The sequence below is a fragment of the Delphinus delphis genome, chromosome 19 (assembly GCF_949987515.2).
Source record: "Delphinus delphis chromosome 19, mDelDel1.2, whole genome shotgun sequence".
In the NCBI taxonomy this organism is placed as follows: domain Eukaryota; kingdom Metazoa; phylum Chordata; class Mammalia; order Artiodactyla; family Delphinidae; genus Delphinus; species Delphinus delphis.
The window spans coordinates 12,068,572-12,136,906 of NC_082701.1; the positions used below are offsets into that span (position 1 = coordinate 12,068,572).

Genomic DNA, 68,335 nt, shown 5'->3' on the forward strand with positions numbered 1-68,335 from the left:
GAGATACCCGCAGGGAAAGGCCGGCCGGGGCCGTGCGCCCGCTTCCCCTTTCTCTCTGAATTCCTTTGATCCGCTGGCTCTCTGCAGCACCTCGGCTCCGGGGCTGCCGGGGTCGGCCCGCGGGGGTCCTGGAAACGGTCCCCAGCTTATCTCCTTTCATCAAGCGGCCTCGGGCCGCCTTGAAACCGCGGAGCCAGTAATTGCTTTTTTCAGGAGGCCCTGTGCGGACTAGACAACAGCCAATCAGCGCCTTGTTTACACTCGGTGATTGACAGCCTACTGGCGGAGTGCCAGCCAATCCCGGAGGTCCTGCGAGAGAGGGCGGGGGGGCGGGGAAAGGAAGGTGACAACAGAAGGCCTCCGGCTTAACCCCTTCGTGTCCCTACCGGAATGAGCCGGCGGAGAATTTCTAACGCGTGTGCCTGTGTTGCTTGGCATCTAGTATAAATACCTTTTTTTCTTGGTCCCCCAGAGGGGCAGGCAGAGCTTCACGTGGAGAAAGAGAAGTAAAAATAATGTAGCCATCGCCACTAAGGCATCGCCTTGACTCCAGAGAATAAATAGCATATTGTTGGGAAACCAAATCTAACAGAAATATTTGGAGAATATCTTTAAAAGTAGTTTGCATCTGATTACGATGAAGATATTCGTTCAGTGGCTCTTTTAATTGAGGCGAGAATTTAGCAGATATGCAGGAAAGCAACATAGAATTTAGCAGATATGCAGGAAAGCAACATTGAAAAATACCATGCATGGTTTCCACACCGTGGGTATCAAGGTGAACATATTTTAAAAATCTAGTTGCAGATGAAGAAGGGGAAATCTTTGTTATGGCCATAAACCCCCGATTTTCATTTTGATCGGTCTGCGTTGCAAAATGTAGCCAAGAGAGAGAAAAACTGAGGTTCCGCAGATAGGTGGCCAGAGATACAGGACCTTCTCCCCAGGGTCTGATTCCTGGGGCAGGGGGAGGAGAAGACCAGGCAGGCGACTCTAGAGCCCGTGATACCCAGGTTGTGGGCATGGGACATTCCTGAGCTCGGTCAGAGCAGGCGGAGGCCTCGGAGTGGTGGAAGGGCCGGGCAACCCGGGGAGGCCTCCATGCTTGGGACTCGGGCCTACCTGTGCCGGGTTCAGCCACCTGCCAGACAGATCCCAGGTATTTTAAAGAGCATCTGCTTCAACGCGTGTTGCTGTTTCTTCTCCTGGCCTCTGTGCTCCAGACGCCAAACTTTATACCTGCTGGGTTAAATTTAAAAAAAAAAAAAAAAAGCAAAAGCCTTCCCCTCGGCGTGGACACGGGCTCCCACTCACCCCTGCTCCCTCTCCCGCCCTGCGCCAACACATTCCCATTCAGCAGCAACGATCTGCGCAAAGGAGCTGCGCAGTCGCCGGGCTTGAATTAGGCGCCATCGGGCTCAGTAGTAGCCCTGCTGCTCCCTGATTGGCAGCTCCCTGGCCCAGCGCCAGCCTATTGGGAGGCCTGTTTACGCTGAATGAGTGGCATGAGCTCCCGGCAGAGGAGGGCCGCGCGACCAATCAGCGCGCAGGCTGCTCGGGGCTGAGTGGCACGAGCTTATTAGTATGCAGGGCCCGTGGCTCGCCGCGCCGGGCTGCAGGTTTGAGAGCCGCTCTGGATGGGCTCGCTAGAGTCGTTGTTGTGGAAGCGGTGCATTTACAGTGCAACAGTCAGCACATTGAAAATACCAATAGGAATACAAAACAAAGTCACATTTACTGGTTTAATTGTATTGCATTCAATTGTATCCAGGAAACAGCCTCCAGTAAGTAACTGAAATTGCTTTCATTTTTTTGTTTTTGTATTTTTATTATTTTATTTTTTATTTTGGCTTTGGGGTTTACAATTTTTTTAGTAGGATAAATTCAGGGTTGCGATGTTAAGAAGTATATATCTTCCCTTTTAAAAAATCCGTTATAATGTCGAGCAGGCTTTTTTTTTTTAAAGATGGACTATATATAAGAGCGATTTTTTCTCCCTTTGAAAAATCTTATCGATCGCTTTAAAATTCCCCCCGTAATGCGTCCTTGCTTTGCTCTGAGCGCTTGTTGTCTCGATCGACACCCAGCATTAAAAATAAATGATCGCGACAGGACAGGGACCGCCAGGCTGCGTCTGGCGCAAGCCGCGCGGGCGGCTCCGGGTGGACAGTCGGCGAGGTCCCCGACGCACCCAACGCGCTCCCGGCTCTGGCGGCACCACGAACGAACCCCAGTTGTTCGGCCCCCACACACCCTGCTCCCCTCCCCCGAGCAGCCTCGGGTCAGCCCCGCCCGGTCGCTCCGCGGCGCCGGGAACCGGCTGGCTCGCGCTGGCCGAGGCGGCCCGAGCCGCCTAACAGAGGGGCTTGCCGGCCGCCGGCCGTGTGCGGGGCGAGGGACTGGGCGGAAAGGGGTAACCGCGAGGTTTTGGGGGGTTCGTTTCCCAGAGCCTAATTCATTTTAGGGCATTTCAGAAAATTTTTTCCGGGGGGGGTGAGGGTGGAGGAGGTAGGTGGCCAAGCGAGGCTAGCGCAGCGGGGCTTTCTCCCCGCGCGCATTCCGGGCGGTGTGCGGGGCTCAGGCCACCGCCCGTGAGGCGGGGTCTGCGGGCGGGTGCGCCCTGGGGTGCGGGGGTCCGGCGCGGCCCAGGGCCTCGGTCCTCTCCCGGCGTGCGGGGGGGATGGTGTCGGGCGCGACCGTTTCGCAGGGAGCGGGTTCTGTGGCGGCGCCCGAGCAGCCCGCGCCCCGCGCGCGCCGGGCCCCAGCCCAGCCTGCAGGTCCCACAACGCCAGCGCACTCGGAGACGGCGCCGGGGGATGCGGGAGGCCGAAGCAAGGGCAGGTTTTTCCGTGTATAAGTTAAAACCGAAGGAAACCCGAAGGAGCCCCACATCCTGGAGCGCTTGAGCCACGCGCAGAGGAACGGGCGGCTCCAGGGACCGCGCCGCGGGGTCCTGGGGAAGAGCCCGGCTTTCCGAGGTTCGGCTGTTTCCAAAATACCCTTGTCAGCGATTTTCCAGCCGGCATGGGGCCCCGTGCCCGCCACCGTTTTCGCTCCGTTTCCTCTCTGAGTCCGGCCCGATCCGAGGCTGGAGCTGTCCTTTTCTGCGGCCTCTCCTGGAGCTGGGGGGAGGGGGCTCGGAGCCCTAGGACTCGCGAATGGCGGCGCCTGAGCTCCGGGCTCGGGGCGCCGGGCCCAGGCCGGGGCGGCCGTGCGTCGCCGCCCCGCTCCCTGCCTGGCTCGTGTTCCGCAGGCACCCAGGAGCCGCTCTCTGGCGGGCGGTGAGGCGCAGCGCGGCCTCTCCCCGCGAGCAAAGAACACAAAGAAAAGCTCCCTCCGACCTGGTAAGAATCTCTGCGGCACAGACGAGCGACAATAACCCACCTCCTTCCGCGTAAAAAGTCTAGCGGGCTAGTGGGGAAGGATCAATCCAGCCCGCGATCCACCCGCTGAAGGTGAAGATTAAAATTGCTGCTGGTAACCAAGCCCGCGTCCCGAGAATCGAGAGCAACTCTTTCTTTCTCGACAATTTTGGAATTTCTTATCGGTAAAAAGAAATCCCACAAAACAAAAGCATAGCATACACGGCTCCCCGGAGGCCGCCGGGAAGCCCCCCACCCCCCGCGCGCGCAGCCCCGGGCCCTCCGCGCCTTTGAAGCCGCAGGTTCCCGACCTCCCTCCCCTCCTTTCCCTTTGTCCCTCCCCGTGCCCCCCGGCCCCTAGCCCGGCGCGGGCAGCCCCTCCCTCCCCTGACCCCGGCGCGGGCAGCCCCCTCGCCCGGCGCTCCCCCGGCCCTGGTGGCCGGGCGCTTGCTCTGCAGGCCGGAGCGGCGGCGAGCCGAGTTATTTGTTAGACCGGGGTAGAGAGCTGACGATCCCCAGAGGGAGGAAGCCCCAAACCCCTTTGTATAAAGTTGAGAGACAAAGAGAACTCTTTGTGTAGGTTCCGTTTATTTACAATGCAAAAGCTCTCCGAATAAATATTAAAAAGCTTATCAGCTGAGCAAATATGTATTCACTTAATACATTATGTTTTCGGTTGTAGATTAAATCAAACACAAAATAGTCTGCAAATAAGACGTGTAGAACCTGTAACATTAAACATAGCAATTTAAAATGGTATTCACAAAATGGAAAACATCTTAATCGCTTTATTGTCACGATGGGACGGCTAAAAAAAAATCAGAAGACTTTCTGCAAAGTTCACAGTGAAGAATATTAAGCCTACCCATCTCCCTGTTGTTAAGGTGATATCAAACATTAAAACAATGCAGATTTAGGAAATGAGGAGAAATGTGTCGAATGAAAGCGGTCCTCCACGCGGGCGCACAGCCGTTCAGTCTATGTGTATGCTCCGCCGTTCCGCGCTCAGCGTCTGAAATTACCCCCAATTTCGCTTCCGAGTGGACTCTCGGCGTTGGGTGGGGGTGAAAGAGAAGGGAGGTGGGGGGCATTAAGTGCCCAGCCAGGAGGTGGAGGTGGACGACGGAGGCCGGGGGTCTGCTGGGACCAGGGCAGCGGTGAAGGTTGCGCTGGGCCCAGGCACTTGTCCGCCTCCCCAGGGCCCAGCCCAGCGTCGCAAACCCCACGTCCCCCGGCCGTGCAGAGACAGGCCTCGGCTCGGCGACCCGGGGCAGGCGCTGAAGGGAGAAATAATGTGGCCGATTTGGGGCGTTGAGAGAAAACAATTTCTGACTCTCAAATCGCCCCTGTCCAAACCTCCAATCCTCAGAGGAAGATCCTGGGCGAATTTGACTGGGGGGCGGGGTGATTGTTCCAGGCTCTCCAGGAAGCTCCCGGCTCCGGGACGGCCGACCGGGCACTGCGGCGTGGCGGCCCAGGTGACGCCGCCGGCGGACGTAGACCCCTGGGGCTCCGGGGAGCTGGCCCGGGGTCCTGGCTCGGCAATGCGGAGTGGGGGCCTGGTCCCGTTAGGGATGTTGGGGGGGCGCGGCGGGTTCAAAAGAATGGGCCGAAAGACGCATGAGGGGGATGGGAGAGGGGAGAAAATGAAGGTTATTAAAAAAAAAAAAAACTCTTGAGTTACAATCAATAAAATTACTCGCTTAATTAGCATGGTCATTCGGTTAAGCAGAATGCAGTAAAAGCTGAACCTCGGAATGGGGGGAGAGGAAAAAAGCTAGCGTCGACCCCAGGCCTTCCCTCAGAGACACCTTTGGGCAGCGGGGGAGGGGAGAGGGTGTGCGTGTGAGTGTGTGTGTGTGTGTGTGTGTGTGCGTGCGTGATGGCTTCGCAGATTTGGGTTTTTATCACCCAGAGGAGCCAGCAGCCTTTCGCCGAGGCGCCCTCGTCGCAGGGATCCGCGAAGGGGAAGCGTCGAGCTGTACGGCCGGGTTCCCTCAGGCTCCTCCGGGCGGAGCGTGGCCGGGACGGTGCGTGTGCGCGCGGGGATCGGGGCGGCCCGGGTGGCCAGCGCGCGCGCGTGCAGCGGGGAGACGCGCGGAGCTCTCCGGACCCGGCCGCCGGGCCTGGCCGCGAGGCTCGGGCCGACGGGGTGGGGGGCGGGCGGGGCGGAGACCCCCGGGCGAGCCGAGCCCCAGAGTCACCAAGTCTCCTCTGCTTGCCTCCGCAGACTATGGACCCGCACGGCGGCCGCCGGCTCGGCACGCGGCCGCCCGCCGAGGAGACCAGTCCGCCGGCGTGCTGACCGGCCCCGCCGCCGCCGCCGCCAGTGACCCCGGACGCCGCCTCCTCCGCGCCTCCCGCGCGCCGTCCGCGCGCCGAGCCGCCCCCGGGCCCCGGCCGCGCTGCTCCCGGGAGGCGGCGGCGGGCCGGGGCCGGGGCCGGGGCCCGGCATGGATGGCCGCGACTTCGCACCGCCGCCGCATCTGCTGTCGGACCGCGGGAGCCTGGGCCACCGCAGCGCCGCCGCTGCCGCGCGCCTCGCCCCGGCCGGGCCCGCTGCGCAGCCCCCGGCGCACTTCCAGCCCGGAAAGTACTTCCCGTCGCCGCTGCCCATGGCTTCGCACACAGGTCAGTGCCGGCCGGGTGGGCGCGGGAGAGGAGGCCCTGCCGCGAGGTGGGCACGGTCGAGGGTCGTACGGGAGCCTGCCCCTCCTCTCCTTGGAGCATTTGCGGAGAAGCCTTCGGTTTCATTTCCCTGCACCGGCACCGGTGGCGGCCCGCGCATCCTATGGGCGCCCCGAGCCGGATCATCGCGGTTTAGAACGGCCTTCCCCAGGGTCCCCCAGTGTCTCGGAGGGGCAGCCTCGGAGCCGGCTAAAAATAAAGCCTTTCCCCTCCTGCCACCCTCCCCCACCCCTTCCTGCAAAAGAACTAAATTCCGCGGAAACCTCATTTCTGCATTCTGCATTCTGCATTCTGCATTCACATCCTTAAAACATTCCGGGGCTGGGACAACGAGGCACATTCTGCGGGAACAAAACGGCCGTTGTGAAGGTGGGGGGGGGGGGTGCCGCGGCCTCTCGGATTAGGGCGGTGTGTGCGCGGGGTGAGCGTTAATAGGGACTGCTGGTGTAAGACGAGCAAATCCTGTTTCTATATAAAGCCTTGAAGTGTCAGGGCGAGAATGGGTTTGCAGGGGATGCATTTGCTTTAACAAGTGCCTCTGGTATCCTGCTAAAGCCGGACAAAGCGTGGCCAGATCGCGGCCCAGCCCCGCGGCCTGCGCCCTGGGGGAGCGCAGCGCCGGCGCCGGCTCGGCTGGGGGCGGCGCGGGGGCCGCCGACGGATTTCGGTGCAGGCGAGTTCGCAGCAAATTTGCTCCAGGAGGAGAGAGCTGGGGCCGCCCTGCACTCGGGTCTTCTCCAGTTCTCTCCCGGAGAGAGCTGTTCCTTGGCAGAGCTGACCCAGGCCTCCAGAGCAGTCCCCGTCCCCGTCTCGGGTGGCTTTGATATTACTGTCGAGCCAGGTCAGAAGAGAAGCAGGGCCGGGCAGAGGGTGGCGAAGGGGCCGCGATCTCGCCTGAGACCCTGGAGGTTACTGGCCAGTGCCGGCTGAGTTTGCAGGAAGCTGGAGGGGCTGCGCGTGTGGGGACCCGCTGGTCACCCTGAAAGGTTGGCTTGCTTTTGTTTACAGTTTGTTCTAAACATCAGAAATGTTGTTTGCCGCTTTTTTTGTTGTTGTTAATTTGGCAGTAACAGTTATTGCTAGCTTGATGAACTGTGAATACTAATAAAATTATATCTGCTTTAATGGGATTACAATTAGTGTGTGGATTAAAACGGATGGCAGAGTCAGGCTAAAAGGGAAAATGTCAGAAGGGAGGGCAGTCAGAAAGAAAAACATAAATTACCTAAAAAGAAAAAAAATACAAGAAATTGCTTGATTACTAATGGGCGTTTAGCATTTACAACGTGAGATACGAAAAGTTCGAGCACGCTGGGAGTAGAGGGGCTGGACTCAGCACTCTCCTGGAATCAGCCCTTCGCCCGCGTTTCCTGTTCCAGTGCGAGCCTTCTGCAAGGCTGCTTTTTTTCTCTTCCTTGCTCTTCCTTCTTCCTCTCCCTTGCTTTTTTCTCTTATAGATTTATAACTCAAAAAAGCAAAAGTACTTGCCTGGGCAATTGGTGATTTTAAATATCTGTCCTTGCTGTTCCTGTGGTTGTCTCTCCTGCCCCTACATTAGAGATGCTGCCCGCCCAGCTCAGCCCACACTGGGGGGTTGAGGTTGGGGGCTTGTGGTGGCAGCAGGGACAGTGCTACAGTTTCCCTAGCCCCTTCTGGCTGCACACACACACACATACACACACACACCCCGCATATGCCATACCCTCTAGCCTGGAGGGTACAGAAACCGGTCCAGAAGGGCCCCCGACACCAAGGCTCTCCCAGTAGTACACAGACAGGCTGGGGCTGTGCCCCCCATGGGGTGGGGCAGGGCCAGACCAGATTCCCCGTCAGTTCAGGTCACTGCTGTCTCTCTCGTCCCCATTCAACAGCCCACGGCCCTCCCCAGGTCCTGGTCAGCCGCCATTTCCCCTTTCTGTTCTTATATCCAGATGCCGGCACCACCGAGTCAGGTGGGAACGTGGTCTGGGTGGCCCAAACCATTGTCTTGTTCATTCCAAGTTTGACCACGTGGTTCTTGGATCGTAGGCCATGGAGGGTTTGGAGAAATTGGATGGGTGCTGGCTTGGTCTGTGTCCTTGACCCAGACCCTACCCACCTCCCCCATATGCAGGGTGCTCTAGGAGGCGCTGGAGGTCCCCAGGGCACCCTGGGGGGGGGGAGCTGGAGGGCCACGTGTCCCCTGCTCCTGGAGGCTGTTTGCACCTCCCGGGGGACCAAAGAGACCTATTGTGCTTGGAGATGTTCAACCCATTTGTGACGGGAAGGCTGGCCTACAGGGCGTCCAGCTAGAAACATCTGCCGCTGAAAGCCTTTTGAAATTGCTGAAAGCCAGTATCTTGTATTGGTTTTAAAATATAGCTACATCAATTTTTTTTAAAAGGAATTATACCCCAGACTACTTTGCTTTGGTCTGTATCTGTATATGATCTAGTTTAAAAAGAAAAAGGTATAATTAAGTTAAAATATTTTTTGCATCTCTTGTATGGATTTCAAAATGGCCAGTTTGGCAGACTTTCTTCCCATTTTCGCGGATGGCCTCAGGTCCACAGGCCACGGCTGCAGCAGCCCATCCCGCCCCTCCCTGCACTGACTACCCTGCTGAAAGGAAAATTGCTCCGAGCTTCTTCCTATTTGTCCGGCTCTAACATGGGAGTAAGATCCAGCCACCGGAGATTGAGTCCCTGGCTTCTGAGGATTGCTCGTCCCTGGCACAGACACACGGCCTGGCCAAGGGTCTCCCTTCCTGCCCTCCGCCAGTGCTGCCCTTCCTCGTCCCCACCCAGTGCTTTCAAAATGTCAGCTTGAGGGACCCCGATGGGATATTGGGCTCCAGGGCTCCTTCCATTGTTTTTCTAAAACTGAAAGTGCCGATAGCTTTACCATCGGGCTGAAGGGTTTTATGGTAAAGTGCTGTTCCAGTAACCTTGTCACCAAAAGGTGTAATTAGAATGTTTGGAATCGTTATTTTTAGTGCAGTGTTAGATTTTGTCTCTAATACAGATGGTCCGGAGGCAAAGCTGTGAAATCTAGGGGAAAAAAAAGGAAAATCAACAACGCACCAACCCAAGATTTTTCATCAGCGCTACTGCCTGGAGCGATTGGGGATCGCGCCTCTCCTCCGAGCGCGTTTAGTAGGAGGCAGCCCGGCCTGGGAGAAGCCCAGTCCCCGCCCCCTCTTCTAGCCGGTCAGCTCCTGCCCTCCATCCTTCTCTGTACGTCCCCCTCAGGGCTGAACCTTCGAGAATCACCGGGTCTCCACCCGAGGAAGGCGGAGGAGCCGATCAAGTCTTGGTTTCAGCAATGTGACAGCGGGTGGGTTCTCCTCTCCGCCCCTTCTCCCGGCTTCTTTGGGGTGTAAATGGCCGGGCCTGGAAGCCAGGTGCCCTGGGCCTGCGGTTGTTGGGAGTAAACAGGACGGCACGTTCCTTCTGGTGGGAGAACCACAAACTTCTCTCCTGCTAACAGTGCTTCTGATTGCCAATCTCAAAAAAAAAAAAAAAAAAGGAAAAGAAAAAGAAAAGAAAAATGCAGAGGAAAAAAAGATAATTTCCGGGTGTAAAAAGACCCCATCAAAGGGTCCCCCTCCCTCCTCATGGGATATTTTTTTGTAAAGGAAAAAAAATACATTTTCGTAAATACCTCATTAACTCAGTGACACGGTGGAGTGTTTCTGCAACAGTTACCAACATTAAGTAGGTGTGAAAAGAGTTACTTTCCGAAGACTCTACCCATCCTGCTCTGTTAAGTGACAGAAGCAGACATCAAAGCCAAGGCTGCCCTGCGGAGCCAGGAATCCAGTGGCCTCGTGGATCGGCCAGGCTGTGGCCGCCTCGCCCACCCCAGTGAAGCCATTTTTGGAATGTGGGTTTTTTCTCAGTGGGGCTTGTACTGCCCCCATGTCTGATTTTTCCTACAAGGATATTCCTATAGGAATATCCAGGTCATGTGAGCACTAAGGCAAATTAGCCAGCGAGGCAGGGAGCAGCCTTGTGCCATCCCTCATCACCCCCAAACACTCCCGTGTATTCTTAGAAATCTCCCTCGTCTGCTGTGAGACTGGGTTCAACAGCCCGCACAGACAGGACAAAACGCACAGGAGGCTGTTAGAATAACATGGAGGGAGCTAAAAATACCCCTCAGAAACACACATAAAAAAGCCAAATCCAACAACAGAACGAGCTAAAAATATTCCAGGCTTTGGCAAAGAGCACAGAGTTAAATAAATTATACAAGAGCCATTCATGGGAGCAAGTTGACTTTCTCTCTTACGGGAACTTGGTTCAAGCTAATAAAAATAATAATTTACTGGCCACTGAGCTTTGCTTGAGTTTAGATTTAATTGGTGGGGCTTCTGGCGTTTGTCACTTCTTGGCGATTAGTGGGCTTGCCCTGGCCTGGGGTAGGGTGGGGATGGGGTGCTGAGTCTGGGTCCCTGGAAGCAGGGCAGTGTCTCCCCACCAACCCGAGGAGCAGGGCCTGGGTGCAAGGGCAGGATGCCCAGGAGGCCAGAGGAGGGAGGCTGCAGGGGAGTGGTCAGGGAAGGCAGAAAAGAGGACAGGCAAGGCGCCGCTATTTTAATTTGATAAATGATCGTATACCTTTAAGAGTGTGTTTTAACAATCAAGATACACTCCAGCAAGTTGATAGGATGTTCGCTGTCAACTTACATATGTCATCAGCGGGGGCTGTGAGCATAAATAATGTGCGAGAGTGTGCGGGATGCGCTACAGCCTCTCCAGGAGCCCGGCAGGTAGCACCCTTGTCTCTCCTGCTGTCTGGGGGCAGCTGCCAGAGGAGGATAGAAGTCGGGGCACTTCAGGCAGGGTTTTTTTCCCTCTGGGGAGTTCCCAGGTCTTCCCACCAAAATAAGAGCTCCAGATGGCTTGCTCAGAGAGACCACTGCGGCTATGATCTGAGGCTGGAATCCAGCGTTGGCTGGTATCTTTTCAGGGAGCAGATGTCTTAAGTTCGGCCATTTCCCAGGAATGTCAAACTTCCACCTTGGGATTACAGTCAGGGTAACCTCCTTCGCTCTGTCCTCTTGCTTGCTCTTGATGAGACGCCCCTGGAAATCCCAGCAGGCCCTCCCAACTCCCAAAGGACTACACTTCCCAGAATGCTCCTGGTCTAGCTCCAGGGTCTGAGCCTGGGACCGGCCCTGAGCTGGGAATTCCCAAGCTCAGATAGAGTTCAGCCAGTGCCACTGGGAATGAGTGCTTTCTGGGCGGAAGGGGGCCTTGGTTGCCACCTCCAGTAACCCCTTGCCCTTCCTCCTGAAAGAGGCCTCTGGGCCCTGCTTGGCTTCCTCCCTACCATAAATATCTGAATATAGGCCCCAAAAGATGGGAGCTGCCCCTCTGCCCCAGGGGCACCCTGTGCAGAGGGCAGCTGCCTTGATTGGCGTGGCCAGAGTCCCAGGGGGATTCCCACCATATGCCCTGATCCCAGCCCATTGCACGTGGCCTTCTCAGAGGGGCCCTGGTCACACTGGCAAAGGGTCAGCTTGGAAGGGACGTGGGGACTCCACCTGGGTGGCATCAGGGCATCTCTGCCTAGAGAGTCCCATGAGAAAACCCTGCACAGACTTTGGGGCAGCGCCCCACTCCCCAGCCTCCCACTGACAGGCGGCAGTAAACCCTATCAATGCCGTATTGACCAGTATCCACCTGGATGACTTCTGATGAACAGAAACCATCCCCCCAGGACGGGGGTGCTGCCCTAGCCCCTCTGGAAGGAAGGCCTAGCCCATCATCACCCATCCAGAGAAAGTTCTCACTCCTGCCGCTCCCGACAGCCTCCTGGAGAGGTGGGCACCCCTTGGGAAAGGCCCTCGTTGGAGGTCTTTGCTGGGACTTGCGCCACAGCTCTCGAGCTGAGGCCGACCTCAGGGCTTTGGGGTGCAGCATGTGCCCTGTCTGTTTGGCAGTAGGTAACTTGCACTGCAGGGCTTCCTCCTGCCTTGCCCGCCAGGGGATGGCTCCCCGGGGTTCCCCAGTCCCCATTAACCTCTGGGACCTCCTTTCTCCCACCAAAGACTCCAGATTAAAAGCAAACAACAAAATTACAACCAGCATGCACTGTCTAGAACATGTCCCCAAAGCCCCGGGCCACGCCAAGGAAGGTTCGGGTTTTGCAGCCCGCACTCCAAGACTGCTGCTCCGTCTCGGCTTTGACGCCCTGCCCGATGACGTTTTTATGGGATAATATACCATTTAGATCATGCAGGCCTATTTGTCAGTGGGCCGCCCCTGTTTGTTGTAATATATAATATTACTGCCTCCTGTGGCCCTGCCAGCAGCTGCCACTGGAGGACGGGGACCGGTCGGTGGGAACTGGGTGTGGGCTTAGAGGAGGTAGGGGGGCGCCGGGTGGGGGTTGCCCCCTCCCCGCTTATGGGATTGGTGTGGGTTTGCAGTAGGCTGCGGGCCTGGCGGAGAGGCATCCAGTGCCCAAGCTGGGAGCCAGCCGGGCTGGCATCTGAGGGCTGCTGCAGCTGTCCAGACGATTAGGTTCCAGATTGGATCAGCCAGGAAGCTTTTTTTTTCTTTCTGACCTAGGGTGGGGGAGGGGGAGGAGGGAATGAACAGGTGGGTTGGGTTCCCTGCCCCCTCTCCCCTCCCCCAGGGCCCCCAACAAAGAGTCCAGTGTTTTTAGATCCAAAGACTTTTGAGGCTGGGGAAGGGGGGGCCCACGGTGTGCCTGGAACCGGAAGGAAAGTTCAAGCAGCCCTGCTTCATCTAAGTATAGGAACTTGGTTTCCTCTAGAAATTACCAGAAATGCAGGGAAGGGGCAGAGGATAGGTGTGCTGCTGAGAGAGGCCTCTGAGCAGTAGGCTGGGGTCCCCAAGGGTGGCCTGGGGTGGTGTCTTCTTGGGGACCCTCGCCAAGTAAGACAGACCCATCAGCCACATTTTAGTGGCGGTTTACTAACTAAACCACGCTCTGCCATCTTCTTGGGAAGAGGCAGTCTTGGCTGGATCCCTTTGCTCCTCCTTCAGGGAAGCCAGAGCCTTTCTTCCCTGGGACTTCCTTCTGAAGGCAACTCTGGGGAGGGCACCATGGCCCCATCATCACAGAGCCAGACCAGGCAGGGCCCCCCACCATCAAGGCAGGCATGCTGGGAGCACAGCTGGATGGGGGTGAAAAGAAGGCAGTTTGGGAACAACCAAGGGGCGGAACCCAGGGTGGGGACGCGGTGGGGGTGTAAGGAAGGGGCTGCGCTCCCAGGCCGCTGTCCACCAGCATCTCACGAGCATCTCACAGCACCCTGTGGCAGGCTCCGTCTCAGCACAGGCATTGCTGCCTGGCTCAGCCCGTGTCCCCTTTGGGGGCAGAGGCACAGACCTACCCTGCAGACCCCAACGTCCCCACAGGCCCTCCAGGGCATTAACTGGCTGAGCTCACATGAGCCCACAGTGAATGGACACACGTCACACCTGCTCACGTGTGCTCACACCCCCAGGCATGTCCTTACACCCACACCTGCTCACACTCATGCAGACACTCGCTCACGGACACTCACAACTGGCCTTCAAGGAGTCACATCCCGGTTGGCCCCTGGGAGAGCCAGCCCGCCCCGCAGTCGGAATGTGCTTTCTGATCTGTCTCCAGTTCCCGCCACCTGCTCCATCCTTCAGCTCCTGGCCACCTGCCGGGGATGGAGCCTGCAGGTCCCCAGTGACCCTCGGTGGCAGACTGAGGGCCTGATGTGCAGAGCTTGGTGCTGGTGAGCTGCCCACCCCCGCTTCAGCCCCCTTCTTCACTGTGTCACTGGCTTCTGCTGAACTGGAGCTGGTCCTTACCCAGCACCCGCCCCAGGCTTCTGCTTCGAATGAAGCTATCCCCACGTCCAATTCCTCCAGGAGGTGCCGGTCAGCTTCCCTGCTCTGCCTCTACCTGCAGGTCAGCCCCAAGCCTGTCTGAGCCTTCAGCCCTGCTTCTCCTTCCCTTGGGGCCTCCCTTACCCAAGCCCCCTACACCGTAGGTCAGCTCCCACCTACCACCCTTGTCATATCACTGTCCCCGAAGGTTCCCAACACTCAGCACATGTGCCAAGCCACCCACAGGCTCTGGCCACCTGTACTCCCCTCTTTGCTGCCCCAGGTACCTCCTCTGCTCCCCTTCCCCTGTCCCTCCTGGAGTCTCCCCACCTGGGCAGCCCCTACAGCCACCAGTGCCCAGGCTCCACCCGCATGGTCCGTGACCTCCGGCCCTGACCGCCCTTGGCAGTCTGTCCCCCCAGGCCTTGCAGCACCCCCGCCCTTCTCCACGCGGGGCCATCTTCCCCGTGGGACCCCAGCGTCCTGAGTCTGGGTGTCTGTGCCCTCCATCCCTTGGTTCCCCCAGAGCTGGGCCTGGCCGTTGCTGGCCTCCCTCCCGTGCAGGATGGCTGGGGCCGAGACGGGGTGTGCGTGCCTGTCCACACTTGGGTAAGGCACACACGTGCCTGTGGACATGAAAAGAGCCCTGTTCGTTTTTTTTCTCCTGCAATTTTGACCCCACACTGGAAAATCGAGACGATAACCCTCTGGGAGAACCTCACGAGGAAGAGAAGGGCAGGAGACACCGGATTCTGAATTGGCCCTGGTCTCTTCACTAAAAACCAAGATGCCCGCCCGACACCCGACCACACATACATGGGGACATTCACGTGGGCAGTATCTCCAGCCTGTGTGGCCACCTCCCAGGGGCCAGGTCAGCATCTCCTTACCTTCCAGAAGCATCTTCTTTCGTCCGCAGAGGCTCCCAGACTGTGTGCACTCCATTTAAAAGAGGTGTCAGAGCTAAAAAGATTGGCAGAGAGGACAATCCCCTCCTTCTTAGTGTCACACCCAGTGACGGGGTGAGGGGGTGGCAGTGAGAGGTCCACTGGGCAGTGCAGCCCAGCGTCATCCTTGTGGCATGCGGGCTGGCCTCTGGGCGCACGTGTGAGGTGGTGCAGTGGAGAGGGGGACCAGTGGAGATAGAACAAGGCTCAGGATGGGACTGTCCCTGCGGAGACACCGCTACCCCCTCCCCCTGCAGTAAGGGAGGGACCTGGTGGTGCAGGAGCTGGGCACCCGGTGGGACCACTTTCTGCCTGTCCCCTGACTGGCCCCTGCAGGTGACTCCCTAACCGTCAACATGTGTGGTGGGGCACCTACGATAGATTGGAGGACAGAAGCCAGCGGCTTCACCTGGGCCTTAGGGCCTGGTGGGCGAGGGGGGACAGACGCTGGGGGAGAGCTGCCCGCTCCCCTCCTCTCCCTTCTGTGGTGGCTGTGTGGGTGGCTGCATAGGCAGGGGCTGGGGGGGGTGGACAACCAACAAAAGGGAAATGAGGGCACAGGAGAGATGAGGGAGCAGGGCTGTGGCCCCTCGCCGTCTGCTCCATCTCCGTCCCGGGCAGTCAGGCATGGCAGCGAGGGGCTGCAGGCACTGGAGCATTGTGTTGCCAGGTGGGGCCCGCTCGCCGCACCACTCTGCTTTCCAGCATTTACACACCAGGAGGCTTCGGAGCCGCTCCTGGTTTGGGCCCCAGTGCCCGGTCTGGGAGGGGTGCGTGGCTGCCCGGGGCTGGTGCCAGTTAGTGGCACACCCCTGCCTGCACATCTCGTGGCGGCTCTTCCCCACAAGCCCTGAGTCTCCAGATCCTGGTCGCTTCTCTCCCCCAGGCAGCGCTCACACGCCTGCACTTTGTACTCAGTGGGGCACGGGCCCTTGATGCCTCTTCCCATCACTCCCTATAGGGTCCTGGCGGCCGGCAGGTGGGGATTCAGGACCCAGTATTGGACATGGACGTGGGGAGGGCAGGACCGGGGCTCCCGCCCGCCTCCTGGCCTCAGCAGCACCGTGCAGAAGGGTGCCAGCAGGTCCCTCTGTGCCTGGCCTGTGTGCACAGCCTTTCTCACCCTACACAAGATGCCGGGGAAGGAGCCGGACCTGTGGCCCCCCAGGACTTGCCTGTTTGCCTGGTGAGGCAGCTGCCCTGTCCAGCTGGCCTCCCACAGGCCTGGCCAGCAGGTCACCTGAGGGCAGTTTGCCTGAAGCCAGTCCCCTTTTTGAGACATTTTGCATCCCTTTGGGTCTCCTAAAAATAAGCTTTCAATTTGTTTTAAATTAATATTAAAATTAAATCTAAATTAAATCGCAATGCATCTTTAGGCAAACTCTTAAAAAGCCCTTAACGAGTGTGAATACAGATAAAATCAAGAAAAGTTGGGAAGGTGCACACGAGCAGCGCCATCTTTCCACCTGTCAAACATCTGCTCCAAGACACAGGCCAGCGAGACGGCCCCAAGCAGCTGCGCAAGGTTGTGGGTCACCAAGAGGTCCGAGGGCCATTGTTGGAAGCCAGGGTGCCCGGGCAGCCCGCGACTTCCTGGGATTCCAGGGTGAGGGTGAGTGACCCTGCACGCTGCAGCCACTCAGTAACTGTTTGTGTAACGAGTGAGCTGGGTTAGAACTCCATTCTCTGGACGGGGCTCAGGGCCCAGTCTGTGGCTTGGGTGACAAGGACGTTTGTGCTGTCCGGTCTGGACAGCACTTTCTTCCGATGTTCCCACGCCAGCTGCCTGCCCTAGTGAGGTCAGCAAGTGCCCCGGGCTTACCTGGGCACTCCTCCTGGACTGCCTGGAGCCAATGGAGGTTCAGGGCAGCCCCACCAGGCCCTGGCTCCCGAGGGCCGCTGGACCAGGTGGCCGGAGGGCATGGTGCATCTTGAGGTCTCTAGACTGTGTGGGGGGCACCCTTTGGAGACCTCATTCCACCCGGGCAGCCCAGCCCAGAGCCCCCTCCCCTGGTCTGGCAGCAGAGCCTTTTCCACACACGACACTTGGTCGGAGCCCAGCATGTGAATCGGGCGAGGGGTCAGTCCTCAAGCTCAGGGCTGAGTCCCCTGCTGCCCCCTGGTCCTGAGGCAGGTGGGGTCCAGGTGGAGGCTCAGCAAGGCCACGTGCTTGCTCTGTGGTCACATCGGGAGCCACCCAGGAGCACAGGCTTCTGGGCTGGAGGTCCAAGGCTGGTTCTCTGCCTGAGCCCCCCGCCCCTGGCATGGGGTGGGGCTGGGGGAGCACAGGGCTGGGTGCCCCAGGCTGTGGGTGAGCTGCACGGGGCAGGGGTCTTCCCTCCGTTGGGAGCTCTTGCTGGGCCGCCCCGAGGCTGGTTCCCCGCTGGCTCCCCTGGGCTGGCTGGCACTCCATCCCCATTTGGGACCCCCAGACCAGTGGGGTGCACTTCACCCCAGAAACAGCTCTCCTTGCCCTGTTCACTTCAAGAGTTCCCAGAAACACCGGAGTTTTACGTCAGAGAATTGAGGTTTTCTCCCTACTTATACTCACCGTCTTTAGAAATTAAAATACTTTTTCTCCGTTCTTCGAAGGAAGTGGGGTGGTTTGTCAAAGCGGCGCTGTTAGAAGAAACTACAAGGATACAGAGCCCTGGGTGCGTCCTGCCCCCACCCCATCTCCCTTCTTATGGGGGTGTAGCGCTGCCCCCAGGAGCACACTGTGGGGGATCCCTGCTCCCCAGCGGGCTGCCCCCCAAATGCTCCTCCCACCAGGAGCCGTGGGCAGCCGCGGTGCCAGGCCTTTCCCTGCTTCTGGTCACAGACATTAGAGTCGGGTTGGGAGGGCAGGTCTGCTGAGAGCCTCAGAAGGCAGGGATGGGGTGCAGAGGGTGGCCTGTCAGAAATTCCAGAATGTGGGCTCCCTGGAAGGCTCTGCCGGGAGAAGCACAGGGTACCCCCCCATCTGCTGGGAATGAACTGGGAGTGTTGGGTGCCCTCTTCCCCTGCCTGCCCACAGCTGAGAAAGAGGCGTGTTCAGGCCAGCTCGAGGTGCTGGGTGCCTGGGTCCAGGGAATGGGATGCAGGAGAGCGGGGTGGGCCCCTCCGACCCTGTCCAGATGGGCTCTCCCTCTGAGGGGACCGGTGGGGCTAGGGCGTGAGTGTGCACCCTGCCGTCTACACTGGACTGCAACCACTAGGGCGTTTGTCTCCCTGCAGCTGGCTTAGTTCAGGATGGTGTGAAGGGAAGCCTTGCCTTGGCTGGAGACGCTCCTCCAGCTGGCGGGGTTTGGAGGGGGTGGCGCCGACCAGCCCTGGTCACCTCCCCGCGCCCCCCCGCCCCCCGCCTGTTTGCTGGCCTTCAGGGGCGTCCTGGAGGGGGAGTGCTGGTCATTCGCCAGGGAGGGTGTGAGAGGGAAGGGAGGCGGAGACCCCAGAAGGTGTGAAGAATAGGAGGGGGTGGGGGGCAGCCCTCTGAGTCACTCTCGGCCAGAGTCCGAGGCGGCCCTGGTGGGGAGTGTTGGCCACCCCGCGCTCCCCGCCTAGCCAAAAGGCTAAATTTACCCTTTTAATAAGAACCAGACTTATATCCGGTTTTCCTTTTCTTTTATTAGTTCTGGGCTGTTGGTGGTTGGGCCCGTCCCCTGTCATCGTTGCCTCTATATTTGTGGGCCTGGTGGCTCAGCAACCACAGAGTTTTCCTATTATGGCCTGTGAGACACAGCCTTTGGGCCAGCCGGGTCTTCTAGAAGGTTCTCCTGGACCAGCAGAGAGGGGCTTCCCCTGTGACGCACTCATGTTTCTGGGCGGGCACCCCTCACCGGGGCTGCCCCTGAGTCCCACGGCCGGGCTGGCGGAGGCTCGCGTTCTGCCCCCACTGCTGCCGCCCCCACGCCCCTCCCCCACCAGCACCCCCTCTCCCACGGCTGCAGCTGTCTCTCTCTGCCTCCAGCCTCCTCCTTCTCTTCTGTCCTTCCTTCCTCCCCGTGCCTGTCTCGGCCTCCTCTTCTTGTCCCCCTGTCTTCTCGGGGCTGTGGATGGCAGCTGGGGTCATTGGGTGGCATCCTCAGGGATTCTGGGACTGTGGCAGCAGGGGGTGGCTTGAAGCAGGGCAGGCTCCGTGTCCGGTGAGACCAAGTGAGTGAGGGGGGTCAGACAGGCCGACATCTGGAGGCCACCGGTTTGTGGCTGGAGGGGACTGCCGCAGATCCCGATAATTTCTGTGTCCTGGAGAGCCTGCCTGGTGAGGCTGGGCCTGCCCGGAGCGGGTCCCAGATCGGAGGGGGCTTCTGAGCTGCTTCTCCACCACAGAGGAATCAGGCTGTCTGTGGGGAGATGGCCCCAGCCACGTGACCTGCCAACTGCCCCCAGAATCCACACAACCGCTGGACCCGCTTTCAGGTCCGGGTGGCTGGGGGCTGAGCAGCTGGGCTGGGGAGGGGGCCGACTCCCAGACAGGAGGGGGTCGGGGGTCTTGGTGCTGCCGCTCGGTACAGGCTTGAGACTAGAGTTCCCCTTCCACCGTGAGTAAGCTGGATGTGCCCCCCAGGGTGGAGAAGGAGGGGGGTGTCCTGTTGTTTCTCGCCTGCCACCACAGGCATCAGGCAGAATTAAAGGCCAGGAGGCTTTTTCAGAGTCTGGGCCAGGAAGGAGACCGGTTTGGTGGCAGTGTGACCCTGGGAAGCAGCATCCCTCAGGGCCGGCCCAACCCGTGTGTGACTCCCTCACACAAGAACAAGTCACCACCTTGCGCACACTTGGAGCCAGGTGTGCACACCCACGTCGAGTGCACCCTCGGAGCCTCTGCCCCAGACCTGCATGCACATCTGTGCCTGTGTGCACGGCCATTGCCCACATGCACACTCAGCCATGCACACACACCCAGACACACCCTGAGTGCCCACACATAGTCCCATCGCTGCCTCTGTGCCCCTGTACACAGACACACACCCAGGCACACACATTATCTCATGCCTGGGCCACTGGTGGGTTCCAGCCCAGCAGGGAGTGTCCCTGGTGGCATCAGGAATTGAGCTTGCAAACTCGTGTACACCTAGAGTGGGTCTGGTGGCTGGTGGTGTGGTGCAGCCTCTGTGGCCCCTGCTGTGGCCACTTCGGGTTTCCTGTGGGGCAGTCCAAAGCGGCCCCTCCCACCAGGGCCTGGTATCCCCATCCCTGTCCCCCTCCCCCCATTCTGCTCCTGGGTGGTCAGACAGATGGACACCCACCTGCCTTCGAGCAGGCTGGACTGAAGCTTCTCCACCCCCGTCCACGCGGACACCCAGGGTGGACATCCTCCCTCCCCTTCCTTCTCCTGGAATGAGAGGAATGTGGGCCGGGTCCACACAGTGGGCTGTTATCCTTCCTGCCTCCTCTTCTCCAGTCCGCTCCCTCTGGAGCCTGGCCCAGCACTGGAGGGGCACTTTGGCCTCCTAGGCAGGCCGCCCCTGGTGTCCTGAGGGAGACCCAGGGATGGCCTCAGGGGAGCTGGGTGTCCCCACGCCCAGGCAGGCTCTGCAGGGGGCTGGAGGCCGTGGGGAGCCTGAGCAGGTGTGAGCAGGAGGGCGGGAGCTGTTTCGGGCGGAGGGTGCAGCCGCCAGACGCAGAGCTGGGGAGCCCGGTGCCAGCAGCCTGTCAGCTGGGCCTCCAGAAGCATCAGGAGAGCCTGGGAAGGGGCTTGCTTCTCCGCAGCGGCCGCCAGCCGTCGCAACGAGGCCCTTTTTGTTTTTTACAACCCGTTTCACCGTTTCCAGAAAAGGTAGCTCACTTAAGTCAAAACAAATGCTCGTTCTGCTGTAGCTCTGCGCTCCCGCTCGCTCTCCCCAGCTCTCCGAGGCCCTTCTCTGTCCCTCTGTCAGCCTGGCATGAAGGTGGAGGCTGGAGGGAGAGGGGGTGAGCAGGCGCGGTGCGCACCTGGCTGTCCAGGGCTCCGGACCTGGCCTCTGGTGTGCCAGCCCCTCGCGCTCTGGGGCTTTGCTGCCGGTCAGCCCCTCCCTGGACTGGAGGCTCCCCGGGGTAGCACGTGGGCTCCAGGAATGCCCTCAGCACCCCTCGGGCCCGCCCAGCATCTGTTGACTGTCTCGGCTGCAGCAGGTGGGCCTGGCACAGGTTGACAGAGGAAGGCCCCTCCCCTGGTTTTGCCTGGGCATGTGCGGTCACCTCTACCACGGCCAGCACATAGAGGCCCTGTGAGCAAAGGCTGGGCTTAGTGGTCAGGGCATTCCCGCCCAGCTCCGTCCAGCTGGGGCAGCTGGGAGGGAAGTAGCCACACAGCCAGGGTCCAGGTACGGCCTGTCTCCCGGTCCAGGTTGTCTGGGCCTTGGAGCGTGGGAAAGGTTGGGCCTCTGGGGGTGGGGCCTGGCCTGAGGAACTGGGCCATGGCAGTGGGTGGGGGGTGTCGACCAGCCCTCCTGGGCATTCTGGCTTCCGGAGTGGTTTTCTCAGCCAGCCCGGCACCCGGGCCAGGCCTCCATGGTGTCCTAGGCAGAGCTGAGGCAGCGCTGGAGTTGGGGCTGGAGCCCTGTGTCTGGGGCCGCAAACCCTGGATTCGGCCAGCCGGGCAGTGGGGATGGCCAGCTGGGGGCTGGTGCGTAGTACAGAACGGCCTGCCTCACACAGCCTGACACCTCACACCGCATTCGGGTCCCTGTCCCAAGACGATGCTAACCTTGGCCAGATCGCTGTGATGAGAGCCTGCAGAGGATGCAGGGCACTGACCACCGTGACCATGCTCACTGGAGGGGCCAGGGCAGCCTTGGAGTGGACAAGCCTCATCCAAACCCCAGCCCGTGCACTTGGGGCCGTGGGGCCAGCACTGATGATGCCCATTCCTTTGTCAGCCCCGTGGTGGGACCGCCACCTGGGATTGCGAAGACCTGAATTGATACAAGGTTCATAAAGCCCTTGCCGAGAGAAGGGCTAGTGCAGATGGTGCCAGGCTCGGAGCTCCCAGCCCGGGGGCTCTGAGCTGAAAGCCCCTTTGGCCCTCCCTGCTGCTTGGGGCTCCCACTGTCCCCTCCCAGGTTGCTAACCACAGCACTCCGTGGGCAAGGACCTTGCCAAGAGGAAAGAAGCCTCCAGCCCAGTTCCCAGCCAGACTTGGCCGTGCAGCTCCAGCCCTGGCCAGGGCCCAGGCCGCCTCTGCTCAGGCTCTGTCTGGGCCTGGCTACTGGTCGGCGGGCGGGGGCTGGGGAGGTGGCAGCCAGGTCTGCCCACGCCTCTGCTGGCTGGGCACGGTGCCATGGCCAAACTCCTTGGAGGTGGAAGTGACACAGGAGCCCGCACGCTCTGTCTGAGGGTCAGGGGCCAGCTGGGGGGGATGGGGGGACTCTGGGTACCAGCAGTCCCCTCCCCCACACCCACCATGGCAGTGCCCGCCCAGCAAAGCCTGTAGGACTTTGTCTGCTTCCAAACTTCTAGCCCAGGATGGCGGGGGAGAAACGGACCCCTTCCGAGCAAGGCTCATGGAGCCCCATCGTGCGGGCCCAGGCTGGGGGCCCCATCAGGGAGCTGTCTTTGCACCTGCCCAGCGTGCATCCCCCAGGGCTGGCCTGCTGGTCAGAGAGTATGAGAGCCCTTGGCAGGACCTGCTGCCATGGGCTGGGGTTTTCAGAGGAGAGGCCACCTGGGTACCTGCACAGGTCTCCCACCAGGGCGAGTGGGTGAGTGCCCAGAAGGTGGTCCCTGGGACACGTGTGTGGCTCTGCCCCAGGGCAGTGGGGTCTCCCGTGACCTCTGTTTCCTTCCTTGCTGTGTCTATCACTGGAACGTCTTACAGTGAAGATATAAAGACATAATATTCATGTGACAAGCCTCTTCCGTTTTCAACATGAAAGGAAAAAGGAAGGAAAAGACACCCCAGATAAATGGCCCAGACTGAGGCAGGACACAGGGGGCTGCAAGCTGCCCACGAGGCTGGGAGAGGTGGAGCGGCAGGGGCAGCCCAGAAGGCTCGGAGCAAAGGGGGGCCCTGGAGAGCCCAGAACCGAGGCCAGAGTGCAGGGCTGGAGCGCTGTCCCATTTGCTCACTTACCACACTCTGGGACAGAGATTCCTTCATTATGGACTCAGGAAGGGCCCCAAGAGGGTGCCCCAAGTTGGGAGACTGGCTGGCATGGGGCAAGGTAGGCACACAGCAGGAAACTCTGCCTGTTACTGGTTTGTCCCCTGCCCCGTGGAGCCGGGACTGGGGCCGGCTGAGCTGCAGCACCCCCCACAAATCTCCCATGCAGTGGGACCCCCTTCTGGGATGGTGTCAAAACAGGCACCCTTGAGAGTCCCCACCCAGGGCCAGGATCGGTCTCCCGGGGGAGGAGGGCATGAAGTCCCATGCCTCCCCCACCCCCACCCCAATTCCAGCTTAGGGGACCAGTCAGGTCAGACACCCCTCTGGGCCTCAGGCCTGCTTCCTACCTGCCCCTGCCCCAGGTGGGTGGTCCTTGGGGGTGTGGGTGGTGGGTCTGCAGAGGTGGCCTGCTGCCCGTGCAGGGCCCCCAGGTGTGGGAGACCCTGTGAGGGGGCCGCCTCTGAGCCTCGGTTTTCCTGGATCCTCAAACCGGAAGGGCCCTATGGGACGCCAGGCCGCTTCTTCCACCCAGCCTGGGGCCTGCCCACTGCCCCCACCCACCGTGGTGTGGGAGAACTCAAGGTTCTCAGGCCAAGCTCCTGGAGAAATCCTTTATCCAGACCGACTCCTGGACTCAGTTGCTTCCCACTGTCCCCGGGAAGGGCAGGGCGGAGGGACTTCCCTGGGAGGGTGCGGGGGTGGGAAGGCCTGGGGGACATGGGGTGGGCCCGGGCGAGGCAGGAAGAGGCCTCAGTCATCCCACAGGCATGGCCCTCCGCCTCCAGGATCCCTGGAGCACAGCAGGGGCCGCCCTCCATCTCCTGCAGGCTCTACCCGCCAGCCTGGGAGTCCAGCACTTCCCTTCCCAGCCCAGAGTCCCCTTCCCTGGCTGGACATGCCTGTGGTCTGGCTGGGGCCCATGGAAGTCCCAGCCTTGCGGTCTGGGAAGTCCCTGGCTCCCGGGCACCTTCGCCCCCTGCCCCTGGGTCCTCGCACGGTCTCCCTTTGGCCTGATACCCACCACAGAGGTCAGTTCACACCTTGGTGCCCGGCAGTTCTCACAGACTCTTCCTCTGAGGCCCGTGGCCAGGAGAGGCCTCTCTCGTCCACATGTCCCATTCCCGCACGGGAGTGGAGGGAAGGGGAGGGGAGCTGCCAGGGTCCCGGCGGGGCAGCCCCTCCCTCTCCCCCGCTTCAGGGCCGTGCTGCCTCTCTGCTGAGTCACCCGGTGTCTGGGAAGCTCCCAGGGCCAAGCCAGGCTGGGTGAGGCATCACAAATTCACAAATTCCCCCTGCCTCCCGGGCAGGGAAACAGCTGCCCTGACTCACCTTGGGCCGGGCCTGCAGCCTTCTGGGGCCCCCAAAACCCTTGCAAACCCCGCCAGGCCCCTACACTCAGCCTAATGGGATGGTGGGCCCCCAGGTTCCAGTTCCCTGTCCCCTGGGATGGTCCCAAGCTAGGCTCTCTGCCCATGGAGTAGAGGAGACAAGGTGCCGGGGGCCCTGCTGGGGTGGGGGCTGAGCAGTGCAGCCCAGACCACCCACCAGGCACCGGGTGCTGCTCTGCGCGGAGTACTCTGTGTACATCCTTCCTATGCGATCCACTGGTCGCCACGGTAACCTGAGGAGGCTTGATCATCCTGGCCTTGGCCACTGGGCTTGGGCAGATAGGGTATACAGTGTCGGAGGGTGCAGGTGGGCAGGCTACGGAGGCTGGCTGCCAGGGGAAACTCCAGGAGTGTCCTGGACCATAAGTGACTGCCTGCATCCCGCTGCCGCCGGTCAGGGCCTGACCCTGAGAAACCCTGGGGGCGTTAAAGCAGATGCTGACACCTCCATCCTCGGGCTCCTCTTGCATGTCTCTCTTCCTCTGTCTTGGCTCCTTTTCTTGGTCACCTGGGAGAGGGCACCCCAGTCTGATGAGGTGGTTAACTGGACCTGGGGAGAAGGTTGAAGATGCTGCCTGGGGGAAAGGCCGGCCCTCCCAGTGCCACCCAGGGGGTGGGCAGAGACTGCCGTGCACCTGCTGCTCCTGGACCTATCCAGGAGATATCTACTCTAGCAGGTCTGCCGGCAGCTAAGAGGCCTTGGCCTGCGAGAGTCAGAGTCAGAGCCTCCGAGTCGAAGGCCCGCCCACAGGGCCACCTGTTTCCTGGGGCCCACAGTACGTGGCACCTGGCTGATGGGGGTGGGGGTGAAGGTGGGTCATTCGGCAAAAGTGCCATTCTTGGGGGTTTTGCAGTAACGAGAGGGTGTCAGGGCCTCAGGGGCCTGAGCGGGCAGCTTCTCCCACCTTGGCTTCTTGGCTGTTTGAAGACAGAAGCCCAGGGAGCTTGGGACCTGATAGTCAGCCCTGGAGAAGGGCTCCTTAGCGCTGTCCCTGCCCAGACTCACTCTTGCCCCCTGTGTCCACAGCCAGCAGCCGCCTGATGGGGAACTCTCCGGCCTCCTCTTTCATGGGCAGTTTCCTCACCAGCAGTCTGGGCTCAGCGGCCTCCGCGCATCCCAGTGGCCCCAACCCCTCCCCCTCGGATCAGGCCTACCGTGGCTCCCACCCCACCACCTCCCAGATCTGGTTCTCCCACTCCCACGAAGGTAAGTCGGGGCCGGGGCTCCCAGCCGCACCGCGCGGCTGGAGCCACTGACTGTGGTGCCCAGGGCCAGTGGTGAGGCAAAGGGCTCCCCCGCTGTGGCTGGCAAGAGCCAGCTGGCAGACCATGCCAAGCACTCTGGCGAGGGGCTGCCTCCCTGTTGAGGAAGCCCCCACGGGGGAGGTGGTAATTGGTTGGAAACAGGGGGCCAGTCTCGCCAGTCAGTGATCCTGGCCAGATGTGCACCAGAGATGGTCAGAGAGGGAAGAAGGGGGTGGGGCCAGGAAGGCTCTGGGGAGCCGAGGAAATGTGGAACACAGCTGGGCTGGCCGGGCAGGGCTGCGCCCACCTCCTAGACTCGGGGAGGCATGGGCTCCAGATGTGTCAGCTGGGAGGGAGGGGTGGGGAGGAGAGAGCTGTCAGCAGACTCCGGCTGCCACCCTGGGGGCCTGGCCGAGAACAGAGCCCCTCCCGGCCCCTTCCTCCCCCTCGCTTGCAGCCTCACACACACAGTAGGTGCCTCATGTGTCTCAGGCCTCGTAGCTGGAGAAGGGCCCCTGCAGACCCTTCTAGGACCCTGGGGCTCCCCTTGGCTTGCCCACGGAGGGACAGAGCTCCGCACCGCCCAGCTCCCCACTGTCCGCTCAGCCCCTGGGCACTGTGACGTGGGCAGAGGCCCTGGGCCCCAGTGTCCCCCACCCGAGCTTCCTGGTATTGGCTTGGCCACCACAGCGTGGGAAGGGTTAAACCCGACAGCGGCTGGCACACGGAGAGGTAATTGCAGTTGGCAGCGGGCACAGAGGGCTCTCCGCTCCTGGCACCGGCACCGCCGTAACTCAATGACTGCTGAGCAGCGGGCGTTGTGTTTGCAGAGCACGTGGACCCACACACCGCGCCCGCTGCCACCCGCGTTCCAGGCGGGGAGATTAGCGCCCAGTGCTGCTGGAGAGCGAGAGAAACTTCTCTTTGTGCAACAAGAAAGGGGCTGTTTTCCAAACAGGACAGGTGACGAGTGAGGGACAGTTGTTAAAATAATCTGGGCTTTAAGCGCCGTGTGGAGCGCACATGTTGGGCAGGCGATAAGGAGCAGTTCTCCTCCCCGGTGGAGGGGAGGCCGGGCTGGCCCTGAGGACCCAGGTGGGCAGAGCAGGCTCCCTGGCCGAGACACCTCTGCTGCCTGCTTCCCACCCCTGCCTCTTAGCAGCCTCCCCGGGGGAGACCTGGTGCAACAGTGCCAGGCCCTGGTTCGGGGCTTCCTGGGCCGGCCATGGGTGGACCCCACAGGCTCGTGGCACCCCTCGCTCCCCTGCTCTTTCCAGCCCTTCCGCCTTCTGTGGCTGTCAGGCACACTCCTGGCCCTGGTGGGAGCATCTGGCTCCCAGGACGTCTGTGGGAGGGAGGAGAGGGCCGATTGCTGTGGCGAGGGCAGGGGATACCCACAGCAGCCATGTGGGACCACCTCGACCGAACTAACGGCCGCTGCCCTGCCCTGGCCCAGCCACAGGTGTGTGGGCACAGCCAGGCTGGCTGCAACGGTGGCCCCGGTCAGGGTCAGGATGGCAGAGCTCTGCGTCAGGAGACATATATCCCCCGCCGCTCCGGCCCACCCTTGGGGACCTTGCCGGCAAGGAGGGCAGTTTGTGGGCAGTGCCACCTGCCCTGGGGCCCGGGGAGAAGGTGCCCCTGTCTTGCCCCTCTGGGGACTGCTGGGGAGAGGCGGGTGGGAGGCAGCCTGCAGATAGCACCCTCAACGGCCTCCAGACACTCACTTCCCCCGGCCAACGGCTGCCTTGGCGGAGCTGCTTGTGGGACACCCCGCCGCCCACAGCCACAGCCTCAGAGCCACCTGGCAGTGACAGTTGTCACCACCCAGTGGGATGGGACCAGCGTGGGGGTAGCACCCTGGCTGTGCCGGTCCCCTACCCACCCTGCCCATCCTGCACGTTGGGGAGGCAGCTACTTCGAGGCAAGGGCAGTTTGAGCAGCCCTGAAACAGCCCCGGGTCCTCCTCAGGCTGGACGTGCCCATGGTCTCACGGGGGAGGGCACGCGTGTGGGGCACTGGGCTCAGTGGGCAAACACTGGTGGATGCAGGACAAGGGGAAGCAGATGGGGCCTCCGAGCCTCCCACCTCAACACAGCCTCTGGAACACGGGGTGGGTGGGGAGCAGGGCCCATCCGGGGCTAAAGATGAGTGTGGGAGAGCAGCAGCCCCTGGGGAGAGCACCCCAACCTGCCGGGTCCCACCTGAGGTAGCTAGTGCATCTGTCCTGGGGACCACACCACCTCCCAGGCCTGTGCCTCGGTCTCCCCCTCACACTCCCCCCTTCTCTGCCTCCGGGTAGGCTGCCCAGCCTGGGATCCCCTTCCTACGGGGTTCCCCTGCCCTCCGCCCTCTGCAGCCTCGCTCCGACAGGCCACGTGGTGTGGCTGCCTCGCTGTGAGCTCCCGGCGTAGAGGCCGGCGGGCGGGCGGGCGGGCGGGCGGGGCCGAGTGGCAGTGCTTGCTGGCGGGCTGCCCTGGCAGCTTGCCGGGCTGCTAGTTTGACTGGGTGCCAGCTGGCTCCCTGCGTGCCGGGGCCTGTTTCTCTGCCGTGTGTGTTCAGGGGAAAGGGGGGAGAGGTGGGCGGGGGGCACGCGACATGGCTGGAGAGCGGGGGCCGGCAGGCACGGTGGGCTGCCTGGGCGGGCTGCTCAGAGGTCTGACCTCACCCTCATCCTTTCACCACCCCAGGATGGGTGGGAAGACAGGTGCCTGGCAAAGCCTGCTTGCCGCCCCCTCCCCAGCCTGGGGCTGGTCAGGGCTAGGCCCTTGAAGGGGTTCTTAGCTTAAGGGCAAGGAGGCCAGGATGGGCTCGGGGATTGTCAGCGTGGGCCAGGAGGGGTATGGGCCCAGGCGCCTTTCCACTCCAGGCAGGGCCCCCCAGCTCTCCGTGGGTGGACCCAGTCCACCATCTGTGGGACAACTGCTAGAGCAGGGGCCAGAGCTTCCTGGTTCCCTGGTGGAGCAGCTGGGGTGCAGGAGAAGCACCCCGGAGCTGGAGGAGCCGCCCAGGAACATCTGGCCTGGGGCAGAGCTCGTCTGTGCAGCCCTCGGGCCTCCTGGCCCCCCAGGTTCACCCAAGTGAGGGGTCCTGCCAGAGACTAGACTTTCCCTTCTGGGGCCTGGGGTGGGGTGGGCGGCGGAACTGGCCCAAGGCAGGGGTGAACCAGTGTCCAGCCAGCCTGTCCTGGGTGGGTCCTAGCGGGGGTGGGGTGCAGCACAGCTGGTCCTATTGTCAGCAAGCCTGGCCCCCTCCCTCCCTACCCCACCCCCGGCGGCCTGGTGGGACCACCCACAGGGCCATGAAAGGGGATTCTGTTCCTGGGGGTTCAGCTGGGGAGGGATGGGGGCCGGAGCTGCTGTGCTCCCACAGCCTGGGCTACTTATGGTCTCTTGTGCCACCTGGAGGGGGAGCCTCGAGAGGCAGCAGGCACATGTGCCAGCGCTGGCCGTTAGCCTGCCTGACCTCTTTGTCAGAGCCGCACCCACCCCGGCAGCCACTTCTCCATCCAAGGCTGGGCTGACCTCCCGTGGGGGCAGGGGCTGCACCAAAGGGCCACTGGGCACCCCCTGCCGTTCCCGGCGCCCCAGCTTCCCTGAGCCCTGTCAGCTGTCCCTCTGTCCCCCTCTGTCCCCTCTGAGGCTTCAGGGCTCACCAGGGCTTCTGGGAGCATGTCTGTGTGAGGGACAAAGGTCCCAGCCAGTGTCACCATCTGTGTGTGGTGACACCGTCTAGACGAGCCCTCCACCAGCCCTTCTCTGAGGCAGGTCCCTGCCCTGGACCTGGTCCTTTTCCCCCAGACCCTGGCAGCTCCAACCCCTTCTCCTGGCCTCAGTTTTCTTGGTGGCCAAAATGGCCTCTGAATCGGCCCCCACAGGACCGCTGACGATCCCTGCCCCCCGCCCAGTGAAGATGCCCCCACGTCTCAGCGGCACCCCTCACTCTGCCCACCTGGCCCTGCCCATGCTGGAGGCGAGGAGCTGGGTCAGTGGGAGCAGCTGGCTCCTCTGAGATCTTGGACAGCATGGGGGAAGGGCCCGAGCTACCCAGATCCAGATGTGGGGATCAGGGCTGCCCTGCCAGACAGGCCCTCTCCTGCCAGCTTCATCTTAGTCAGAAGGAGGCCTGTCCCGTCTGCACCTCTGACCCCCTCCAGAGCCTTCTTGGGCCAGCCCTCCCTGTGACCTTGGCCCCTCACTTGGCCTTGCGTCAGCCCGCCTCCTCATCAGGGTCTCAGCCTCTGGGGACCCCTCTGTCCTTGCAGGTCCCCTGTAGCAACTGTCCACTGCTGGGCCGGGGGCCGTGGTGCCTCCCTGCGCTGACATTGCAGCAGGGGTGTGTGTGGGCAGCCCTGGGCCTGACAGGGCTGGGGAGAGGCCTGGTGTCACATCCGGGTGTGGGGCTGGCTTGCATTGTTCCTGTGGCCCCACGCCCCGTGTCTTAGACACCCCGGGGTGGTGGCGGGGGGAGGCGAGGCTTGGAGTGTGCAAGAAGGCAGCGTGCGGAGCCGGGTGCAGGAGGCCTGGGCAGGGGCGGTGCAAGGGTTCCCTCCAGCTGAGCTCCCTGGCAGTCAGAGCTGCCGGATGGGGTGTTCGTGAGGGTTTGGGAGGTCGTGCCAGCTTGTTCCCAGCTCCAAGCTCTGAGATTCTGTTATCTTCTCCATCTTTAGTCCTGCAGCGAGCCCTGGGACCCAACCCTCCCCAGCCCGCAGGCCTTGCTCCCTCGCAGGGACTGTTGCCGAGCCCTGCATCTCTGCTCTGTGCGGCCTGAGCCCAGCTCCTCCCTGCGCAGCACGTGCCAGGAGCCCAGGACTGTCCACAACCGCCTGGCTCCTGGGCTAGCTGCCCGCTGCTTTTGTTCCAGAGGTGCCCGCGGCAGCCTGGCACCTTCCCCCGGCTCTGAGCCACTCCTCCCGGCCTGGGAACAGACCGAGGCTGCCAGGCCCAAACCTGGGGTGACTGGGGGTCAGTGTGCGTGCGTGGTGGGCCAACTCTGATGGGATGGAGTGGAACAGGAATCATCCTGTGCCGCCCTCGGGCCCCCACCCCAGCCCCCAACTGTGAGAGGCTGAGGCCTGGCCACTCCCTGAGGGGCCCAGCTTCCAAAGCCACCTTCAGCCCCAGAAGGGGTCTCGCTAGGCTCCTCCCAGCAAAGCCCAGGGTGGTTGGTCCTGGGAGCTGCACTTTGATGCACGGCCTGGACACCCATGGGTTCTGACCACTGTAAACCTGAGAGGGCTTATGGACAGAAGCCGGAGTGTTTGGCAAGGAAGAGGGAGGACATGGGGAGGGGGCTGTTGCAAGGTTACCCACTTCAGATACTAGAGCAGGGGTGGTGGCAAGCGTCCTCCCAACTTGTTGCCAATGCCCCTCCTGTACCCAGGGCAGACATTATTAGTCAATCGCAGCACTTTCTAAACTGCATGTGGATGCAGCCTCAGAATCCTTCTTAATCCAGTATTCTGGGTGGTCACTATCGTTTAGTAGTCTTACGCACCACAGTCGAAACCCATTGGCACCCTGAGTGAAAGGGGTGTCACATGGGAGAGAGCCAGCACCCAGTTAGTGTTGGGCATTGGGTTGGGACCCCTAGCCTGGCACGTGTGGCAGAATTCAAAATGACAGGAGTGTGCAGGACCCCAGGAGCAAGGGTGGTTTGCCTAGGTGTCTGCAGGGATTGCTGTGGGTCGAGAAAGGATGGGATCTCTCAGGGCTGGCAGGACATGGGTGCAGGGATGGCGTGGTCTGGTGGGGTTCTATCCAGAGGGACTTTAGCCTCTGCTGAGCCCTGGAGGGTGGCCCCGACCCAGAGGAGATGGGTAGTTGAGATGGTCCGATCCAGGTTTCCCAGAGCCTGCCCAGAATGGCTGGCTATGTAAAAGGATGGTTCCTGGTCCCAGGGGTTGGGGGCTCAGCCAGTCATGTTGTGGGCAGCTGCCCTTGGGACCTGATGCCAGAACCCTGCTGGCAGCCCCTGGCCTTAACTCAGGGCTCAGTGGTGGGGAGAACTTTCTAGCAACTTGAGCCTCCAGAGAGGTGGCAATGCCTTTGTCAAGGTAGCATGGGGGGCAGGGGGCATCCGTTGCAGAAGGCCTTGCCCTCGTGGGTGTGCGTACAGGGAGCTGGGGCAGGACCCTGGTAGCATGGGGGTGATCAGAGCCCTGTGCGTCAGGCCCCTGGAAGAGTTTGCTAAGCCTTCAGTGTCTGCACTGAGCTCTGTGGGCCTGGGGGTGGGGATCTCGAGGGACCCTGTGGTGGGAGGACCCCTGACCCCCACCCCGCTCCGGGGATTCTGGTCCTCTGTTGGCTGGCCATGCACCCCTCCCCCAGGACCTGGCCAGGAGCACTCCCACCATAGGGGATGCTGGGGGCGGGGTGCCGGGGCGTCCCAGCAGCCCAAGGACCTGGTCTGTGCTGCCCCTGCCCCGTTCAAGACTGCTTCCACTTCACTGCACCTCATTAGGTGCTGATGGCGTCAACCTTTTGTCCTCCGTTGCCACTTATGTCACAGGATTGGGTTGCCTCCTGGCGACTCAGAGCGTGGGGCCAGGATGGGGGGCATCCTCAGTGAGGTGTTCCCTGAGGCCCAGGGCCTCTCCCCGGAGCTCACCAGGGGCCTCCAGGGCTCCGAGGGCAGCAGGGCCCAGGGATACAGCGTGGGCTCGCGTGTCAGTTGGGGTGATCACAGTAGCCCGACCTCAAGGGGTGTGAGGGCCTGGGAATGACGGGGTTCTGGACCACACCACCCCTGAAAGAGTACTGGGTAGAGGAACTCTGACACCCGTCCGCTGCTCCCTGAGCCCCCTCAAGAGCCCTGCACTACCACCACGTTCTCCTCTGCAGAAGCCCCTTCTCCCAGGCTGGACGCAGCGGCCCTGGCTTCTGGTTTCAGAACAGCTGCTCTGATTCATGAAAATCATTTTTTATTTTCTTCTTCAGTTCAGAGAGTACAGTCTTGTTGGGAAAAGAAAGGGTCCTTTCTGTGGCTGGGCTGGAAGGACTTCTCCCCTTCCTCCCTCGCTGCCCCCCACCCCAGATACCCACCCGTCCGGGCCTCTTTCCTCACACTCGCCCCGGCCACCCCACTCAGCCCTGGCCCATACCCCCTCTGCTTCTTCTTCCGTCTCCCCCAGCTGCTCCCTCCTTCCTCCCTGAACCTTAATTCCCCTTCTGGGGTCCCAGAGGGTGGGGCTTCAGGCAGGCTGGAGATGGGGGAAGGGCCCCTGGTAGATTTCTGTCCCCTCATCCCTGGCCACCATCTCAGGGTCAGAAGTGGAAGGACGTGCATGGCCATCGCCCTCCCACTGCCCCCAAAGGGTGCGGCAGGAAGGAGCCCACCACTTGGCCAGCTGAATGCCTGCTCCCCGGAGGGCGGGTGGGCGGGAGGCCCAGACCTCCCGAGGGGTCATGGGGGTCTGTGCCTGGGAAACGGCGTCTGGGAAGGAGGAATTTACAGACTTCTGTTTACCAAAACGAGGCCCCGTAAAACATTTAACAGCAGCCAATTAAAGGAGGACAGCTGTGGTGGTTTAACCGCTCCCCATACTACACACACAGGCCTCTGCCCCCCTGCCCCGGCCCGCCCCACCCCCGTCCGGCTCTCTGCTTTTGTCAAGTCTTCCAGGAGCTGCGTTTAATCTAGGGAACATCTGCTCCAGATGTGTCTCTGCACACAAACCAGGCCAGTTGGCCAGGCTCTCCGAACTCAGCCGTGCCCTCGCAGGAGGGGGCTGCAGGGGGACAGGCCTGGGGGGCGGTGGGCACCTTCCCTGCGTCCTCAGATGGGCCTGGGATGTGAACCCCCAGTGGGGAGACGTCTTGGGACTTCTCAGAGCTTTCACAACGTGCACGCTGGTGGAGAGCCTCCGAATGGGGCTGGCACGGGCCGTGTTCTGCGTGGAGCACCTCTTGGGGATAGCGTTCCAGAGCTTGACCTCAGATCCCCTGGGCTAGAGAACGTGACACTGCGTCATTAGGGCTGAACGGTGGCTACTGCCGAGGGGGCTGCCAGGAGCAGGGTGCAGGGTGCGCCATTTGGACTGGGGGCCTTGATCCTGGGGCATCCCAGAGTGTCCCTGTTGGATGCCTGCCCGTTTCCCATTCTGAGTGGTACTCCTGGGGCTCCTTGTCCATCCCTCCCTCTGAGCTGGGTTCCACAGCCCCACCCACGCTGGCATAGCTCCCCCTCAGCCTCAGACCTGCCAAGGGGCCTCTGGGCCCCCCACGCTCACGGTGAGCTCCAGGGCTGCCCCCCATGCCCCCACAGATGCCCCCAGCGCTGAGACAGAGCCGGCCTTCACTCTCCATCTCAACAGCTGCAGCAACATGGCAGGCCGGCCTCCAGGCCTCTGAGGGCCTGGGGGCCTGGAGGTCTGTGCTATGGCTCTGAGCCTCCCCTTCTGGAAAGGTGTTTGTCTCGTGTATTCTGTGGAGTGGAGCGGAGCGTGCGGCCATGAGTTGCCACAAGGAGTTCCACTGAAACGGCAAAGGGCTTCTGTCCTAAAAGGAGTTTGGAAAACAGTTAATGAGCAGGTTCACACGGAACTCCCTGACTCAGACTCGTCCGTGACTTCAACACGACGCACTAAGTGGGGTGCTGGCACCCCTGCTCCCCAGGCATGGGGCTCGCAGCTCCCTTGTTTCAAGGCACAGTCATGACCTTGTTCAAACACTTGCCCTGCGACCCGCGCCTTCCCCTCGGCGACTGCTGCCTCAGGGCCCTGCTCCAGCCCCTCCCTCTCCCTGTCCCTGAGGCCACTGCTCCCTGGGGAGACCCGGTGACTCCTACTCCCTCGTCAAAGCCCAGGAGCCCCAGAAGTCAGGTGGGAAGCCGCTCCCAGCAGCCGGTCACTCTTGGGACAATCATGGGGTCCCCAAGACAAACTCATTTTCCATGGGGAAAATGTTCAGAGCATTAGCTCAAAGCATGAGTTGTGGAGTAAGACAGCGTCCTGCCCACCCCAGCCCAGCCAACTCGGCCATCCCAGCTGCAGGCCCTCCACCCACCCCTGCCCCCTCACTGCTGGGCCTGGTGGGGAAGGACCAGCTGTGAGGAGCCACATTCCAAGTGGCTGGTAGCTCTGGGTGTCCAGCAGACACACCTCCCCTGGATGTGCCTGGCCAGGACACCAGTGCCCAGATGGGCCTCCCCGGCCAAGTGTTAGTTCTGTCTGTCTTCATCCCTTCTGGGGGGCAGGGTGTGTGTCCCAGGTGGCCAGAGCGAGGTCCAGGGTGTGGCTGGTGTTCCTGTGCTGGGCAGGGCCAGGCCAGGAGGACAAGTCCAGGCCCCTCAGAGGGACAGAGAGGGGCCTGCTTGACCTGACTGGGAAGCTCCAGGGAGGGTCTCAGGCTGGGGACCAATGCAGGGAACTCTCCTGGGGGCGATGCTGCCACGGCTGGGCACCAGCTCCTTTTGCAGATCTCACAGCACAGAGGAGGCCCGGCTGGTGGAGAGCCCCATACCTGCGGCCTCCAGCAAGGCAGAAGAAGCCTGTCACACCCAACTAAGTCAGCCCCGGGGTGTGGGTCACTGACCCCAGAGCCGCTTGCTCACCTGGAGGCTATGGGTGGTGCAGGCCCAGGTCGTGTCCAGCCCTGCCCCTCCTGGCCAGACGCTCAGCCAGGGCTGCAAGGGCCTCTGTCCACTGTGTGTGACCACCGCGTCTCCCTCCTCCCAGGACGCTCTTCAGAGCCCCTTTTGTTGCCCTGCCTCAAAGCTCCCGCACTGCTAAGTGCTGCTGGGTGAGAAATCAAAGGCTCCCTCCTCCATCCTCCACTCTCTCCCCAGCCCATCAGCAATTCAATTTGTGCCACACCGGAGGGATGGTATTAGTCGAGTCAGAGTTAATATGATGTATTGATGGGTTGATTTCCCACCGGCGGGCTGCACGCACCAGGCTCCACGGGGCATCGCTCCCGGGCCACCCGCCAGCTTCTCGCCTCCCTGGGGTCAGGGCGGGTGCGAGCCTGGGGCCTGGAGGTGCCTCTACAGCTGTCTCCTTGCTTCTCTAGCTCCAGGGTACCCCAGATTTTCAGGGAGTCTGGCATCTACCTTCCTACCCATGAGCCACTTGGATCACCATGGAAACAGCAATGTTCTCTATGGGCAACATCGTTTCTATGGAACCCAAAAAGGCAAGTGCTGGTGTGGGGCCGTGAGGGATTGCGTGGGGCCTGGGGCACAGGTCATCCTGGAGGGGTGGAGGGCAGGGCTGGGGGCTTCTGGGGTGCCAGGTAAACGTGGCCAGCCTGGGTGAACCCTCACCTCCAGGTCTCAGGCCACGGCAGGGATAGGGGCTGGAGGAGGGTGGGCCTGCTTCTCAGGCCACTGGAGACTTTGAACTGCAGGGCCCAGGACCACAGCCAAGCAGCAGGTTACCTGCCGGGGTCAGGCGAGCTCGCTGAAAACACAGCCGAGCTCCCTGAGCTCTCGTGGCTCAGATGGAAGCATCTCAAACAACCGTGGCCCTGAGGGGTGGCACCCAGGTCCCTCAGCACCTGGCCTTTTGCTGTAGCACCCCCTGCCCCGCCCCAACAGGGGTCCCAGGGACATCGGGTGGGAGTAGGGAAGGCCCCCCAGAAGCCTGTACTTAGTGCCTCACCAAGCTAGGCAACACGAGGCCCAGGACCCACCCCACACCTGGGCCTGAGGTCAAGACAGGGCAGGGGACGGGTGGCGGGGGGGGGCGGGCGGCAGCAGGGAAGGGGGGCAATAGCGTGCCTCCAGCAGACAGAGGAACATCTACCCTGTTGGCAGGAGGTGTCGCTGGAGAGGGGATGCTGAGGTTGAGGCTTTGCTGATGAGAAGGTGGGGTTGGTGGAGCCATGGGGAGGGCATTCCGTGAAGAGGGCATATGCTCACGCCATGCACACACACACTCACACGTCTGCGTGCAAAGGAGGGCATTCCGTGAAGAGGGCATGCTCACGCCATGCACACACACACTCACGTCTGCGTGCAAAGTAGGGCATTCCGTGAAGAGGGCATATGCTCATGCCATGCACACACACACTCACACGTCTGCGTGCAAAGGCCCAGCCTCAAGGAGCCCGTGGGAGATGTAGCCACCTGGAGATGAGACAGGTGTGGGGAGTGGCATGAGGCCTTGCTGCCCTGTCTGCAGGATTTTCCTTGGTGGGGTGACGTCTCATTTGCATTTTATAAAGATCTTCTGGGGGTGGTGCCCAAGAAGCTGGGGCAGAGAGATTTTTCGGTTAGTTACTGTGTTTAGATGACAAATAATGGACTTGAATGGGGACATGGGATCCCATGGGAGACCTGAAATGGGCATGAGGGTCAGGGGGTTCCCAGATAACCCCCCATTTATGGCCCAGGCTGTAGGAGGGCGGCGCACCTGCAGAGGAGCAGTTCAGAGGGGAGGGGTGAGTTCAGCTTCCTTGCAGAGGGACTGGGGGACCTGCCTTCCCAGGGGTGACTGGACATTCATGGTGGGGGGTCAGTGCCAGAGGGGCAGGTTAAGAGGTTGACCCAGGCCAAGGAGAGGGACCACCTGGGTAAGGAGGGTGGATAAGGACAGAAGCAGCTCCGGGGAGCCCCAGGATCCCCAAGATCAGGGCTCTGAGTGGGGGTCGGCTTCAGGTGGCAGCAGCTAAGCAGGAGAGAGTCCTGAAGGGTCTCACAGAAGGAAGGGGACCCCAGAGAGGTGACCCTGCGAGGCAGGTTGGCGGCGGGCCTGTGGCCAGCCCTCCTGCCCTTCCACCGCCGTCCCCAGCCCCTTCTCACAGCCTCCCACTCTGTGACCTCAGCTTGTCTATGTCCTGGAGCCCATCTTGCATCTTTGTCCAGGCAGGGCTAGGGAAGGCCTTGGCCCAGCCCAGGGCTGGCCAGCTTTGATGGGTGCAAGTAAGACCCCGCCTACAGACAGGGCCAGGAGAGCTCCCAGCCCCATCAAGGGTAGGGATGGACGCTGGACGCTCCCAGGGAACCAAGTCTCCTCGGGGCTGGAGGCCAGGTGCACTGCTGCCCAGAGGACAGCCCCCCGCAGGCGTCAGGCTGAGCACCTCAAACTCCCACATCAGCCGCTTGTGTGCTGCTGACAGTGCTTGTCAGGAGCAAGCAGGTGGTCCCAGCCCCAGAAATCGGACCCACAGCTAGGGACCCCCTCCAGGGTGTGGGCCCCTGGCTTCCAGGAGCACTCACTGGCTGGTGGCCTCCTGCTTTCACAGTGCTGTGGTGGAGCCCCACCCAAGAACACTTTGGTTTTGGAAATTGAGCTAATTAGGTTTAGCTACACTCTTCCCCCTTGCTTTAATTAGCAGGAAATTGACTAGTAATTTACATGACTCAGGACGGGTTTTACAAGTTCTGAAGGTTTCTTTTGTTCCCTCTCTGCTCCATGCCATCCAGGGTGCCAGCTGGGTTTAGATGGGGTTGGCCCTCCAGGGTCCCCAGAGACAGGCTTAGGGAGCTGTGGGTGTCCCCAGGGCTGGCTGGGGACCCAGGTAGAGAGCAAGGCACCCCAGGTTGAGGGCCCATGCTGGACAGCAAGCCGTGGCCCAGCGCAGGGAGCTGGGGTACACCTGCCACCCACCCAAGCTGGATGGGCCCAGAGCTGTAGAGGCATTGAGAGCCCATAGTGGACTAGGTGGGGACGGCCATCTGGGACCATTTTCCTTTCTTTAAATGATCCTAGGCCCCCAGCCTGGCTGGGGGCCTCCCAGGGTATTCAGGAGGTAGGTGGGCCCGGTCCTTCACACCCGGCCCATTCTCAGACACATACCTGCCCTGGGCCTCACTTCCTCCTGGGGGTCTTAGCACTTACAGGGGGCTACTAAAGGCTGTCCACTTTACTGTCCACAGTGCACGGTCCTGCTTACAGGGGCGTCTCTCAGGCAACTCTCCACGTGGCTGGGCATCCTGAGCTGTGTGCTGTGCACTTAGCCATTCCCCAACTGTGAGCCCACAGCCTCCGCAGCTTTTAAGGTTCTGACAGCTGTTTGTAGAGACCCAACCAGTTTACACTCCCCCAGCATCGTGTGGGGTTGGGGGAGAGGCCCGTGGCCCCAGACCTCACCCCCTGGCTCTGGTCAGGGCACACTGCCGCCCGCTCCTGCCTTCCCTTCACTAATCTCCATGGGTACAGCCGGGCACAGGGGCTGGGCTCTTTGCAGCTCCCATCTCCTAGGGGCTGAACATAAGTCAAAAGCTCTGGGGCATGGGGAGTCAGTGTTTAATGGGGACAGAGCTTCAGATTGGGACGATGAAGAATTCCGGAGATGGACAGTGGTGAAGGCTGCATCACACGAGTGTACTAATTACCACTGAACGGCACACTTAAAAATGGTTAAAGTGGTGATGTTTACATCACGTGTATTTTACAATTATAAACCTTCCTCATAAAGTGCCAGTGGGTCAGTGTCAGCTGGCAGTGGGGAGGCACCTGGCACAGTGTCTTGGGGGCATTGAGCCCTCCAGCCCCTGCCCCAGGCTTCCCGGTGACCTCAGCTCTCTCGGCACACAGATAACTTCTACCTGCGCAACCTGCCGCCCCAGCCCACGCTCCTGCCCGCCAACCACAACTTCCCCAGCGTGGCCCGGGCTGCCCCCGGCCACCCCATCGGCTCCTGCAGCCGCGACCGGGGCGAGGCCGGCCACCTGCAGAAGGGCGCCAAGGAGTTCGACCGCTTCCTCATGGGCAAAGAGAAAGCCGGCAAGGCGGCCGAGGGCAAGGAGCGGCCGGCGGTGGAGGAGGACGTCGTCAGGGGGCGGCACAAGCTGGTGCTGCCCATACCGGGGGACTCGCACTGCAAGGAGGGTGGCGTGGCCCGGGGTGCCTGCGAGGGCCGCCCCAAACACCTGGCCTCCTGCCTTCTCAACACCAAGGTGCTCGACGGTGAGCTGGGCAGGTCCGCGCTGGCCAGCTGCGCGGGGGGTGTGCTGGGGCGGCCGGGTGTGGGCGTGCCGGCCTCCGGACGCTGCACCAAGGAGGCAGCCGGCCCCGTGGAGCCTGGGCCAGCCTTCGGCGAGTGCCTGGAGCGGAGGCAGCTGCTGCACCATGCCGTGCCCTACACGGTGCCGTCTGGCCTGCCCGCCGGGCCGCCCCCACCCCTCAGCACGGCCGCCGGCTCCTTCCCCTGCCTGCAGCTGCATGGGGGCCCGGATGGGCTCTGCCCCCTGCAGGACAAAGTCCCCCGGGACCCGAAGGCCAGCGGGCCCACCTTCGTGCCTTCCGTGGGACACCTGGCCGACAAGAGCCGCCCGTTCCAGGTGGCCGAGGCCTGTGCTGTGGCGGGTGAGGGCAAGGACCGGCACCTGGATGGGGCTGCAGTGCCTGACCATGCTGCGCTTTATGGGGTCTCCTATGCCCACCTGAAGGCCGAGGGCAAGGGCGAGCGGCGGCCCGGGAGCTTCGAGGCGGCCCTCAACCCCCGGCTGAAGGGCCTGGAGTACCTGGACAGCGCAGGCCCCGAGGCCCCCTTCCCGGGGCTCCCCAAAGCAGGTCTGGACAAAAGCGGCTACTTTGAGTTACCCGCCCCCTCACAGGACTGCGCCCGGCCAAGTCACCAGGACCCGTTGGGCGGGAAAGTCACCCAGGCCTGCTGCACTTTAGACAAGACTGCCAGCAAGGAGACCCCTGTGGGTGCCCCCGGGGCCCAGAAGGTGGCTCGTATCCGGCATCAGCAGCAGTCGGTGGCCCCCGAGGTAGAGCCGGGGGGCAGCGGGGCTGAGGCCAAGCGCAAGTCTCTGGAGCTGGCGTCTCTGGGCTACGGCGGGCCGCCCCCGCACCCCTGGAGTGTCCAGTCGGGCCAGGGGGCCACCGTGGCCATCAGCGAGGAGTGCAAGGCTGGCGCCTACTTGGACCCCTTTGGCGGCACCCTGCAGCAGGCCGCCCTCCTGCCTCAGGACCTGCCCGCCCCGCCTGACGAGGTCTCGGCCATGAAGAACCTGCTCAAGTACAGCAACCAAGCACTGGTCGTCGGCCAGAAGGTGCCCTTCGTGGGCCTGGGGGGCCTGAAGGCCAGCTGTGCCCAGCAGGACGGGAAGTTCCCCGCCTCCAAGGGCACGGGCCAGGCTCCCGGCGACATGGAAAGGCCCGACTGTGCCCGAAGCCGAGAGCACGACGCTCCGCATGGCGATGGGGAGGTGCGGCAGCCGCCTGTGGGCATTGCGGTGGCCTTGGCCCGGCAGAAGGACACGGTGAGCCGGGCGGAGTCAGCCTACAGTGCCAACACAGGGCGGCAGGGCCGGGCAGCCCCCGCCTTCAAAGGTATGGCCCCTCCACAGAGAGGGAGGCGTGGGGCTGTGTTGCTGACCTGCCCTCATCCACGCACCTGAGGCTCCCAGGGCTGTGCCCTGGGCCTTTGTGCCCATCACCTCCCCATGTCTCCAGGCCCTCCCAGGGCTGCCCTGCCCTGCCCCTTCCCTGCGAGGGCCACGGGGCAGAAAACCCTCTCTTAGTTCATCGGCCCCCCTGGCTCGAAGTAGGGTTCCTGCTGGCTCCCCAGCCGCCCCAACCCTCGCCCCTTTCTACCATCTTTAACCTGTGCAGCTGGCGGTGGGCCCCGCTCCGCCCACGCTCTGGACCTGGAGGCCGAGGAGGAAAGGGTGCGTCTGTGCGAGGACCGCTTGGGGCTCGCCGGCCGTGAGCTGCTGCTGCAGTAAGAACCGGGCTGCAGCCTTCGGGGTGGGGTCCGGGCCGTGCCTCTGGGCTCACCCGATATTGCCGTGTGGGATTAAGTGGCCGCTGTGTCAGGTTTTGTGGCCTGTCTCAGGCACAGCTGTGCACCCACCCCAGGCTTTGCTGGGGTTTCTGTCGCTGTTGGAGGGAGTTCTGCTAACTCCCCCTCCCTCCTCTGCTAATTCTCCTTCTGCTGGGGGACTGCTGCTGGGACAGATACCTCTGGCGCTGAGCGTGACCCCGAGGGGTGAGGTGGAGGAGCTGGGCCAGGGATGGCAGCTGTGCTGAGCCCCCCACCCATCCCCCGTGACGTACAGGGACAACAAGGACCTCGTGGAGTTCGCCCGGATCCACCCGTCAAGCGGCTGCCCTGGAGACCTGGCCCCCCATCTCATGATCGCCGGGGGCTCCTCCCTGCAGAGCAGCCAGCTGGGCGGGGACGCAGCCCCCCATCCCCACCCTGCCCACCCCCCCTGGCTGCCCCGCACCCGCAGCCCCTCCCTGTGGATGGGGGGACATTCCTACGGTCAGTGCTCTGAGGGCAGGTAGGGGTGCATGGGGCAGGACAAGAGTCCTGGCCGGGCGTGGTGGCCATTGCTGGCCTGGGGCTGACAGCCCTCAGCCTGGAGCCCTGCTTCCTGCCCCGCACTGCCTGACCTCAGTGCCCTGTCTCCCCAGGCCTCGGGCACCCTGCCCTGCACCAGAACCTGCCCCCCGGCTTCCCTGCGTCCGTGCCTGGCTCCATGCCCCCCGTCTTCCCCCTCTCCCAGGATGCCCCCACACAGCTCGTCATCCTGCCTCCTGAGCCCACGCCCCACGCCGCCCCCCATGCGCTTGGTAAGGGCCCCCCGGGCCAGGCTATTCGCGTGTGCGGCTGTCAGAAGTGGGTCTGAGGAAGGGAGCAGCCCCCCACGGGGGTAGGGGAAGGGACAGGGAGTCAGGCACCCGGCCAGAGCCCGGGAGGCAGGTGCGAGGCGGTCGAGCGGGAGGTGAGGGCTGGCAGAGGCCAGCTCGGTGGCTGGGATGCAGCCCGGCGCTCTGTCGCCGCCGGGGGCTGACGAGCCCTTTGGCCCGGCCCACAGCTGATGTCATGGACCAGGCTTCACTGTGGCCCCCCATGTATGGGGGCCGGGGCCCTGCCTCCCACATACAGCACCCAGGCCAGCTCCCTGTCTACTCGCGGTCCCAGTTCCTACGGCAGCAGGAGCTCTACGCCCTGCAGCAGCAGCAGCAGCGGGCCGCTCAGGCTCTGGAGCAGCAGCGGGCCACCCAGTTCCAGGTACCTGCCCCCTCGGCCACACCCAGCTGGGACCCAGGACACTGCTGGCTGCCTCTCTGCTGCAACCTGGCCTGGCCCAGGAGTCCCCACTGCACACTCCCCCCACCCCTGCCCCACGCTGATGTGATGCCCTGAGCAGGGGGCCCAACCGGGCTGAGCCTCTGCCCCAACCCAACAGCAGAAGCCTGAGGACCGCCACCTGGAGCTGGAGGAGCCCGCCCAGGAGAAGGCCTTGAAGTCCACCCACAAGCCAGTTGCCTTAACCCCCACGGCCAAGGGCACCCCCTCACCCGCCACCGCAGGCCCTGCCAAGCTGTCACCCTGCTGCCACTCTCCCGCCCCGAAGCCCCCCGCCGCCAGCTGCCCTACACCACCGCCGCATCCTGGCGCCCCGTGCACTTTATCCGTCTGCCCCACCGGCAGCCCCGGGCCAGGCTCCAAGCTGCCCAGCGCCGAGGAGAAGAGTGGGGAGGGCCAGCGGCCCGGAGCCGACCTCAACACGTTGGAACCAGGTGAGAGCGGGCGGCACTGGGCTGGCCTTGGCCTGCCCCCCTCCACTCAGGCCTGTCACTTGTCTGGTGGGCAGGGCTGCCTGGCTTAGCACCTTCAAGGGTGTCCTCACAGACCCAGTCCCCCCAGTAGGGCCTGGGGCAAGGTCGCCTGTCCCTCTGCTCTTTCTCTTCCTTCTTCTCCACAGTCCTTCTGGGGGACCCACAGGGGAGGCACTCAGGGCCCCCGCCCCTGGCAGATGGGGCAGGATGAAGGTCAGGCCCAGCCGGCTGGCACTGGAGCCTTGTGGATAAGGAAGCGCCTGGCCTGCCGGGGACAGTGGCAGGACCACAGGGCAGCAGGCACGAAGCTGGGCAAGGGAGCTCATCCTCACTGTCAGGGCCCGAAATGCCACCACTTGGGCCCAAGGCAAGGAGAGGCAGCCTATGGTGGAGGGTCCAGGCCCAGCCTCGGCCTCTGCAGCTGCCCTCCCACCCTCCGCCCCGCAGCTCCTCCACAGCTATTTGATTCTCTCTCAATTAGGCTGAGTGTGTACACGGGAAGCCCGTGTGGCGAACATAAAATTCGTCCCAGTTCCACAAGAAGGAGGCTGAAGCCATCCGAGGTTGTTGGGTTTTTTTTTTCAGAGTTTTTTTCCTTTTTTTTTTTTCTTTTATTGTAGTTAATGGGGCATAATGCCTCCGACAGGCTGCCAGCTCGTTCTGGTTCAGGGAAAGCCCTGATTCAAGTATCTTGTTTTAAAATCCCCCTTTTCTGGTTAGCCACACCACACAGACCAGAGATGGCCTCCAGGGACCGCCATGGACCCCCCCCACCCCCGCCCCACCCCCGCACGAGGCAGTGGCTCGAGCTGGGGAGCACACAGCTGTCCTGGCCAAGGAGGAGGGCCTGGGGGCTTCCCCTCCTGCACCCGGTGCTCCCCTGCTGCCCCCCTCAACATACCACGTCCCCATTCCTGCCTCACACATTTCACAGGCAGAGGGTTGGCTGGGGATCCTCCCCGTCAGGTGTGGGTCTGAGGTGTTTGAGGTCACCCTCACCCCCAGCTGCTCTCTCCTGACAGCGCCCTCTTTTGCAGACCTGCCTCCCGGATACACGTGCCCTGCGGCGGGCTCGGGCTTCTCCCTGCCCCGCATTGTGCACTCATCTGACCTCTCGGACCCCGAAACTATGCAAACCGCCCCGCCGGGGGCCCAGCCTGAGCTGGCCAGGACGTTCCCACCCGGGGAGCTGGGCCCACACAGCCCCCAGAACCTGGAGGAGCCTGGGCTGCCCTCAGGGGCCAGGGAGGCCACCAGGGACCTTGCCGCACACCCCAACCCTGCCGAGCGGGGACCCCCGGGGAAGGCAGCGGACCCCAGCCCACTGGAGGGGCTGCGAGAACTGCGGTGTGGGGCCCTCCTCGAGGGAGGGGGACCTGAGGCCACTGGCCAGGCTGATTCTACTCAGGGAGGGGCCCAAGAGGAGAGGACCACAGAGGAGGGACAGGAGGAGGGAGAGCAGGGGCCCTCATTGGGGGCCAGCCCCCAGGCCACAGAGCAGCCGGCAAGGAGCCTGGGTGCCCCGGATCAGGCCACGCCGGGCGAGCAGCAGGCCCCTGCAGAAGCAGAGGCGGAGGAGGCGGCCAAGTTCAAGGAGGCCGAGCTGGAGGAGGAGGAAGAGGAGGAGGATTGGGGGCTGACTCCCGAAAACAGCCAGCCACCCAGGGAGCTGCCGGGTCTGGACGCCCTGGTGGCAGCCACCATCAACCTGGGGGATCTGCCCGCTGTCAGCCCACTGGACCCTCAGCCCCGCACTGTCCCTGGGCCACCCAGCACAGCTCCCCTGCCCCGTAGCTCAGGGATTCATGGCATTGCCCTGCTCAGCGAGCTGGCCGACCTGGAAATCCAGCAGCAGAGGACTGAGCCAGACCTACAAGGTAAGCCCCATCCCTCCGGAGCCCCAGGAGCTGGACCTTTGGGCATAGGCTCAGGGTCAGCCGGCCAGTGGCCTTCAGCCCTGCTCCGTTGTCCCCACAATGTGGCCCCTTGTCAGGAAACCAGGCAGGTGTGCCCACACGGTGTTACCCCCAGCCCTGGCTGCAGGGTGAGCCATGGGGTAGGGCCTCAGGGCCAGGCCTGCACCCTGACGATGGTGTCAGAAAGGTGGCTGTGTGTATTCACGATGCCCTGAAGGGGCTTGAGGGTGTCTCCAGTTTACACACAAGGATGCCAAGGCCCACAGGGGTGGGGGTGGGGGGGTCAGGTCACTAAACTACGGCCTCACAGCCAGGAAGCGGGTAGGAAAGACGGTGCTCTCGCTATAAGCTTTCACTTCCTTGGGTTCTGCAGCTTCCGAACCTAGCCTGCACGGGGCCCAGCTCAGGACGTGGCAATCTCGCCTCCCAGGCCCCAGGGAGGTGGCACCCCCCACGTCCCCCTCAGCCTCACTAGGCCTTGGGGCTGACCTGTGGGACAAGATGCTCCTGGGCTCCCTGCACCCTGCCCAAGGTCCCCAGGGTGCCAGCCCAGGGCTGGTGCCGCCCTGACTCGGACCAGAGCCCAAGGGCCAGGTGTTTGCTTAGGCCTCTCTAGCACTTAGGTCCCCCACAGGGACCCCTCCCAGGCGCTCCCTGCCGGAACCCCTCAGGCGGTGAGGGGAGCACCCCCAGCCAGGCTTTGTGCCCCGTTGATACTTATAGAAAGAACCCAACAAAGTCCTCAGCTGGCCCACTCGTTTTCCCACCGCGTGAAGCTCTCCACTGCCCACTGCCAGCCACCAGCACCTCTTGTGCTGCATGGAGCTACGGGAAGGTTCTTGTAAAGTTAATTTCCCTGAAGGTCTCTGTGTCACTCCTCTCTTGTCTGACCAGAGGGGCCACCACTGTGCTGAAGAGAGTAAGCCGGGGGGCCCTTGCCGGTCAGGAACTCTGGGAGGGCCTCGCCTGGAGCTGTAGCGTGAGGCGGGGCTGCCCCAGTCAGGGCCTTGCTGCCCAGAGCCACCGAGCGAGTGTGGCTGGCGTGCGGGTGCACCGAGCAGGCTGCCGGGCGCCATGTGTGTGGCCACCGGTCTGTGCACGTGAATGCCTGCTGGACCCGTGCCCGTTCATTGAATGGATGCTCACGTGTAGACCACGTGTGTCCCATTGTGGGTATTGCAGCTGCCAGCCCAGGCCAGGCCCTGCTGCCACTGCTGGGTCTCCACCCAACCCTTCCCTTCTGGAACCTCCAAACCCTCCTCTCCCCTCCTGTTTCTCCCAAAACCCCCGCCCTCCCCTCTTGGAGCCCTCAGGCCTTCACCCTCCCCTCCTGCTGCTCCCAGGCCCCCACCCTCCCTCTGTCCCAGTTACTTGGCCCGTCTGCGCAGCCTCTCAGCTCTAGAGCCGTTCCCTACAAGCTCAGTGACTGCTTTGCCTGAAATTACTTAGGAAATCAGTTCATTTTCTGAGCAAAAGGCAGGACTCACAGACAGAGGAGGCGGGAGAAGACCATGCCGGGAACGGGCCAGGGTACAGAGGGGAGAGGGAGGGGTAGAGATCCAGAGGGACATCGGGGCCTCCTGCCCCCTCCTCCCAGAGGAGACCCCCTGAAGTACCTCCCAGGCCAGGCAGAGCTGGTGAAAGGCCAGGTGGCGGCCCCTGAGAAGTGGGGGTGAGGAGGTAACCAGGTTCTGAAAGGTGACATGGCCCCCAACTCCCATAGCCGGGCCGAGTGGAGCTGGTATTCAGGTCCCGGGCTCTTTGCTCCCAGGCTGGGGCCAGCCCCACCCTCACTGATGTGGGCGTCCAGAGCCCTCACACCCCGCACCAGTAGGACTTGGCCGCAGGACCCTGGCTTATCCCCCACCTGGGCTCAAGTCTAGGGAGCTCAGTGGGCAGGCTGCCCAGCCCGCGGACCGCCATCGCAGGGGGGCAGGGACTCAGGCCCCAGATGGAGCCCTGGGGTGGGAGGGAGTCGGACACTTCTCTGGCCGTTCACTTGGCTGGCGTGGATGCTGGGGCCTGCCTGCAAGGGCCCATCCCCAAGACACCCAAAATGCTCCACTCTGCATTTGGAGGGGCCACTGGGGGGCATGGTGCCCACTGGGCTTCCCATCCACCCTGGAATTTTGGGAAGGCCAGGCCCTGTCCCTTCCGGAGTATGGTTGCCCCTTGTTCCTGAGTGACCCACCTGGTTTAGGTGAGTCAAGATCCCAGACCCCCCTTTTGAACTTCCCTGCTGACCTGCACCCCTCCTCCCACCTTCTCCTGGCCCCAACAGCTTCTACCGGCCTGGCTGGTTGGGGGAAGTCCAAGCCTTGGCCCTCTTCTGTGCCTGTGGAGCCCTCAATCTGCCTGGACAGCCCAGCCCTACATCTCTTCCGGGACAGGGATTAGAGACCCCCGAGGCTTGGGGGTGGGGCTGTTATTGTCTGCCGCACAGCTCCCTGAACTGGAGAGCAAGGCCGGTTGTTTGGAGGCCAGAGAAGAGCCCAGCAGCACCACCACCCCCGCCATCTCCCCGAGCCCACCATCCCCTCGCAGAGCTCACCCTGCAGGACTTTGCAGTCTCAGCAGGCTTAGCCTGAGGAGTGGGGGCCGGGGTGGGGGGGCTTCAGGGAGGAACAGAGGGGCTTCCTAGCAGTCACAGGGACCCCAAGAGATGAGGAGACCCTGTGGAACTTTTAGCTGAAATGGGGCTTGCAGATATCCCTGCCCCAGCTGGAGGTGGGAGGAGAAAGCCCCCTCAGCGCCTCCCCCACCTTCCCAGGGCACCTTTGACCCAGCAACCCACCTCTGGCCTTGACCCAGCACTGCGTACAGAGGGTTGAACTTCCGGTGTCCACCTGTGCTTTGTCCCATTACTGAGGGTGGGTCACTGTGATAACTCCATTCAAGGCTATGGCTGGGCACTTCCCCTTTTGTAGTTACTAAGTATTTCGTGGGGAGGGACTTTGAAATGGTGTGATATCCCCTTCCCCTTCAAACATTGGATTCATTTATCTATATCAGTGTGACTTGTGGAGTTTTATTCGCTTCAATCCGTTATAATTTGTCACTGTCACTATTTAATTTTGGTGATTGAATTATCTCAGATTTGGCCCCTTCAGCTGGATCATCCTCTGAGAACTTCCTGTGTTCCCAGCTCACCCCGAACGTCCCAGTCCCTGGAATCAGCCATTTCTCCAAGGAGCCCAGTTCGCTTCCTCAGAGAATTTTAGAAGCCAAGTTCAGGGTGCTAGGTGTGCTCGTTGCTACTGGGGTGTTGCTGCTCTCAGGCCTTCTCAGAGGGCAGAGCTGGCTGTGTGTTCTAGAAATCACGACTGCCCACTGACACCTCCAGCTCGAGGCACCCTGTCTGACCCCACAGGGCTCATCCTGGCTGATTCCTTCCCCAGCTGTAACGCCTCGTACGATCAGCCCACCTGTGCATGCCCAACCCCCATTTCTGCCACCACCCTCTCCCCGTGGTTGCGCTCAGTCCCAAGTCTCCACTCCAGGCCTGTCCCCTGGATGGACACTGCCCTCCACTGGCTCGGCTCTGACCCTGCACTGGGCCATCCCTCCCCACCCACCAGGGCTGACTCTCCGGGTTTTCATGGACCTGGAAGAGGGCAAAAATGCGAGGCAGTTTCTGTTACGAGCATAGCAAGCCACGTGCCTGAATGGTGTGGGCACTGTCCTGAGGACTTGTGCCATCCCAGCCAGCCTGGCCCACAGTAACCAAGGGTGACATCTCTCCCACCCAGAGCAGAGGCGAGTGTTAGGTGCCCATCTCATTGTTCCAGGCCGCCTCACTGCGCGTCTCAGGGAGTCCGGCTGCCTCCGGGCGTCTGGGGGTGGGGGTGGGTACGCGGGGTAGGAGGGAGTAGTCTGGGCTGTGCTGAGAGCCAGGCTGACATCAGGAGCCTCTTGCACACACACTGACCCTCATGTCCCCTGCAGAGGAGGAGGATGTGCTAGCCTTCAACCTGCAGCGCCTGGCCACGCTGGCCTCAGCCTGGTCCCTGGTAGAGGCTGCTGGCCTGGAAAGCCCCGCCTCCTTGGCCCAGCCCTCCACTGCCGACTCCTGCAGGGCTCCCACGCTCACCCCCCGCATGCAGATCCTGCAGCGCAAGGACACCTGGACCCCCAAGACCAAGCCTGTGAGTGGGGGGCCCTGGTCGCCCCCATTGCCCAGTGCCGTGACCTGGGGGAGGCCTCGAGTGCCCAGGCTGGCCACCTACCCACCCCATCTTGGTCCCCTAGCTGGGCTCACGGGCCCCTGTGCCCCTGCCTACTAGGTATGCCCACTGAAGGCTGCCATCGACCGGCTGGACACACAGGAGGTAGAGATGCGCGTGCAGCTGGCGGAGTTGCAGAGGCGCTACAAGGAGAAGCAGCGGGAGCTGGCCCGGCTGCAGCGCAGGCATGACCATGAGTATGGCCCAGGCTGGCAGTGGGGTGGGGAGGGCTGGAGCGTGGCTTGTGGAGACACCCCCAGTTCAGGCACTGGGGCAGATGTGGGCACAGCCCAGCCCAGGGCCACCGCCTTGTGGGAAGAGGTCAACCTGTGTATGCTGGGATGAGTTGGGCCAGAAGTGGGGGCCTGGGAGGGTCCCCAGAGGTAGTGGAAGGTTGAGGCGTTCACTCAGTGGAGAAACCAAGGGAGAGTGGAGGGGTGGAAGGACCACCCAACAGAGACTGGTGCGAGGCAGAGGCCGGTCCTCATGATAGGGGGGCAAAGGGTGAGAATAGTGGTATCTGAGAGGGGGCTGGGAGGCCGGGGCAGGATTGGGGTGTGGGAGGGCGGAGGGAGCCCCTAAAGTTGCCGTAGCAGTGCGGGGAGCTCACCTGACTGGAGTGTGCTGGACGGCTGAAACTGGGAAGCAGGGATGGTGGGGGCAGCGGGGACGCTGGCTCAGCCTTGCCCTCCGTTTGGGGACCAGGCTCCCGCCAAATCTTGGGAGGGCCCGCCCCCCGCCACAGCCCCCAAGGGTATTGCCCTCTCCTGGACCCCTGTCAGGGAGCCAGGACAGGCGTCAGCCTCTGACCACCCCTCCTGTGGCTCCCAGGAGAGACGAGAGCTCGCGGAGCCCTGCCAGGCGAGGCCCCGGCCGGCCACGGAAGCGCAAATACTCCAGCTTGCTGCCTGCCCTGCGACCCAGCGAAGGCAAGAAAGTCAAGTGAGTCTTGCATGCATGGGCCCCGTGGGGTGCGTGGGGCCGGAGGTTACTCAGTGGCGCTGGGCTGGCCCAGGTGCCCTTGAGGCCCGGGCAGTGGGGACTGGGCTCCTCTCTGGCTTCCGTGGCCGCTGGGCCTCCGTCACAGCTTCTCCTGAAGATCCAGAACCCCGGACCAGCCGCGGTGGGGAGCGTCTGGGGCACTGAGCCCGTAGCAGACAAGCCCCTCCCCCTGGACCTGGGGCATGGCCGCACCAGCTCCACGCACCTGGCCGTGGCCGGCTGGGGCCGTGGCATCCCTCCTGCCAGGCCCCAGCCCCAGCCCGGCCCCACGAGTGCGAGGCGGCGTTGCGTAAAAGCCTCTTTATCTGCACCGTATAGAGTCGTTGGTCACGCTGCGGTGCTGCGCACGGCTGCCGGCGCGCGGTTATTATCCATTACCCGCCCGGCGCAGTCATTGGCGCACTCCCGGGCCTGGTATAATTGTCCTTCTCGGCTACAAATTGCCTCTCCCGGCAGGCCCATTTGCATAAATCCTCGAGCTCCTCCAAATACGATTGGCGCGGCGTGTGCGCACTGCATCAATCCTGATGATTTGGTAATAATAGTTAAATCGGTACTAAATGGTTCCTTCAATTAAGACAGAGGCAAAAAATTAATCTCAGGGCTTTATGTCACAAAACATTAGCAAACGCGGAGAAGGTTACAGGGAGGGGAGTTCGCGTAGGCTGCTGCGGACGGGGAGGGGATGCACCATATGGCTGGGGGGCCTCCCCAGGCTGTCCCTCCGCCCTGCCCAGGTGTCACCCGGCGGGGGCTCCAGGGGCCTCCCTTTGAGGACCAGCCAGAACTGTAGGGGCTGCTGGCTAAGACCAGGGCCTGGCAGGGGGCCCTGTTGGGGAGCCCCTGGCGAAGCTGCCCCATGCTTTGCTCGAGCCCGCCTGGCGCCAAGCCCCTGCCTGACCCTGGAAGCCCCATCCTGGTGCTTGCATTGTGGCCACTTTCTCCACTGACCTGAGAAAACAGGCCCTGGCTGGACGAGGAAGGAAGCCAAGGCCAGGGCCCTCCCTTCCTAAGGATCGGGGTTCCCTCCCGCCCTCTCCCCATCTCAGGCTCCTGCCCACTCTCCATCCCTCTGGGGGGCCCCTGCCCTTCAGTAGCTGCTGACAGTTGGACCCAGGCAGGAAGTGGGAGGGCCGAGGCCTGGGGGCCAAGCATGGTTCCGGGCCGGCTTCCTGCCTGGCCTCTCTGGGCAGGAAGGTAAAAGTTGACGTCTGGCCGCACAAGGCCAGGGCCGGGCCAGGGCCCTCAGCCTCCATCTGTGACTCATTTTCATTAATGCTATGTGGGTAAGGGAGGGAGTAGGTGAGAGGCCTAGCCCCCAGCCCCTGTCTGGCAAAGGACCGGCAGCCAAGCTCCCAGCCTCACACCTGTGGGACACAGGGAAACAGGCTCAGAGTCAGCAGCTTCCAGGGCCCCATCTGGGAGCTGGGGGGGGGGGGGTGCAGAGTTTCTCCTTTGAGACGGAGAATTGAGGGCAGGGGACAAAGCTCTGAGGGGTCTGAGCCCAGCACTGGGGGTCCCTGGGGGCTAGGAGGCAGAGCCTGGGCACGAGTTTCTCTGGCCGCTGTCCCCCACATCCTCTTCCTGGCGGTGGCAAAGATGCTCGGGGTGGATCCCTTTCTCAGGGGCCTCTCCTGATGCCCTTTTTGTTCCTAACTGAGGTAGCTGCTGGCCTTTGCACTCACTAAGTGACCTCAGTGAGTGCAAAGGCCAGCATGATCCCACCCCAGCCTTGCACAGAGGCACAATTTAAAGCATCCCCATTTTCCAGGTAGATAGACTGAGGCCACAGCCCAGGTCACACAGTGGCCCAGCTGGCCACAGAGCCCTGGCCCCCAAGCAGTGGGCTGCCCCTCCCCAGTCAGTGGGCAGAGGGGGCTAGCTAGGTAGCGGGGGCCGGGGGGCTCAGCACTGGCTTGGCCCCCCTGGCCTCCCAGCAGCTCTGTGTGCTTAGAGGAGACTGGCCCAGGGGCACAGCCTTGGCCAGGAAAGAAGCAGGGCCCTTACAGGGGCAAGTGGGTCTCCCAGACATGCAGCTGCACCACACGACCCACCGCGGTGCCCTGGCTGCTGCCACAGGGACTGTCTCGGGGACAAGGCCCAGGTGCGCAGGTGTGACCCGCGCCCCCCGTGCTCCCAGGGCAGTGCGGTCCAGCCTGAGCCTGCTGTGCACCGAGCTGCGGGGCGGCGATGATGAGCCCTCGAAGAAGCGAGGCCGGCTGGAGAAGGGCACCTACGTGGGCCTGCAACCCGCATCTGCGGTGAGTCCCACAGCAGCCTCACCCTCAAGCCCGGGGGCAGGATGTCAGATGGACAGGACAGGGGGCAGGCGGTAGACCAGCCCCAGGCCAAACACTGCCACCCCGCCCTGCCCCGTGTCACCATCCGGCTGGGGCCCCACTGCTCAGATGAGCAGACAAGGTCCGGCGAGCTTCGTGTGCGTCACACAGAGGCGAGCCTGTGAGGCTGCAGGTGTGACCCGGGCTGGTTATGCTCCACGACCCCTCGCTCTCCTCTGCTCACTCCAGCGGGAGGAAAGCAACACACAGTCATCACAGGTCACAGGAGGGAGGGCTCACGATGTCCACCATGTCAGGTGCATACCTGGTGTAGTGGGTGGACCGAGGGCACTGCCCCTCCCTTGGGACAGGCTTCCCCAGGGGTGCCAGCACCCCATTCCTTCTCAGTACAGTGGGTGCCTCCCACCCCTCACCTATTCTAGGGTCCTGGGAGGGACAGGTGAGAGGTGGGTCTGAGTCTGTTGTCACTTTGCCTGTCCCTCCCGGAGCAGGAGGCTGGTCCCTCTCTCTAGGACATGACACACACCTGGGCCCTTGGCCACCCTCCGCCAAGCTGAGTAGGCTGGGCCGTCCGGGGAGGCTGTGCCATGGGGGACAGGACAGGCACAAGCTTAGGCTCCAGTGGGCAGGCCCTGTGCCCCGGGGCCAGATTCCCTCTCGGGCATTTTGGAGGGCAAGGCCAGCGAAGTGTCACCTTCCAGGCCCAGCGCTGGCAGAGGGGAGGCCGAAGGCCGCAGGGCCGTGGCTCAGGGCGGGGGACCCGGTGACTGCAGCCTCCACCTGCCCGTTTACTACAGGAGAAGGTTCGGTGCAAGAAGAGCAGCGGTCAGGGCGACCTGGCATCTGCAGTGGCCCACAAGGTGGCCCAGCTGAAGCCGAAGGTCAAGAGCAAGGGGCTGCCCACCAGCCTCAGCCCCTTCCGGCGGAAGGAGGCCACCCCAGGGGGTCGCATCCGGAAGAAGCTGTCGCGAGCCAAGAGCGCCAAGGTGTCTGGGGCAGCCCGGCACCCACAGCCAGATGGTGGTGCTGCTGGCAGGGAGACACCTAAGTTCCCAGCCCAGCCGGCAGCGGCCACAACACATGAGGCAGGCAAGTTGTCGGTCTGAGCTGCACAGCCAGGACCTCCACGGTCACTGGAGGCTGGGGGAGTGGGTGGGCAGGAGCTGGGACAGCCATCAGAGCCTGGTCAGGGCTCATTGCGTATGCCGGACACAGGGAGAAGCTCTCACTGGCCCAGGATGGGTTCTCCGTGCCCCACCCCCACACGGGGGGGGCCACAGGGAGAAAAGAGGCTGCTGGATGCATCCTGGAAAGAGGGGCTAAAAATAGCCCTTCTGCCCGCTCCAGCCTGCCTTCCTGCAGCGTCCGGCCCAGTGACCTGGAGGGGTTATCTGGCCCCCAGCAAACACACATGTCCAGAAACAGGAGCCTGGAAAAATAGATGCTTCCTCCCTGCCAGCCCCTGCCCCCTCCCCCAGGTCCCGACTGAGAAAGAACAAAGGGAGGGAAGAGGAAGCAGGAAACAGGAGGGCATCTGGCAGGGGGACGAGGGAGGGGAAGGGGCTGCCCTGGGGAAGGGGGTCCCCAGCCCTGCAAGGCGGGTGCTCCACTGCCCAGCGCATAAGAAAGGAAAACTGAGGCAGAAAAAGGGAGGTCAGAGGCAGCCCCTTCTCCTTTCTGGTCCAAACACCCTCACCTGGACACCTGGCCCAGGTGCCTGCCCTCGAAGCAGCCCCGGGATGACAGTGACGGGCTCCACTCAGCCCCCAGCACATCCGCCCCCCCGAACCCACCCCAAAATGGCACTGCTCTGGTGCCAAATCACCTGGACCACCCGCCTCTCCCCAGGCAGCGGCTCGGACAGTGAAAACTGCGAGGGTCTGTTGGAAACAGAGGCACCTCCCAAGGACCCCGGGCTGGCACTGCACGCTGGGGCCCGCGTGGCCGTGCTGGGGCCCTCGCCCTCCTCCGTGGTCAAGATGGAGGCCAACCAGAAGGCCAAGAAGAAGAAGGAGAGGCAGGGCTTGCTAGGTACCCAGGGGGTGAAGGCGGGCTGGGGCAGGCCTGGCCGACGAGGGCCCCAGCAGGCAGCTGGGGCTCCTGCAACGGCTTCCCTCCCTCCCTCCCCAGGGGCCTGCCGCCTGTCCAGCCCCGAGAGTGAGGTCAAGGTCAAGAGGAGGACGGTGAAGGCCAAGGTGGGCGGCAAGCTGGAGCGGGCCCCGGGGCGCAGGCCCCCAGGTGGGCCTGGCAAGAAGAAAGCCAAGGGCAAGGCCAAGGGCAGCCTGCGGGCAGAGCCGGGGGCCACACCCGGCAGGGAAGCCCTCTGCAGCCCCACCCGGGCCTTCACCTGCCACGAGGAGGGCAGCAGGCTGGCCAGTGAGCGCCTCAAGAGAGCCACGCGCAAGAGCACGGTGCTCCAGCCAGGGCTGCGGGTGAGGGCCAGCGGGCACCCCAGGGTCCTGGGCCCAGCAGGGTGGGTGCCAGATGTGAAGGGCCTTCGGGGACATTTACTCCACTCTTTCTCTCCACTTGCTACACCAAGTCACACTCTGGGACTCCTATTCAGGGTCACACTCAGGGTCGGCCTGAGTCACACCATGGTCAGGCTGGGGGCAGGAAGGCTGGTGCCACCCTCACCTCAGCCCCTCCCCTCCGACAGCGGAAGAACGGGGCCCTGTCCATCGCCCTGTCGCCCCGCAACGCCAAGGCCATCCTGGGGAGGGGCAGGAAAGCGGGCAAGGTGAAAACCAAGGCTGCCGGCAAACAGGTAGCATCCCCACCCCGACCTTGGGACCCAGCCAGCCCTGACCTCTCCTGCCCCTCCCAAGAGAGCTGACACTTCTGACCCCCCAGGGCAAGGGCCGGGCGGTGAGCCGGCTGCTGGAGAGCTTCGCAGTGGAGGACGACTTTGAGTTTGAAGACAGCAGCAGCCTCTCAGAGGAGGAGGAGGCCAGGGGCCCCCTGAGCGCCGAGCAGAGCGCCGCCTTGGGTGAGCGGCCAGGAGGGGATGCCGAGCGTCTGGGGCCAGCAGTGGGCGGAGAGGGGCCAGGTGCTGACACCTCCATCTCCCCAGCACGCTCGTGCACCATCCACAAGGAGGACCTACAGGACGGGCTGCCCGTGCTCATCCCCAAAGAGGACAGTCTGCTATACGCAGGCAGCGTCAGGACCCTGCAGCCCCCCGACATGTAAGGCCTGGGCGTGCACAGGGAGGGGTGTGGGCTGAGGCCTGAGCGGGAGGTGGTGGATGCGCAGGCCTGTCTCATGCTCCCCCACCCATGCCCCTCAGCTACAGCATCGTCATCGAGGGTGAGAGAGGCAACCGGCAGAGGATCTACTCACTGGAGCAGCTGCTGCAGGAGGCGGTGAGGGGACAGCCCCCGCTCGGCTCACCACCCCAGGGAGGTGGACCTGGCTGCGCCCAGCCCCTCCCGGGCACCCCTTGGCCAGCCCCGCCCACTCACGGCCGCCGCCCCCACTGGTCCCGCAGGTTCTTGATGTCCGGCCACAGTCCAGCAGGTACCTCCCGCCCGGCACGAGGGTCTGTGCCTACTGGAGCCAGAAGTCCCGCTGCCTGTACCCAGGCAGCGTAGTGCGAGGTAAGCCCCGCCCAAGGACCCCCAGGGAGGCCCATCAGCCCCTCCCCTTAGGCGAAGCTGAAGATGAGAGACCCGAGTGCCAGGGAGGAGACCCTGTCTCTCAAGGAGGGCCTCCCGCCAGCCCTGCTTCCCAAGCTGGAGCGGGTCAGACAGAGCAGATGATAACATCAGCTCCCTGGTCGCCAGGAAAAGGCGAGGGGGGACCTGGGGTGAGGACAGGGTGGAGCCTCTGGCTGTCCAGAAGGCCTAGCAGAGAAGGGGCCCCAGAGCCCCAGACCTGGGGGTTATAAACTGGTCACCTGGGCACCAGCTTTCCTGGGGTAAATCCTTCTGCCCCCTCCCCCAGGCACAGGACGCGGGGACCCTGCGGTCTGACAGGTCGGGGGCAGGGGGGCGGGCGGGCCTCAACCAGGCATGTGTTTGCACACATGCGCGTGTGCGTAGGGAGAGGTCGGGGCCCCACGTCCCTGTGAGTGTGCCCTGGGATGCGGGTGATGGATGGCGGTAATATTGCCTCTCCGGCCGCACTCCAGGAGGTGGAGGGGAGGCAGGCTGCTCCCAGCTGCCATGGCAGCTCCAAGGTCAAATGTGATCAGGGAGCAGAATATCCCAGCGTCATCTGTCAGGCGCTACGGAGCCCATCCTGTCATCCTCCCGTCCCGGCCACCCGGCCACCAGGGAGAACCCCGTGGGCCCCGAGCAGAGGGCCCCGTGCTCAGGTGGGCCCTGTCTCCAGGCGCCTCCAGTGATGAGGAAGACGACCTGGACTCCGTGGTGGTGGAGTTTGACGATGGGGACACCGGCCACATTGCTGTCTCCAACATCAGGCTGCTGCCTCCGGACTTCAAGATCCAGTGTGAGCCCCAGGGCCCTCCAGCGTGGGGTCCTTACCTTTCTGGGTCGGCCCCTATGGCTGGAGTCGGGCTGACAGTCTCCCAAGGAGGGAGCAAGGGGAGGCGGTCACCCTGGCAGCACGGCGCTGAGGCCACTGGTCCACTCTGCAGGCACAGAGCCCTCGCCAGCCCTGCTGGTGTCCAGCGGCTGCCGAAGGACCAAGAAATCTTCCTGCGAGGCGCCCCCACCTGGTGAGGCCGCCGCTCCCAGCCTGTCTCCCAAGGCACACGATGGCCCTGAAGCCTCAAAGACCCCCGGGAAGAAATCCGCAGGCAAAGACAAAGCTGGTACTCGCGGGACTGCGGGGACCTCGGGTGGGGAGGCACCCTCGGGAGTGGGGGGCCAGAAGGGGCGGGCAGGTAGTTCCTCTGACTCTCCCTGGCCTCTCCCCAGGCAAAGCGGAGCTCCTGGCCTCTGGTACCAAGCCCTCCACGGGGGCCTCAGACCACTTCCTGGGCCGCCGGGGCAGCCCGCTGCTGAGCTGGTCCGCGGTGGCGCAGACCAAGCGGAAGGCGGTGGCCACGGCCGCAGCAGGTGGCAAGGGGCCGGGCGTGCTGCAGAACCTCTTCCAACTCAACGGCAGCGCCAGGAAGCTGCGGGCCCGCGAGGCGCTCTTCCCCGTCCACAGCGTGGCTGCTCCCGTGTTTGGCAACGGCTTCCGCGCCGACTCCTTCAGCAGCCTGGCCAGCTCCTATGCTCCCTTTGTCGGCGGGGCCGGGCCCGGCCTGCCCGGGGGTGCCCACAAGCTGCTGCGGGCCAAGAAGGCCGAGCGGGCGGAGGCCGAGAAGGGCGGGCGGCGGCGGGCGGGCGGCGAGTTCCTGGTCAAGCTGGACCATGAGGGCGTGACCTCCCCCAAGAGCAAGAACTGCAAGGCGCTGCACGCGGGTGACAAGGATGTGGGGCCCAGGCCAGGGAGGCCCCTGCCCGGCCCCAGCTATGGGCACCCGGCCCTTGTGGGCAAGGACAGGAAGGGGCGGTCGCCTGTCCACCCGCTGCCCATGGGGCTGGCGCTGCGCAAGTTCGCAGGCCAGGCCGAGTACCCGCTGCCCTGCGACAGTGACTGCCACAGCTCCTACTCGGACGAGGAGGAGGACGGGCCTGGCCTGGCCCCCGGCGTGCCCTCCCGCTTCCTCGCCCGCCTTTCCGTGTCCTCCTCCTCCTCGGGCTCATCCACCTCCTCCTCCTCTGGCTCCCTGTCCACCTCCAGCCTCTGCTCCTCGGATGACGAGGGCTCCTCCTACAGCTCAGACGAGGAGGACCCAGCCCTGCTGCTGCAGACCTGCCTCACCCACCCGGTGCCCGCCCTCCTGGCCCAGCCCGAGGCCCTGCGCTCCAAGGGGGCTGGCCCACACCCGCACGCCCAGCGCTGCTTCCTGTCCAGGGCCACGGTGGCCGGTGGGGGCGTGGGCGCGGGCCCCAGCAGTGGCAGACCCAGGCTCAAGCGCAAGGAGGCCCTGAGCTTCTCCAAAGCCAAAGAGCTGTCCCGGAGGCAGCGGCTGCCCTCCGTGGAAAACCGGCCAAAGATCTCAGCCTTCCTGCCTGCCCGGCAGCTCTGGAAGTGGTCGGGGAACCCCACACAGGTAGGTGGGCCCGACCATGCACACTTACACACAAGACACACCATCTTTCTCTCCTACACACTCCCTGCGTCTGTCTCTGTCATTCTGTCCTGTGTCCCCTGCCCGCCGCCTGTCCCCGAGGCTCCTGTCCTCACTGCCCTCTGCCCCTGGCTGTCTCCTACAGAGACGCGGCATGAAGGGGAAGGCCAGGAAGCTGTTCTACAAGGCCATCGTCCGGGGCAAGGAGACGCTTCGCATCGGGGACTGTGCCGTCTTCCTGTCAGCTGGGCGGCCCAACCTGCCCTACATCGGCCGCATTGAGAGCATGTGGGAGTCGTGGGGCAGCAACATGGTGGTGAAGGTCAAGTGGTTCTACCACCCAGAGGAGACCAAGCTGGGGAAGCGGCAGAGCGACGGGAAGGTGGGGACCGGGGTGGGGCAGGGGGTCCGGGGGTAATGGGCAGGCTCAGAGTGGGGGGCCTGGGAAGGGGTATCTCAGCAACTGGCACCAGCAGCCAGAAGGGGAGTGGTCATCTATGGACATCCCTCGCCCCCGGTTCCCACACCTCAAGGCCTCCCGGCCCAAGGGTGCCGTGGGCCCCACAGAGAGTAACACAGCTGAGGACTCAGGCCCCAGAGCCAGGCCACCTGGATCCCTCCCCAGCTGGGCCTTTGTGGCTCCCCACGCAATGGGTGACAGTTTCACCTTGTGGGGGGCTGTGGCCCACAGCAGCCTGTGGCACCTGCCCTCAGCAGCCCATGTCCCCCACCACGGGCCTGCTGATCCCTGCCTCCCAAGGTCAACCCAAGATAGAAAATGCCCCCAGCTCACTCTCCAGTCTTCCCTGAGAACCATGTTTGCAGACGGTGCAGAAACAAGTGTTTCTCCAATTCTGCCAGCCTGCTGGGGGTCCGGGCGCAGACCCCGGCCACACAGTTAAGAGCTTACCCAGAACTGAGGGTCCTGGGTCAGGTGGGGTCCGCTGGCCAAGGCCAGACCTGACGCCGAGCGCTCCTCGCCCCCTTCCCCAGCAGAACGCACTGTACCAGTCCTGCCACGAGGATGAGAACGACGTGCAGACCATCTCCCACAAGTGCCAGGTAGTGGGGCGCGAGCAGTATGAGCAGATGACACGGAGCCGCAAGTGCCAGGACCGGCGGGACCTCTACTACCTGGCGGGCACCTACGACCCCACCACCGGGCGCCTGGTGACGGCCGATGGTGTGCCCATCCTGTGCTGAGCCTGCACAGACCGGCTGCAGGTGACCCACCTGCCCCGCCATGCCCAGTGCCAGAGCCACAGGGACGTGAGGACATGAGGACCCAGCCCCATGCCTCCGAGCGGGAGGCTGGCCCACACCTCGGAGGGGCAGGTCTGAGCAAATATGCAAACCCACCAAGGCAAGATCCAGGCTTTTTTATTATTTTCCCTGGAAGGAGAGAGAGCTTTTGGGCATCAGAACCCAGTTCATCCGTCTGCTGCGGAGGGTCGGCTGTGCCCCGACTGGGACCTACCGGCCCTCTCTGTTTTCCCACATCGGCAGTTCACGAGAGATTAGAATCCAAGCCATATTTTCCCTAGTACCTCCGACTGTCTCCCACCAGGGAAAGCAGAAATCAGGTGTGTTGTCTATTTATTTCTCTATGTAAATATTGTATTTCTGCGGGAAAGTTTTATGGAAAAAAAGCCGAAAAGGATTTTTTTTTCCTCACATGCGTAACGAGGGTATGCGTGCGTGAGTGTGTGTGTGTGTCTGTGTGTGTGTGTGTGTGTGTGTGTGTGTGTGTGTGTGTAGAGATTTTGTTCTTGGGGGGGGGGTGGGTTTCTTTGAAAATGCACTGTTTTCCTCAGCCTAGCTGAGTTCCAACTGGGGCGTCTGTGACGACAGAGGCAGCTGGGGGTGGGGGCAGGGGGGCCGGAGGGCACAGGAGAGGTCAGACAGGACCCTAGGTTACACCTGTTGATATCTTGGGGGGACTGTCTAAGATGGAAGTCACACTCAAGTTTATTTCCTTTTAATTCATCTCCTGGGAAAAAAAGGATTGGGGGGCGGGCTTGATGATAAGGGTCCCTCGGGGAGAGAAGGGATGCCAGAGCAGGCTCCCCAGCCCGAGAGTGTGACGGCAGCCATATGTGTATCTTACCTCTGTTTAAAACAAAGCAAAAATGAACAAATATTTTAAACTATCGATAAGAAAAAATGATGTTTTGATTTTATTTCCTGAATGTTCCAAGTTATTTCTGATTTCCGTCTCAATGGCCAGCTTGTCCAGCCTTCACTCAGAGCAAGGAAGGAACTGGCCCCCGCCAACTCATGTGGAGGTTTCTGGGACTTTTCTGCGGCCATTTGGCAGGGCCGCTGGCCTGGCAGGGTAGTGCTTGGGGCACAGAGCAGGGTTCCATCCTGCCTACAACCCAGCCTCAGGTGCACGGAGCAGCCCTCTGCCCAGCGCCCTGGCTACCGTTGTGCCGTGTGGGTGTCCCAGACCCTCAGCACCACCCCCGTAACCCTGGAGAACTCATCACACCTCCACTTCTCCTGAGGCCAAGAGGGACAAGCAGGGCAAGCCAGACCCGTGGCCCAGCAGCCCTTGTCCCCGAAAATACGCACTGAGGGCCACGTGCTCCCATGTCTCACCATGCTAAGTCTCCCCTAGCCACAATGGGAGCCCCAGGAAGGCCTCCCAAGTTAGCCACTGCTCCTTAGGACGGGCTCTTGTGTGACCCACAGGCACAGGCCAGGTACCTGGGAAATAAGGGATGTCAGTGGGTGCCCGGGCCCCTTTTTCTTTCCAACCAGGAAATCACCCCTCCCCCGCTCCTGGTGGCTCCACGGGAAGTATAGGGACATGGAGGGATTCCCCTGCACCGCAGCTTTCTTCTCCCACCCCAACTCTCCACTTTGTCTCGGCTCGAGTGCAATATTTCATTCTGGTGGTCGTCCTGGAGAGGCGGCTGAGGTCCTGCTGGCGGCTGGGGAAGTGGCAAGATGCTGTGGGGCGACGCGGCCAGTGCCAAGGCGTGTGTGGGGAAGCCCCAACCACAGAAATTAGAACCTGAGGCTACTTCCAACCCCAAGCACCGAGGCAGGAGCGAACGAACAGGCAGCCTTTTCTTGGCCTCCCGCCCTCCCATGGGTTCTTCTCCCTAGTCCATGGACTTTTGTCCTTTGCTTTTCTCTTCCCATCCCCCTCTGTCCGTGCGCGTGCGGACAGCGCGGCCCTTCCCACCATGGTTAAACCTGGCAAAAGCACGACTCTTGTACATGTGTAAACTAAGAGGACGGTTGAATTGTTTTTCAATGTAAACACTAAAAACAAACAAAAAAAATACAAAGGTTTTATGAACAGCAAACTCTATGTAAAGGCATTTTAGTATTAAATTTTTTATTGATAACTTGCTTAAGAATAAATATATGAACTATTGTGCAGGTTTTCAATGGTCCAGAATCCTAACTTCACCCCGGTGTCCGTGTGCGTGTCCCATGGGGACTCCCTGGAGGGACTGGGACATCTGGGTCAGGGCTACGTCGGCTGCGGCAGCCGAGCAGAGCCCCTTGGGGTGCTGGGCCCGTGAGAGGCACATGCAACCAGAATGATTTTGGGGTGGCCTTGGCCTTTGAAACCCCCCAGGATGAGGGTCCCTTATCTTAGTAGATCTCCCCCACGGTGGGTGAGATGTTCAGCCTGAACCAGTCCACGTGGCCAGGCCGGGTGCCCCTGGCGGGGAGGAGTGGAGGGCCCAGACACAGGAGGAAGGGTGGTCCCCACAGTGCAGGGGAGGGGTCTGTGCAGACCAGACAGCAGACGCCCTCCTCAAGGAAGGCATGAATTGACTCATTTGAGAAACATTTTCAGCTGTGCAGGAGTAAACAGCAGTCCTGATCGTTCAACAGCAGGTTGGCCCCCCAGGGCCTGAGGGGTGTTGGGCGGGGGTACATCTCAATGCATCCCCCAGCCAGAGAGCCCCACCCAGTGAGGCTGCAGCCCCGAGGGCTTTCCAGGAACCCTACCAATTTGGGGGGGGTGCTGTTTTTCCTCCACCTCTAGGACCCCCTGGGGAGTGACCCCCTCAGCTGGGATTGGGGACCCTGATGAGGGGACCCTAGGTCAGGGCAGATAAGCATGGGGCGTGGGGCTGTGACCAGTGTGACCAGCACTCACCAACCCCCCCACCCCCACCCCACCACCGCCACCCCCCACCACCACCACCCACCCCCACTGGCGTGTCAGGAGCTGCGGGCCATTTTCACATATGCACAGACAACACTGCCAGCCCACCCACTCTGGGGCTGTCCCGGGCCAGCCCTGACCACGCCCCTTTCCTCCGAGAGAACAGAGGGGCAAAACCCCTCCCTGGGATGCAAAAGGACAGGCCAGGGCCCAGAGCACGGGGACCGAGGCCAGGCGAGGCTTGACAGTCTCTTCCCTTGGCCCCTTCCGAGCCCAGCAAGCGAGAGTGGTTAGAGCGAGACTCCTGAGCCGGCTGCCTGGGGCCGCAAGGCGTTGGGACAAACAGTCTGAGTGCCCAGGTTCAGCTGCGCCTGAAGGCAGGCGACCTAGCCCTTGGATTCTCCGTCCGTGAGTCAGCAGCCCCCACTTTGTGCAGGTGAGTTGCACAAAGTGCAGCCCTCCAGCTGCTCAGGAGGGAAGCCCAATTCCAAGGGCTGCAGCAGGGAGAGGGAGCGAGTAGGTCCAGAGGAGGCCTTGGGACCAAGACGAGTGACAGAAGAGGTCTGAGAAGGGAATGCCTGCGGACCAGGGTTTCTGGCTCAGAGCCCTTCTGTCGGGGGGAAAGGGGGCAGAGACCCCCTGTGGGCATGGAAGACCCGTCTTCAGTACCTTCGGTTACGTGCTGCAGCAGAGTCCACGCAGGACCTGGGCCAGAGCAGGGAAGAGGATAGGTGAGGAGCACAGCTGGTGGCCAGGAGGGCCGGAAGCTGGAGCCGGACTGTGGCAGGGGCTAAACCCTGAGGGGCTAGACAGGGTCTGCATTGTCTGCTGGACAACAGGACACACCGAAGGCTCTAGGCAGAGTCCGAAATCAGATTGAGACCACTCCCTCTGTGACCCCAGAGTCAGAGTTACAGGGGCTTGTCCAGCACCTGAGGGAGGAGTTGACACCAGAGACTCTAAGGGCCTGGGGTGGGGGCAGGTGCACAATTTTAGGCTGGGGGGTAAGGGGGCCCTGAGGGCCAGAAACCAGGGAGGGGTGCCAATGGGCCCAGGAATGTGGGCAGGTGGGGGTGAGCTGGGAGGCAGGTGACTACTGGGTCACAGCAAGTGAGGACCACAGCAGGATTAGCTGAGCCCCCAGGGGTCCATCCCCAGCGGCCCCATCTCCTCCTCCCTTCCCCCACCCACCCCCTCTTCCCACCTTAACTCAGACAGGGTGGCCCTTGCCTTCCAGAACCTCCTGCCTCCCAGAATAGGGCCTGGGCAAGGGACGGCGGTGGGCACGTGAGGCTGCAGAGCCCCAAGGGTTAAACACACGGGACTACACTTGAATCAAGACAAACGAGCCATTATGTGAAACGCTGAAGCAAGATAAGTGATGGCATTGGGTGAGTGAGATCAATAAAAGTGATGTTTTATCAGGTAGAAATGACAATCTGGCTGATCACAATTTGTTTTTAATACCACAAACCAACCGGGGACAGGGGTTGAAATGTTCGTGCCTGGTTGGGGCGAGGTGGCTGGGGGCTGGGTGGGGAGCTCAGACCCAGGCCAGCGATGGGGGAGCTCGACTCTGCAGCCTAGCCATTAAGAGGTCACCTGGGCACTCAGCCAGCCAAAGGCCGATGACCAGCCAGGCCCTGGGCGGCCTCCTGAGTCTGTGCAGAGGCCCTACCAGGTTAGGAGGGACCCACCTCTGGGGCCCCTGAGTGAGGAAGTGGACCAGGGCAGCACCAAATAGGGTGACCCTAAGGGCTCCCTGGCTCCCAGAGAGAAGCTGGGGTCCGGACCTCCAACCTCCATGCCCCCGCCCTCTGCTGCCACCCACCCCATTCCCCAGGGCTCCCGGTGACAAGCTAGCACCCCTTCCAAGCCATTTCTGCTCTAAAAGTCAGGCCACCTTCTGAGATCCAGGACAGTGACGAGAGCAGGGCTGCTCGGTGCACAAGGTCCAGGCAGACAGACAGGCTAGGGATCACCAAGGTGAGGCCCCACTCAGGGCGGCCTCCGGGACCAGAGTGCCACTAGCAGGGGCGAGAAGAGGCCCGAGTGACTCGGGCCTCTGGAGAGAAGGACGGGAGGAAGCGGGCTGGGCAAGATGGCCGGTGGGAGCGCAGAGTCCTAGTCTGTGAACCGGGTCCCTGACGCTTGCCCGCTTATGGGAACGGTTCATGGGAGATAGCAAGGGATTTCTGGATCCACATGTGGGCAGAGCCCTTTCTGTGGGCCACACGCCACTGCCCAGGTAGGAAGAGAGTGACCGTCAGGGCCCTGGGCCGGGCGCCTCACACTGTCTGCCACGCCACCCCTCTATGCCCTCCTGGCTGGCAGTGACAAGGCTCAGAGTGTGGGGACACACGCAGGCCCCGGGCTGGACATAGTGGAGCTGGATTCCACCCACTGTCTGCCTCAGGGGCCTGGCTCTCCCCCACTTGGGGATGCCTCAACACCCAGGAAGCTGCCCCAGCAACTCCACCAAGGAGCCCCCGGCCTCCCCAGGGGCTTGGCTGGGGGTTGATGGGGCTCCCCTCTGGCTGCCCTGGGGGCACTGCCTACCCTCCCCAACAAATACTCACGGAGCCATCTAGATGTCAGATATGCATCCACTTGCTGCCCTATGTGAGAGGGGATGCCTGGTGGGTCCCCAAAGCCACACTTCCCTCCCTCCGCGCTATCCTGGGACCCCAGGGCCCCCGTGCAGCCCCCAGCCCAGCCCTGAAGATGGCAGGAGCGTGGGGGCTGCTGGGAACAGCGCTCTGGGACAAAGAGGACCCGAGGGAGAGAAACGGGGTGAGCAGAGGGACCGAGGGTGGGAGCGCTCTGAGCAGCAAACTGGGCTGGGGGCCAATGTTCCTCCTTCCTGCCTGGCCCCCTTCCACCTACCGGCTGCCCCTTCGCCAGGCTCCAGCTCCCAGAACTCAGCCTGACAGGTGCGCTGCTCATTTGTCAAACTCTGTGTCCTTCTGAGGCCAGCCCAGGCCCCAGGGACAGCCTCCACCAGATCTGCCAGGGACCAGCCCCCTGGGAGCTGTGGTGCTGGACGGTGGTGTGGGCCCTGACGGACAGCATGGGGCGCCTTCCTTCACCCCCCTCACCAGGAGCCCAGACCAGCTCTGGTGAGAACAGAAAGCAGGTCGGTTACTCAAGGCATGGCAGATTCGGTCACATCTAGATAGGCTGGCCAGCACAGCGCGAGGCCGCTGCAGGACATGGAAACCAAGGCCATAAACCGAACAGCCTGGGAGGGGCAGGCCCCTGAGTTGTCCGGCTCCCTGACTCCACATTCTGCTGTCTTAACGCCCCCTCCTCAGAGGTTCCTGTCCCCGCCCCACACCCTCACGAGACCTGGGAGGGCCCAGTTCAGGCAGAAAGAGGACAGGCTGGTCTCCAAACTACTCCTCTGTGTTTGGTGCCATATTGAAGGAATCGAGTCTGGAGCCAGAGCTCTCCGGGCCTTGCATCAGCTCTGAAGTTCAGACACGTTTCAACTTGTCTTCGGCCTACTCGAATCTCGACAGCTGGGGAGAAGGCCCTCCCCAAGAGGAAGAAGCAGCGTCTAGAACCAGCCATCTCGGAAGAGCAGCCGAAGAATTGTCCTGTTACTTTGCTGACCGAGAGTGAGCAGCTCAGAACCGAGAGAAGGGCTTGGAACAAGCTTGCCACACAGCTGTGGGCACCTAATGCCACTGCAGAGCTTGGCAAAGCTTTTATTTTCTTAGGTTCCAAGTTCCCCTGACAGCATCCTTTGCCTCCTTCCTCTCCTTAAACTGAGCTTTCAGGCGCTCTCCGTCGCAAGCCACCCCAGCTCAGGGTCAGCGGGGCCTACTCGAATGAGTTTCCCATCTGACTGTGGGGCTCCGGAGGCAGACTGCATCCATCTTCAGAAAGAAAAGGCAAGAGACTGACCCAGCACCCTACGCTTGCTGGGCCAATGACTATTGTTCGGGGAAAAACTTCACCAGTCCTAACTCCCTCGATGGAGGACAGGGGCCCCTGGTGATACCCAGGGCTAGCGGGAAAACAGCCAACGCCTCCCGCCCTTTCCAAACATCCTAGAATCAGCCATCCTGCCCGTCAGAGAAGGACATGGCCTACATCATTTCTCAACTCCCGCAGATGTGATCTGTTCCTGGCAAGAGCACAACTTGTTTCCATCTGTCCACTCATCCATCCATCCGTCTATTATTTCAACAAGTATGTGCTGAAGACCTACTGTGTGCTGGGCCCTGTGCCAGGCACCAGAATGAAGCGTCGAGGGCATTACCCCAAATCCCCGCCCTCCAAGAGCTTGAGCTCAACAGGGAAGAAGGCTGGCACAGAAACCACGGCATCCAGTGAACTCAGAAGCTGTGCAGGGCCCTCCTTAGCACAGAGCAGCTGCAGGGCCGAGAAATCCAGGTCAAGGACCCGGTACGGGGGAGGGGAGCTCCTCTCCCAGGAAACTCAGCCCCTGACAGAAGTGCTTCTAGGGGCATCCACAGCTGCTTCCTTTAACTGGTTTAATCTGAAGAAAAAAATTACAGCTGAAGCAGCTTTCAGAGGACGGCAGGACTAGGGGTTTGCTGGGTGGGAACCATCTTCCACTGGCATCACCCCAGAAAACAGTGACACGGAGAACAACTCTAGGCCTGAGTTCTCAGCTCTGGGGCAGCCTGGCCCTGAGGCCAGCAGGAGCTCTGCTCTTCCTGAGCCTGGGAGTGGAGCCTGGGGCTCCACTGAGAAAAAGCGCTCCACATGGCAGTGGGGTGGGCTAAACCCAAGGCCTCCCACAGCCCCTCTGCCCCAAGGTTCCCAGCAGTCAGGAGCCTCAGGCTCCCCAATCCTACCCGCAGTGACGGAATGGTCCAGAGGCCTCCTCACAATTTGGTTTGCTAAGAGGGGAAAGTTAAAGCCACCCTTTTTTTTTTTTAAAGGGCAGAGTACTTTTTATTTTATTTATTTATTTGGCTGTGTTGGGTCTTCGTTGCTGTGTGTGGGCTTTCTCTAGTTGCGGCGAGCAGGGGCTACTCTTCATTGCGGTGCGCGGGCTTCTCATTGCAGTGGTTTCTCTTGTTGCGGAGCACAGGCTCTAGGCGCGCAGGCTTCAGTAGTTGTGGCGCATGGGCTTAGTTGCTCCACGGCATGTGGGATCTTCCTGGACCTAGGGCTCGAACCCGTGTCCCCTGCATTGGCAGGCGGATTCTTAACCACTGAGCAACCAAGGAAGTCCCTATTTGGGAGCTTTTGAACAAGTTTAAGATCTTGCCCCTTGTCAGGAAATCTGTTTTCACTTATAAAAAACAGACTTGGGGGCCGCCGGTGAGCAGGGGGAGTGTCAGGAGACTCCACACTGACAGGGCAATTATATTTTTCTCCACCAGGTCCTTCAGCCGACCCCTCTGATCCTGGGCAAAGCATCCCGGCCCTGGGGCTCCCCAAGGTTCCTGCAATGTCTCCCTTCTTGGGGTGCCCGTTGGACGCAGGCTGGAAGTGGGTGTGGAGGGACCCAGCAAGAAGGGGACACTAGCCCACTGCCAAGGACAGGACAGCGCCAGGGCAGCCTCTGCTCAAGCCACCAAAAATTCCGTGGGATCAGCAGGGAAACCACGCCGCCCCAGCCCCACGGGACTCCCTCCTGAGGCCACACGTGCATGCAGAAAGCCAAAGCACTTGGAGGCTGCCCAAGGCCACTGTCCCAGGGGCC

General features: G+C 62.3%; 1 protein-coding gene across 1 annotated transcript; it reads left to right on the forward strand.

The window, feature by feature from the left end:
* Positions 1-1,639: 1,639 nt before the first annotated feature.
* BAHCC1 (BAH domain and coiled-coil containing 1) lies at positions 1,640-60,198 on the forward strand. Its single transcript, XM_059996345.2, has 28 exons — positions 1,640-1,784; positions 5,593-5,993; positions 25,298-25,477; positions 35,526-35,648; positions 38,996-40,741; positions 41,024-41,132; positions 41,470-41,678; positions 41,831-41,989; positions 42,235-42,431; positions 42,610-42,943; positions 44,020-44,859; positions 48,844-49,043; positions 49,182-49,318; positions 49,953-50,063; positions 52,264-52,384; positions 53,221-53,516; positions 54,276-54,454; positions 54,554-54,855; positions 55,083-55,190; positions 55,277-55,412; positions 55,497-55,611; positions 55,713-55,788; positions 55,914-56,022; positions 56,759-56,878; positions 57,027-57,203; positions 57,310-58,496; positions 58,660-58,896; positions 59,511-60,198. The coding sequence occupies exons 2-28, from the start codon at positions 5,816-5,818 to the stop codon at positions 59,715-59,717; spliced, it is 7,893 nt and encodes a 2,630-aa protein (XP_059852328.1). The 5' UTR covers positions 1,640-1,784; positions 5,593-5,815; the 3' UTR covers positions 59,718-60,198.
* Positions 60,199-68,335: the final 8,137 nt, after the last annotated feature.

What these genes read in the sequence shown, in the direction of transcription:
- BAHCC1 (XM_059996345.2), top strand. Translation starts at nt 5,816, where the DNA reads ATGGATGGCCGCGACTTCGCACCGCCGCCGCATCTGCTGTCGGACCGC. An exon ending in CCTCAACACGTTGGAACCAG is followed by an intron (nt 42,944 to 44,019) that starts GTGAGAGCGGGC and finishes CCTCTTTTGCAG; the next exon opens with ACCTGCCTCCCGGATACACG. An exon ending in GACTGAGCCAGACCTACAAG is followed by an intron (nt 44,860 to 48,843) that starts GTAAGCCCCATC and finishes TGTCCCCTGCAG; the next exon opens with AGGAGGAGGATGTGCTAGCC.